At 45.2% G+C, this 72089-nt stretch overlaps 4 long non-coding RNA genes across 9 annotated transcripts; 2 read left to right on the top strand and 2 right to left on the bottom strand.

Moving 5' to 3' along the window:
* The first annotated feature begins 26212 nt into the window (after positions 1-26212).
* LOC127341741 (uncharacterized) lies at positions 26213-37059 on the top strand. The gene is made up of 2 exons (XR_007875815.1): positions 26213-26546; positions 36652-37059. It is a non-coding gene; the product is annotated as an uncharacterized lncRNA (long non-coding RNA).
* LOC127341740 (uncharacterized) lies at positions 27064-27825 on the bottom strand. Its single transcript, XR_007875814.2, has 2 exons — positions 27397-27825; positions 27064-27304 (listed from the first exon to the last, which is right to left on the bottom strand). It is a non-coding gene; the product is annotated as an uncharacterized lncRNA (long non-coding RNA).
* Positions 36147-40195, bottom strand: LOC127341739 (uncharacterized). 4 transcript variants are annotated; one of them, XR_007875813.2, is made up of 4 exons: positions 39211-40195; positions 38554-39076; positions 37420-38167; positions 36147-37159 (listed from the first exon to the last, which is right to left on the bottom strand). It is a non-coding gene; the product is annotated as an uncharacterized lncRNA (long non-coding RNA). The 4 variants fall into 4 exon arrangements; XR_007875812.2 differs by having other exon boundaries at positions 38554-38780; positions 38858-40194; XR_007875811.2 differs by having other exon boundaries at positions 37420-37546; positions 38047-38167; positions 38554-40187.
* Positions 40196-40486: 291 nt separating this feature from the next.
* LOC127341742 (uncharacterized) lies at positions 40487-41643 on the top strand. Of its 3 annotated transcripts, none has more exons than XR_011755043.1 (3): positions 40487-40548; positions 40621-40680; positions 40751-41643. It is a non-coding gene; the product is annotated as an uncharacterized lncRNA (long non-coding RNA). The 3 variants fall into 3 exon arrangements; XR_007875816.2 differs by having other exon boundaries at positions 40493-40680; positions 40751-41079; positions 41152-41643; XR_011755042.1 differs by having other exon boundaries at positions 40493-40680; positions 40751-41325; positions 41481-41643.
* Positions 41644-72089: the final 30446 nt, after the last annotated feature.

Below are 72089 nucleotides of genomic sequence, written 5' to 3'. Positions count from 1 at the left end.
CTTTTTAATCAAGTATATAATTACATCATTTATAACCCACTATATGTCATCTACATAAAGTATTATAAATATGTCTCAGTGCTCCCACTTAATTTCTTGCAGATGCAAGCCTCTTCATCGTTTCTGATGAAATCAAAAAACTCTTTGACTATTTCATCTGGTGAAGATTCCAACTCCATGATACTCACTTCATCCAATTGAAGTTTGTATACCTATCTAGTATTCCACGGACCAGCAAAACTCTTGGTTGTATCTTGTTATACACCTTTAATACACACTTCTGTTAAGTAGTGTATTTTGCCATCTTACTAGCATATCTCATAAAAGAAATATGTAGTGATTACTAGAATAATCCACATAGACTATAAGCATTGCTACGGAAGATCTAATCTTATTGTAGTCAACTCCTTGAACTTTGTCGTAAACAATTTTTCGACAAGTCGAGCTTATTCAAGGATATTCCATCCAAGTCCATCAATTTTATAGATCCATTTACTTTCAAAAAGTGTTCATCTATCTTGGATATCATGGCGTATAGCCATTTTAACGGAGTCAGGGCCCATCATAACTTCTTTGTTCGTAGTTGGTTTATCATTGTTCAAAATCAATCCTTTGTCCACAAATCATTTATTTGATCACAAAGTAAACCACACCTACAAGGTTCAATAAGTACTTCGATCTCCATGGCTAAAACACTTTGTAGTCATGGAAGCCATGATCGTTGTGGCCGCTTCCGGAACCATTTATGATGCTGCGCTACTCTGATCATTATGCTCAGGTTCATAAACCATATCAAGTTCTATTGTCCTCCCACTCAAATACTTTGCTAGAAAACAATTTCTTGGAAATAAGAAACATTGACAAACACTTTTGTCTTTTATTTCATAGTGGAAAGAATTCCCAATCAATTCTTTGGGATAACCAACAAAGACATTTATCCGTTTTTGGTTGTAAACTCTTAGACCAAAATTTAAAGAAAGGACTATTAGGGTTTATACCCATGCCATAACTTGTATGGTGTCATTTCAACGGATCATGATGATGCTCTATTTAGTGTAAAAGCGGTAGTCTCTAAAGCATAATCCACAAAAATTATAATGGCATTAATATTTTATCTCATCATTGACCCAACAAGGTTTGGATACATCTCTTGGATACTTCATCATCACTATGATACTTCAAGAAATGTGAGTTGTAGAACAATTTCATAACTCTCTTAGATGTTCGCTAAAACTCGTAATTCAAATATTTCCACTATGATCCAATCATAGATATTTGACTTTTCTATTACGATGATTTCCACTTCATGCTGAAATTTATTTGAATCCATTTAAATGTTTCAAACTTCTTCCTTATCGAATATATCCACATATATATACTCAATTCATTGTTTGAAGTTTTCATGAAGTAGAAGAATCTCCCGCACACAACTATGCCCAGTGAACCATATACATCATTATGTATGTTTCCACTAAGTTAGTTGCCCGTTCAAAACTTGGCCTATGAACGGTATTTCAGTCATTCCTTTTAGAAGAGATTTGCAAGCGCCAAATGATTCATAAATCAAATGACTCCAATAATCCATTTGCATGGAGTTTCTTCATGCGTTCCTTTCCAATATGACCTAAATGGCGGTTCCACAAATAAGTGGAATTCAAATCATTTGCCTTATGGCATTTTAGCGTCAGTGTTATGTATGTGTGTTTCACCATTAAGATTTATAATAACTTATCCATCGTACATGGAGTAATGTCATAATTTGAACAACTCATTGTTTTCATTTGACCAGAGCAAAATAACAATTATTAAGTTCTTTATTATAAATTCTAAGGGCTAGATAGAATGCCAACGACGAACATAATAACACTTTATTTTTGTTCCAGACGTGCATTTCTATCATATTTCTAGTCAGTCACTTAGGCCATTTTATTCTTGTATTGCGTTGTTTTGTATGACACTTCATACCAACCAATACGGTACTAATACCATAGAATTTCATTGTGTGACCTAACTAGGAATACAACCATAACATGTATATCATTTATATACACCTGAGCTAGACTTTCTAGTCTTTTCTTTTCTTTCTGCCAATAAACTTTTGTAGTTTCTCTTTTAGCTTTCCTCATTATTCAGAAAAACACTTCAACATCAATAACTTCTAGGTTTGTTGGTCAAATACCAATAACCTTGAGGTTCTTACTTTGAAGTTAATCATCATATGACAAGTGTTCCGGATTTCACTATTAGTAACCTTTTAATATAATGAACAATTTCACTCATAATTTTATCCATCATATCATGACGACTTTTCGAGACCATGTCTGTACATGCTAGGCTCGTAAAGTATAACCTTAGTATTCGCATGTGCAAATCTGGCTTGCACCCATTGTATGCACACGTAGAATCTATAACACCCGATCATCACGTGATGCTTCGAAACGACGAGTCTTAGCAACGGTGCATACTAAGGACGATCACTTCATGGATATGCGAATATCGTTAGTGCCCCAATAGTTGGAGGATTGGGACGCCTGGCGTCTTCAACCTTCATACATTCCCATAAAACTAATGAGTTTATGTAGTCTCACCAAATTATATTCTATCATCTTGCAATAAGGTCTTAGATATCACATATATCTCATACCTTGATTATTTCTGAAAACTAAATTTTCAGCTCCTTACTTTTCAAACAGATTTGAACTTCAAGTTTCACGGAGACAAGATAACTTTAGGTACTAATTGAAACCATAGCTCTTTGAATCAACAATGTGAGGTTTACTAAAAATTTGCAATAGGACTTAATCAATTCTTGATTCTTTAACAATACGGTACCAATCCGTAAAGTTTCTTATCAGATTTTAACAGTATTTCTATCTCAATAACCAGACTAGCGCATGGTAGAAAAAACGGATGCCAACACTACAAAATTAATTCAAAATACTACTCAGACTATGTTTATGATAATTAGTTCATGTTTTAATCTAATTACTAATGAACTCCCACTTAATACAACATCCCTCATAGTTGTTAAGTGGTACATGATCCAAATCCACTACACCAAAACCGATCATCACGTGAGATGATGTAGCTTCAATGGTGAACATCAACATGTTGATCATATCATCCATATGACTCGTGTTCAACCTTTCGGTTTCCGTTGTCCCGAGGCCATGTCTGTACATGCTAGGCTCGTCAAGCAAACCCAAGTATTCCGCGTGTGCAACATGGCTTACACCCGTTGTATGTGAACGTTGAGTCTATCACATCCGATCATCACGAGATGCTTCGAAACGACGAACTGTACAACGGTGCATACGAGGGGAGAACACTTTATTATCTTGATATTAATGTGAGGGATCATCTTATAATGCTACCGTCACGATCTAAGCAAAATAAGATGCACAAAAGGATTAACATCACATGCAGTTCATATGTGATATGATATGGCCCTTTTGTCTTTGCGCCTTCGATCTTCATCTCTAAAGCACGAACATGATCTTCATCATCAACGGGCATGATCTCCATCATCGTCGGCGTAGCGTCAAGGTTCATGGCGCCGTCTTCATGGTTGTTCACCTCATGTAGCAACTATTACAACTACTTTGAAATACTACTCAACATGAAAATTAAAGACAACCATAAGGCTCCTGCCGGTTGCCACAATACAATAATGATCATCTCATACATATTCATCATCACATTATGGCCATATCACATCACCAAACCCTGCAAAAACAAGTTAGACGTCTCTAATTTGGTTTGCATATTTTACGTGGTTTAGGGTTTTCGAGAGAGATCTAATCTACCTACGAACATGAACCACAACGTTGATACTAATGTTTTCAATAGAAGAGCAAGTTGAATCTTCACTATAGTAGGAGAGACAGACACCCGCAAAGCCTCTTATGCAATACAAGTTGCATGTCGAACGAGGAACAAGTTTCATGAACGCGGTCATGTAAAGTTAGTCCGGGCCGCTTCATCCCACTATGCCACAAAGATGCAAAGTACTCAAACTAAAGATAACAAGAGCATCAACGCCCACAAAACCATTGTGTTCTACTCGTGCAACCATCTATGCATAGACACGGCTCTGATACCACTGTAGGGATTCGTTGCATAGAAAACAAAAATTTTCCTACCGCGAACACGCAATCCAAGCCAAGATGCAATCTAGAAGACGGTAGCAACGAGGGGGTATCGAGTCTCACCCTTGAAGAGATTCCAAAGCCTACAAGATGAGGCTCTTGTTGCTGCGGTAGACGTTCACTTGCCGCTTGCAAAAGCGCGTAGAAGATCTTGATCACGATCGCTTCCGGCGCCACGAAAGGGCAGCACCTCCGTACTCGGTCACACGTTCGGTTGTTGATGAAGACGACGCCCACCTCCCCATTCCAGCGGGCAGCGGAAGTAGTAGCTCCTCTTGAATCCGACAGCACGACGGCGTGGTGTCGGTGGTGGTGGAGAAATCCGGCGGAGCTTCGCTTAAGCGTGCGGGATGTGGTGGAGGAGAGAGACCGCTAGGGTTTGGGGAGAGAGGGGGAGGCTAGGGCGCCGGCCAAGGGCAGCCCTAGGTGGTGCGGCCAAGTGTAGGCAGCCCCCTCCCTCTCCTCCTCATTATATAGGTGGAAATCCCCAAGTGTTGGTATCCAAGTCTTCGAATAAGACCCCAACAATGAAACCTCCCATATGTAGGAAAACCTACCCAAGGTGGGAATCCCACTTGGGGTGGGATTCCCCCTTTCCATGAGGGGGGTTGGCCGGCCACCCTAGGGGAGTCCACCTTGGACTCCTCCCCTTTAGGGTTGGCTGGTCATGCATGGTGGAGTCCCTTCGGGACTCTACTTTCCATGGTGATTTCTTCCGGACTTTTCTAGAACCTTCTAGAACCTACCATAAATGCACCGGATCATTTCCAAACTTGGAATATGACTTCCTATACATGAATCTTATTCTCCGGACCATTCCGGAACTCCTCGTGATGTCCGGGATCCCATCCGAGACTTCGAACAATACTTCGAACTCCATTCCATATTCAAGTTCTACCATTACAACATCAAACCTTAAGTGTGTCACCCTACGGTTCGTGAACTATGTGGACATGGGTGAGAACTTTCTCCGACCAATAACCAATAGCGGGATCAGGAGATCCATAATGGCTCCCACATATTCAACGATGACTTTAGTGATCGAATGAACCATTCACATACGATACCAATTCCCTTTGTCACGCGATATTTTACTTGTCCGAGGTTTGATCATCGGTATCACTCTATACCTTGTTCAACCTCGTCTCCTGACAAGTACTCTTTACTCGTACCGTGGTATGTGGTCTCTTATGAACTTATTCATATGCTTGCAAGACATTAGACGCCATTCCACCGAGAGGGCCCAGAGTATATCTATCCGTCATCGGGATGGACAAATCCCACTGTTGATCCATATGCCTCAACTCATACTTTCCGGATACATAATCCCACCTTTATAACCACCCATTTACGCAGTGGCGTTTGATGTAATCAAAGTACCTTTCCGGTATAAGTGATTTACATGATCTCATGGTCATAAGGACTAGGTAACTATGTATCGAAAGCTTATAGCAAATAACTTAATGACGTGATCTTATGCTATGCTTAATTGGGTGTGTCCATTACATCATTCATATAATGACATAACCTTGTTATTAATAACATCCAATGTTCATGATCACGAAATCATGATCATCTATTAATCAACAAGCTAGTTATACAAGAGGCTTACTAGGGACTCCTTGTTGTTCACATAACACACATGTATCAATGTTTCGGTTAATACAATTATAGCATGGTATGTAAACATTATCATAAACACAAAGATATATTATAATAACCATTTTATTATGGGATTTCTATTTTCGTGCCCCTGCTTCGTTAGTTGTACTCAGTTTTCCCCAGCTCGTTAGTTTTTCCTCAGTTTTTCCCTCCCTCTAGTTTGAAACCCCTCGAAGACGCGGGTTGCCGTCAGGTCAGAGGCCTTACCGTTACCGTGAGGTCAGTTCCTCGCTGACCGTCTCGTGCTGACGGGTGGATCCATCTACCGCTGACGCGTGGGCCGTTTTATTTCCTGATTGTATACGCGGTGCTGCCAATGACAAATGGGGCCGCTCTATGGGGCTGCCGCAGCCAATGACCAGTGGGTCGTCTATTTATTTATAGAAAATTATATATTGCCGCTCTGTGGGGCCTCCGCAGCCAATGACCGCTGTGGTCGTCTATTTTATTTAGAGAATATAATATAGAGCCGCTCTGTAGGGGTCGCCTCAGCCCATTTTCGCAGCTTAATCTAAAGTGACTCTTATGCTAAACATTGTGTATCCCGACGTTGACCTAGCAGTGGCGGCGAGCATAGCCGTTCTGACCATGCCGATATCGGCATCGGCATCGGCATCGTTTGGAGGATGTGGTGCTCGAATAATAGTGGAAATGCGATATTATTTTTTACATGCATAATATATAGAAAATAGCTAGATCTCTAAATCGATGCATATGAAGCTACATATATATTCTTGGTCATAATCCCCTTAATTATCTAAAGGGGATGGATGCATGGCTTCACGTCGTCGTCGCTTTCATCGTCAGTATCTTCGTCGTCTGAGTAGTAGTACCTCCTGCACATTGTTCCGTCGAACACCTTCACTGTGAGCACATCATCGCCTTCATATTTGAAGTGTACGAACCAGCCGAAATCCACACCGTGCGCGATGGCGAATTTCTCCCAGCCCTTGTCGAGGTACATCCGGCCTTGTCCGTCAAATAGGACCTCCACGGTCCAGAGACGAGGACCGCAGTCAGCTGCTCGCAGATACACCTTAGCTGGCTCCTTGCCGTCAAGATAGTCCGCAAATTTTTTTGGGAGTTCCTGCAAAGAGATCGAGCGCCGATCGTTTGAAATTAGGGAACCCTTGAAATTAAAGGTTTTTTAGAACATGCCCATAATTAATCACATGCATCATATATGTGGGAACGCGTACGTACCTTCTTGACCAAAGGGTCTTCATAGACGACGATGAAGAACTCCTCTATGATCAATGGCAGTGTTGACGGTGGTGGTGGCAATGATGATGATCCACTTCCCCTTCCCCTTCCCCTTCCCCTTCCGGTCCGCGTCCGAGACGTGGAAGCCATGGCAATGGATAAAGTGTATGTGAACGAAAAGAAGAGAGAGGCAGAACCTATTGACACAAGGGATGGCCGTGTGGGTGTTTATAAGGGAGAGATGACCGTTGTAGGGTTTACACAATAAAATAAGGAGGAGATGACCGTTGTGGGGGTTTATACACAATAAATTAAGGAGGAGTCGACCGTTGTGGGGGTATAGTTTATCATTTTACCGTGAAAAGTAATGCCTAAAAGGAAAGTAATGGCTACAAGAAATCGGTGATGGTTTATCGTTTTTTGCGTGAAAAGTAATGGGTACAAGAAATGGGTGATGGTGTATCATTTTTTGCGTGAAAAGTAATGGCTACACGAAATGGGTGATGGTGTATCATTTTTGTGCGTGAAAAGTAATGGCTACAACAAATCGGTGATGGTTTATCATTTTTGTGCGTGAAAAGTAATGGCTACAACAAAATCGGTGATGGTTTATCATTTTTTTGCGTGAAAAGTAATGGGTACACGAAATGGGTGATGGTGTATCATTTTTGTGCGTGAAAAGTAATGGCTACAAGAAATCGGTGATGGTTTATCTTTTTTGCGTGAAAAGTAATGGGTACAAGAAATGGGTGATGGTGTATCATTTTTTGCGTGAAAAGTAATGGCTACACGAAATGGGTGATGGTGTATCATTTTTGTGCGTGAAAAGTAATGGCTACAACAAATCGGTGATGGTTTATCATTTTTGTGCGTGAAAAGTAATGGCTACAACAAAATCGGTGATGGTTTATCATTTTTTGCGTGAAAAGTAATGGGTACACGAAATGGGTGATGGTGTATCATTTTTGTGCGTGAAAAGTAATGGCTACAACAAATCGGTGATGGTTTATCATTTTTTGCGTGAAAAGTAATGCCTAAAAAGAGTTTATAATTTAGCTCGTGAAAAATAATGCAGAAAACCAAACTTTGCGTGAAGCTAACCGACGACAGAGAGAGAGAGAGAGGGTGGTGGCCCCGACAAGAGAGAGATAGGGGTTATCCTGCCCGTTAGATCATACGATCAACGGTCGTCGGGCACGATCCGCGTGACATGGGCTAGACCAATCAGGGCAATGTTGGGCGTACGCGAGAGTTTGTGAAGGGAGAGGGCAAAACTGAGTAGTATCAAGAAACCAAGGGCAAGTGAGTAGTAAACAGACTAAGGGATTCAAATATGAGATTTAAAAAATGGAAAATGCGTGTTTTGTACAATGAAACCCATCTTGGCCTACCTCAAACTATTTGCAATACAAATCTACATGAGTGTGAAAATTATGGTCTCATTCAGACAAAGTATGTTTTGGGGAAAGCTGTTTTGGGTAGGGCTTATTATGGAAAACCATGCACCTTCATAGCTACTAGGTGATTTGAGAAGTGGCAATTTGTGGTGAAACTTGATTTATCTACGATTTATCTATGATTTGAGAAGTGGAAATTTGTGGTAAAGACTCCATGAGTAAGTGCCACTCCTTTTCGGAATTTTTGCACATTAAATAACTCATTTAACTAGTTAATCCCATTTGTTGACTCTCTGTTGACCAGCCACTTGAGGGTAAAAGCGAGTATATTGCACTAGCCAAGTATTAGCACTCAAGGTGAAAACTGAGCATACAAAAAATGCTAGTATATGACTCGAGGGTATACATGAGTATATCTAAATTTCCAGGGTTAGACTCGAGGACGCGTGTTGCGGTGCAGAAGTGGAAGACGTGCCATTGTTGACGCGTGTCGCGGTGCGAGACGTGGAAGACGTGCCATTGTTGACGCGGGTCGCATTTAGGACGCGTAAGCCCCTCTCTCCCTCCCTCTCTGCACACAGATGCGTCTCATTATCGCTCACGCACGAAACCACCCCTTCACGTCCCATCAACTTCTCCAAAAACCCCAACCGCCGTACGAGCCCTCCCCTGCCGGCGATGGAGAAGAAGAATGCGCCGGCGGCCATCGCCCCGAGCCCGTCGCCTCCGAGCCCGTCGCCTCCGAGCCCGTCGCCTCCGAGCCCGTCGCCTCCGAGCCCGTCGCCTCCGAGCCCGTCGCCTCCGAGCCCGTCGCCTCCGAGGGCGGCGCATCCGAGGGCGGCGCATCCAAGCGCGGCGCCTCCGTGAACTGGGCCGGTCTCACGGCTGACGGACCACTTCACAAGATCGGCGAATGCTTATTGGCGAAAGAGGAGTACGTGGACAGCTACTCTGCTATGAGGCAAGTCTGTAGAAATTGGCGCTCAGGTTTACACGATCCCGACGATGCACCTGCACGAATGGATCATGCTACACCACGCCCTTCCACGCGCCGCTGAGTTCACCTTCCTCCATCTCGGCACATCCCGCTACGTCACCATAGATCTATCTGCAGTTCGTGCAAGGTTCAAATTCCTCGGCTTTTCCCGTGGCGTCACCATAGATCTTATTTTCAATCTTAGTGCTGAATGTTATCTTTTCAATATATTTTAGATTCTACTTCGTCGGCTTTTCCCGTGGCGTCATCGTGCTTGCCCAGAAGAACCCGCCGCACAAGATACGGCTGCTGAACCCACTCACAAAGAAATCGAACACGATGTTTGAGGCGCAGATGCCATCTGTTTTTCTGAAATCAGTCGCTGTTATCAAATCCCCGACTATGGTCTTCGTTGCCACACATTACCCGCCGGAAATTGGTTGGGTCGATGAGAGCACTCCAACTAAGGATATAAATGAAGATGGGGATTGGGGAGAAGGAAGATTTTCGATCAAGAACCATGTTTTCCGTTGCATTACCCCGTTCAATGGTGAACTGTATGCAGTAGCTTCGGACAATTTTGAGATCGGAAGAATAGTGTGCACCAATATACAGTTGCAGCAGCGCGCGAGCACTGTCAAGATGGAGACACTAATTTCATTTCCAGAACTTGGACGTCAGAAGTTCTACCTTGTGAAGTCGGATGGTGATCTGCTGCTTGTGTTGTTGGTCAGCGCGGCTTTGGCGGGCAAACCATTGGTGTACCGTGTGGACACTCAGAGCCGCTCTCTCCATCCGGTCACTAACATTGGCAGTAATGCCTTCTTCGTGAATTTTATCCGGTGTATCTCCGTCGACACCAGAGTGTACCCGACACTTCAACCTGGCAGCATCTACTACACGGATTTGGGTTATATCAGAGCGTACTCTCATGATACAAATGCAGGATGAGTGGCCACTACGTGTGGATAGAATAGGACTCTACGGTTTGAGAAATGAACACAGGCCATACCGTTTGGAGGATGTATTGGCCTCACACTGCAGACGGAAGGAGTTCAATGAATATTTCCTTGGGGAATTGCACGAATGGAGCGACGGAGAAATATATGAGGAGGAATGAAGAACAAATTCATTCATCCTAATCTTCTTGTTGTCCATACATTGCGTGCGTGATCTTGTATATTTTTGCAGCTTAGTTTGTCGTGAACATTAACAATGTTATTGGCTGCTTTTGGCTGCTGTATGCAGTTTACCTATGTATTATACTTAGTTTTCTGATTATGCTGCTGTGAATTTATCATATAATAGCTTCTAGATTTGCTACTAGATTTGCTGCCATATTGGGCAAAAAACGAGGGCCAAAAGGCATAAATAACCCCAGAGATTTGCTACTAGATTTGCTGCCATATTGAAGAAAGACAGAAATAGAAGCTTCTCTAGATTTGATACTAATTTGGTGAAAAAGACAGAGAGAGAAAGAGGGGAAAAGGTGCTTTTAAAAATGCCAATTTGGGCCGAGAGAGACAAAACCCAGCTCCTGCTCACGTGCAACCAAACGCTTCTCGTCCTGTCCCACGCGGTCCCTTTCTACCAGCCCCACGCGACGCGGCCCCACACGACGCGGCCCCACAGACGACGCGGCGCAACACGTCAGCACAGAACGTCCAAATAAACGGATTCCTTCCGTCTGAGCTCCTTCTGCGGGTCTTCAGACAAAGGCTAGGGTAAAACTGAGGAAAAACTAAGGGGCTGGGGAAAACTGAGCACAACTAAGGAACCGAGGGCACGAAAATAGAAATCCCTTTTATTATTGCCTCTTGGGCATATCTCCAACAGTTACAGAAAATACAAATGAAAAAGAGCAAAAAAAGCACTAGACTAGGATGTTACAAAGTGACTAACCATATTATCTTGGTGCTGTTCATTACCAGCCCCTGGAGATTCTTGTTTCACACATTGAATGGCTGGTCTAGCTTCAGGCACATTTTCCTCTTGCTTGATTAGGAATTGGACTGGTGACATGGAATGCTTCAGTGTAAGCTTATGGCGCATCTGGTTGTACTTTGAATATCTTCTGACAGACTTGTTTTTCTTGTTACTACTAGATCTTGTCATTGTACCTGTAACAAAAAATCTGCATAAAAGAAGAAGTTACAATTTATTTGAAAAATGTAACCTGCATAAGACATTTCCCCATGAAAAAGTGAACCCTTAAAATTTCAGAGTAATAGAAATTGAGATGGAATACATTACAGATAAGAGTTATAGACTCTCTCTAAAAAGAAACGAACAATCCACACATATATTAAAAAATTACAGACCATGAAATGTCGTTCATAGGAACTAATACAAAATGAGAATGAAGGTTCAACATAATAAAAAAGTACTTATTACATTTCCATGTTCAGAAGTACATTGCAGCATAGGTAAAATAAAACACAGGGGAAATGTGACAAACAAGATTTGGGAACATCCTCCCAAAAATCTAGTTATGAAATTCCAAAAAAAAAACAATCACTCGAAGCCTCTCCCCCCCAGTACAGCCTGATCGTATTTCCTCCCCTAGATGGACTAGACAACACGTTTCCATGCATCATCAATTGAAGCCCTGAAATATATTGGCATGAAAGACACGTCAAGGGCAGCAATCCTTTTGTTGACATATGCTACTCGATAGAACTTGATCATCATGTGTCCACCCACGTAGAAGTGATGGATAGATGTGTAATGAGCTTCAAATGTGGTCCTATACTTCATGTACATTGTTCCATCTTGGTCAACAACAAACTTGTGGTTTGGGAGGTTGGCAACTCGTATGGCATACAGGAAATCCCTAGGGCGTCTGAAATACTTGATTTCCACTCTGAGCAGAGAATCTGAAGGGCCTTCTTGTACACCAAGGATGTCCATTGTGGTGGCGGACAACGTGGGGTAGTAATGCAAGTCCATGTCTTCGATTGGAGTCCCAAACCCTCTAGGGTAGTGCATAATAGAATTGCCTTCATGGCATGCAAGGAAATGCTCAACAGTGCATGAGTAAACATCGTCTTCATCATAAGGTAACATGCTGATGGTTTCGAGGTTGATGCATTTGATCAACGTGTCATTAAACTTGAAGGTGCCCCTTGTGTAATCTAGGTTTAGTGCATCAACTGGGTTTGTGCACCTAACAATCAGTTGAGCATGCCGTGTGCTGTTTACGACATAATTGATAGGAGCAGTAGTCAAAGCTTTGACTGTGTGGAGTGCATGGAAAATTGCCTCAGGTGATGAAGAGAAACAGACACAAACCAAGAGGACACCAATTACTGGGCCAGGCTGTAGACTAAGGTAATCCATAACTAAACGAGAAACCATGGGGTTCCTAGATTCTTCGTTGTTGTCCATAGCTCTATTTTCTGTCTAAGAAAATTAGTTAGTTTTACTGTGAAAACAAAAAACAACTAATCTGAATATACAGAAGGAAAAAAAGCTAGCTCAAATCTATTATTGCATATAGCATATATGTAAGCTGCATGTTCCATTTTGTGTCCTACACTTTATGATGTTACATGCACCAAAAAACTCAAAACGTAGGAAAAAAAGATGGTAGAGAGTCGGAGCTACAAGGTCGACGTGATGCAATAAACACTGCATGTAAGATGATAAAAATCTATAGTTACCTTACATGCCACTAAAAGCAGCCAAAAAAGAAATTTAAGTAAAGATATCTCATGTAATATACTACATCGAGGTCTGGAAGTAATATACTGACCAGATTCAGTTACATGCACCTAGCAAAAAAAAATAGAAAAATCCCTTTCCCCCATATCTGTAGCTGCTGTACATGATTCAGTAATATACTGACCAGATTCAGTTACATGCATCTTAGCAAAAAATATGTTACAAGCACTTACACAGCTACAGCTGCTATCAATGAACACAAACATATCATTTTTCAGTTACATGCCCCCCCCCCAGGTATAGCTATCATGTGACATGCAGTAATGCATATACTTATATCATGGTTTGTGTGACCTAGTTACATGGTTTGTGTACCATGTGCTACATGCTTTGTGCCACCTGAAAACAACTGATAACCAATTTTTCAGGGACTAAACTAGACTTAGCATTTGATTTTGATAACCCATGTGCTACACTGTTACATTTTCATTCCCACATACATAGCACTGCATGCAAAACCCATGGGTGCATGTAACCACTACATAGGAAATAGCAATACCATTAGAATGTAACACTGTTTGCATAAAAAAAAAAGGATCCACACACATCAGCTATGAGCCTGACCATGGATATGTTGCTACAACTAAAATCAGTAGTTGCGGAGGGGAGATCCTCGAAAAATAACTTAGATCCGTGAATGCTTCAACAGATCCTAACATATGCTGAACGAAAATCGCCATCACTTACCAGGAACAGCTCGGGCGCCAAATTAGATGTAGCAGCAAACAGAGAAAAGCCGAAAAATCCCCCGAATCCCTGCCAGAACATACGAAGGATGTAACCACAGAGAGCAAAACCAGATGCGGGTGCTGCGCTCGAAGGAGGAGAGGGCGCAAACCATACCTCACCGTCGACGAGCGATGCAGACCTTCCCCCCGCCGAGCGGATGGAAATGCAGCTCCGACGACGAAATCAGCCGCCAGCCGACATGGTGTACACCCGCCGCGGCCAGGATCTCCTACTCTACGGCGAGAATCGCGGGGGAGCGGCGGCGATTTGGCCGGCGATTTGGCGAAGCTCCGGGAGAGATTTGGGCGAAGAGCGAAATGGATGACGCCGACCGCACGAGTCCCGAAATTTGAACCGCCTGGGAAATTACTACGCGCACCAAAAAAGCGGCGGACGTTACGACCAGGTGGTGGCCCCCCGCGCGGGACGACGCGCGATCGTCCGATCTCATCCAACGGCGCGGATGCATGACCTCGGCGTACGACCAGAACGAAGTCGACTAAGAGATAGAATTTGCGAACAGAAAATACAGAGGTAGCACACGAATAACAGCGAGGAGACAGAGTGAAGGCCGCAGCCTTGTGCTGTGCTGGGCGGCTGACGCGGACGGTGAAGACGAAGGAAGTTAGTTTGCGGCCGGAGCACGTGGCCTACTGCGATTTACACAAAAATAACCTTTTTCTGAAATTATAGCACAGACTGATTCTCCGGCCAAACTATTTCACCATCTAATCCTTTTGTGTGGTGCCCCTCACGCCGGCACCTCACAGTGTGGCACCCGTGCGTGCGGCGCCACTCTCCCAGCCGACGTGGCATCCTCGGCGCTGAGTTGTGCGCACCCGACGTGGCAGGATGTGTGGCGCCGCTCCCATCGGCGCCACACGGTGAAACTATGGCGCCGCTCGGAAGGGCGCCACACATCCACTTATGTGTGGCGCCCGCGCCCGCCCCCAGCCCGACCCAGCCTTCTTCTCTTTCTCTGCTTCGCATCAAGAACAGGAGGCAGCTGGAGGTTCCTCCTCCTCCCCCCTCTCCCCCCACCAAATCCACCACCAGTTCATCAGATCTGTCCGTCCAATCTCTTCCCAATCCCTTTCTAAAGGTATTCTCCCTCGACCCCCTTCGTTTCATCCATGTTTTTTCTCGGATTTAATTCAAATTAGACATGGAACCCTAGATATGAAAATCCATATTCTCATGTCGTAGATTTGTTGAAACCCTAGACATCAAATTTCAATGAATGTGTATGTGTAGGAACCCTAGATATGTATGTATCCATATTCTTATGCAAATGCATTCAAATGTGTTACATATGCCTATTATTTGTGATGGAATAACTCATATTTGTTAGGAATGGCTCATAATATGGTGTTTTATCCCTAGATATGAATGTATATGTATGTATATGATGTATGTGATGGCTTATTTGGATATATGCTCATGTATGTGTTGCTCATATTTGTTAGGAATGGCTCATAACATGGTGTTTTATGTAAACATGTAGGATGGTGTATCTCATAGATCAAGAGTATGACAGGGATCACCGGGCTTTTCATATGATGGAGAGGAGAACGGATCTTTACCCTTTAAAGATTCGTTACCATGGCACAGTAGATATGGCGTATGAAGAGAGGTACACGGAGTTCATCCAGCCTACCGGTCTTCTCCCGTTCATATCGCTTGTAAGCCGTGGGGGCCGAACATGAATGCCGCGACACTCACCGCCCTTGTCGACCGGTGGAGGCCGGAGACGCACACCTTCCACTTGAGGGCCGACGAGATGACCCCTACTCTTCAGGATGTTTCCATGATACTTGGACTTCCTATTCAGGGCGACCCACTGTGTATGAACACAACTTCTGATGGGTGGCGCCAACAGATGGAGAACCTTATTGGCATGGCTCCTCCGCCGCCAGAAGATCCAAAGGAGAGAACTCCCGCCGGCGCATCTTTCTCTTGGATCAGGACTAACTTTGGAGAATGCCCTGAAGGGGCCAACGAGGACACTATCAGGACGTACACCTGTGTGTACTTGTGGTACATGATGTCGAGAAATCTCTTTCTTCACAGTGGTGGGAAGCTGGCCCATTGGTGTTGGCTCAAGGCGCTTACGGTGTTGGAGCACCTGTGGAGTTGGGAAACAGCGGCACTTGCCTACCTCTACTGGCAGGTGATGATTTGATGTATTTACTATTCTTCTATAGTAGTGTGCTAGACAAAGTACTAACCTAATGTCTTATTTTGGCAGTTGGACGAAGCTTGTCGCAGGACTGGAAAGGGCGGTATTGGTGGATGCTTGCTCCTACTTTCCATATGGAGCTGGGACCGCCTATCAGTTGGGCGGCCCAGGATACTCGACGAGAGGCCATGGCCTCATCACCGGAACAACCTTGATCGGGAGCTGACTTGGGCATATCTTTGGGACAATGTCTCGGAGATGACGAGCGATCCAAAGATCATGTACATGCACTACACTGAGGAGTTGGACACTCTTATCGCTGAGCAGGTAACCGATTTTAATCGATCACTCCTTTGCAATCCGAGTTCATAAATTCTAATGGCATGCTGTAAATTCTGAAATATTTGTATGCTGCAGGTGGATTGGGAGCCATATGGTACCTACTACCATATTGGCGCGGGGATGCCTGACCTCAACCCCAAGTTCCTTGAGGAGGCGCAGTTCTGGCGTATGCGCTGCCCACTATATGCATGTGGCTTGTTGAATACCACCAGCCGCACATAGTGATGAGACAGTTCGAACTGTATCAGGAGTGCCCACCTGAGTGGCAAGACACGGACCGCACGCTCCATAGGTAAACTTCTTGAATCATGCGATGGAAGCTTCTTGATTGAAGAGGTAGAATCTAACTTCTTGATTCTTGCAGACTTGATAGGCAGCGGCAGAGGAAGATCACAAATTAGCCTGTCCATCATAGAGGCCACGTCACAACGTTCCAACACTGTTTGGAAGCGATACAGAATGCTTGTCATGTGGAGATTGTGCCTCACGACTTGGCCGCTTTCAACAACTATCTACAATGGTTTCATCAAAGCACGCGTATCGAGTTAGTGAACCCCGCTTATGTTGACGACATCTTGGACGACCCCATCGAGTTCGATGAGGTTGCGCAAAGCCAACATGACATCTATGCTCGCAAAGGGAGATCGACTTCTATTGCTTCCGAGCTGAACTTCATGGTAATGTATTCTCTCATTAGCTAGTACATCATCTATATTGGCATGTGCTCTTATAAATTGTGTATAATAAGTTTGTCACAGCGGTCCGAGATCCAAAAAACAGCTGAGGAGTGCGAGGTTGTTTGGGATCAGAGACATAGAGATGAAAAGTCTGTCGGACCGTTGCGGCATTTCATTAAGGGACGATCACCAACTTTGAATGTAAACTATTATGTTCGGGTGGCTTTGTAACCATGACTTTCATGACGCAGAACACTGCACGAAAGATGCGGCGGTTAGCCAACTTGCTAGGTTGCCGCGACCACGAAATTGCTACATCCTCTTCTGAAGAGGCGGAGGTATGGACTATTTTGTTGCTGTCAAACATGTGCTTACTAATTTCAACTTTTCTAATCTCATGTGTTTATGTTTGTGAAGATTCCTGACAACGACACCATTCTGAGTCAAAGCATTAGTCGCGGCAAGAAGCAAGCCACACGGTCAGCTTACCAGTTGAAGCCAAGGGGCAAGGCTCCAAACCGATACACTCCGGACGATTATGTCAACCGAGGAAAGAAGATTGTGATTGAGAAGGATGAGGCACCGCCGTGGAGATCATCTTTGAGGAGGATGATGAACGATGAGCCGTTATCTTCAGAAGAGGAGGAGCAGCAGGAGCAGGAGGAGCAAGAGCCACGGCAGCGGACGAAAAGGATGGCCATCCGGAAGCAGCCCGTGAGGACGTCACGTCGAGGAGGATATTAGGATTTGCTACGTGTTGTTGTGAACTCTATCTTCATACGTTGTGTTGTGAACCATATGTCATTTCGAACCATGTATTTATTGCTACGTGTTGTTTGAATCTATGTGCTACGATATGAGCTATGGTGTGTGCTATGTGTATGTTCTATGTGTATGAAATTGCTATTGTTGTGTTGAAAACTGTTTACATAAGGCAAGAATTTTCATGTTTTTCAACGTGTGGCGCCCCTCACGCCGGCACCACATTGCACCGTGTGGCGCCCATTGCATCGGCGCCACATATGTTGATTATATGTCGAAAACATCCAGGGGCTTCGGACGCTTGTTCCTTAGCTGTTTTGGCGAGGCTTGGCGCCCGTGGCATCGGCGCCACACAAACAACCTCGCCAAAACGACTAAGTCCCAGGCAATTTGTCTTACAGTATGTAGTGCATGTGTGGCGCCGATGGGAGCAGCGCCACACATCCTGCCACGTCAGATCGGCGCACACCTCAGCGTCGAGGACGCCACGTCGGCTGGGAGAGTGGCACCGCACGCACGGGCGCCACACAGTGAGGTGTGGCGCCGATATGAGAGGCGCCACACAAAAGGTTAGATGAGTGAAATAGTTTGGCCGGAGGGCCAGTCTGTGTATAGTTGCAACAAAGGGTTATTTTTGTGTAAATCGCCGCGGCCTGTAGCTTGGAATCAATCAGAGCAGCACAAATATTGCACTGCTCTCATTATACAAGCTGCGAAACTGACAAAAAAAAATCAAAAGAAAAGCATACCACGCGCGGGATCACGAGACTCCGGTGTCCGTCCGTCGGCTCATGTACATCTCGCCCTGTCGAAGTGGAACGGAATGTCGAACGCCTCGGCCTCCCTGACCAGCATGTCATTGCGATCTACTGCGTCGCGTTGGCGGCCGGGCAGGAGAGCAGCGGCGGAGGCGCCTCCCGGCGAGGCAGAGCAGCTGCCGCTTAGCCGAAGTATCAAGCTTTGCCCCTTTGTTCTTTGCCCAGGCTTTGTGCCTTTGTTCTTTGCCCAGGCTGTAGTAGACTAGCAGCTAGCTAGCTCCCCCACTGCCGGAGAGGTTGATGGCGTGGTTGGTGGTCAGGTACGCGAGCTTAAGGAACGGGAGCACACCCAACATTCCACGGCGCGCGGCCGAGACGAGGTGCGTCCGTGCACGTCGGCGGAGCTTGACGCGGCCAGGAGTGCCCGCGCAGTCGCGACACGACTCACACGAGGTAGAGCACAACTTCAGCCAGCGCGTCGGCAAAGACGGCGACTCACGGCGGCGAGGCCCTGCAGCGTCTGCGGCGGATCTAGCGAAGCAAGATGCATCATGCATGATGTGCTCGAGGAAGAGGTTGGCGCGGTCGAAGCCCGCCACCACCACCTCCGAGAGACTCGTACAGCAGGCTGATAATGTACCACCACTGTTCTGAAAGTTGTTCCCGATGTCTACAGTCTCAAGCCTTAGATTAGAGCCAGCCCCGTGGCAGCCGGGAAGTCGCCGATCGCAGGATCCGTAGATCCTACTCGCTGGAACGCCGTCTTCGTCGCGATGGAGCCCAACACCATCTTCAGCGTCGTCTTCAACCTCCGGATCCGGCAGGGGCACGAACAGCGCGCCAAATCCTTTTTTGTTAAGTGCAATGTAAGAGCATGTCTAACAGGCCCCGTATAACCCGCCCACCCCGTAAAATTCCGGCGGGATACGGGGCCGGCGCAAGTTTGAGCGTCTAGCAGGCCCCGTATTCGGGCCGGCCCGTTTCGGCGGAATACGGGGCCCAGGAAATCGGCCCCGTCGCCCCGTACTTATAGTGGGCGCAGGTGCGAGTGAGGGGTTAACCCCTCACTCGCAACCCTAGCTCCGCCGTGCGCCGCTGCCTCCTCTTCCTGCTCCGGCGAGCAATTAGTCGCTCCCCCGCGCCGCATTCCACCCCAGATCCGGCATGGACGCCCGCCGCCGCAGTACCGCCTCGCCGGCGAGCGGATCGAAGCGATCCCGCTCGCCGGACAACGTGGAGGATGCGTGGCGGCGGCAATGCAAGAGATCCGCCGCCGGGAGCCGGCGTTTGGCCTGCAGGTACACCGGCGCCGCATACGTCCCGCCGAAGCTCGTTGACTTCGCGGTGGGCGGGCGCTGGTACAACGAGGATCCGCCGATGAAGCCGATGAGCGGGCCCAAGTTCGACGAGTGGCGCGCCGACTGGGAGCGCCGCCACTGGGCGAAGGAGGCTTGGAGCAGCGGGAGCACCAGCGCTAGAGGAGCTCCGCTCGCCGGCGATGACGAGGAGGCCCCCGACTTGTTGAAGGAGCTACGGCAGTTCCTCAAGGACGACGCCAAGAGGAAGAGGGCGGAGGAGGAAGAGGTGGCGGCGGCCATCGCCGCCGCGAAGGAGGCGGAGTTGCGGGAGGCGGAGGCGGAGGCGGACTCGTACCCAGTGGCGGACGTAGAAAAAAGTTGAAGGGTGGGCACACCTAAATTTTTTTTTTTTTGCGCCTCCCCTAAATATGATTAATTTTGCTAAATGAGTAACATACATAGCCAATATATTGGCAACATTGAAGTTCAGTACATATATATAATGAAATGTGCCTCTTCATAATCAATTCTACAATAACAATAGAAACGATACAATTTGTATAAGATATTGATTGCTATTTTCAATCATATATCATCTAGTCTAATTCTACAATCTACACAGCTGCTACACACAAATATCAAATGATTCTAATACTAGGAAAAAAAATTGCCAAATGCAAACAGAGAAGCCGGACATGGACTCCCTGTCTAACTCCAAGTCTCCAACCTGCAGCAGTCCGACCTTCCGGGGCTCCAGAGAGGGCGGAGGCGGCGTCCAACGGAAGTGGAGCAGCTCGGCCAGGAGAGAGGAGGAGATCGGCGAGGGCCCGCTCAGGAGGAGGTCGGCAAGGGTCCGGGGCTCCGGGCCGTCCGGCGACGGCGAGGAGCGACCTTGTCAGGATCCATCTTTATCTCGTGCCGGCGAGGAGAAGGGGCGGGGATCGACCACCATCGCCCATCGGCCGTCTGCTGGAGGGGATCGACCACGCGACTTCATCCTGGACCTGGTCACCTGTATACCTTTCTCCGTTTCAGGTTGGTCAGATATTTGGGGTAGTAAAAAAAAATCACAAAATTTGGGGTGGGCCACGGCCCACCCTGTAGGTCCGCCCATGCTCGTACCTAGTCGACCTCCCCGAGTAGGATCGCGCATTCTGGATGTAGAATCGTTGATCCGTATGTATGATCCGTAGTATGATCAATGAAATCGAACTTCCTGGGGTTTTTATTTTTGAAAATACGGGGCGAAATACGGGTTCTGCTAGACGGAATGGCTCTTCCGTTGGCAACTTTTCGATACGGGGCGAAAAAGCAGCGAGATACGGGGAAGAAATATAAGGGATCTGCTAGACATGCTCTAAACTCATACCATGAACTATTCATGTGAAGTAAATTTACATAGCAACTCACAGGTCAACAATTTTATATAGGTAGTTGTTCGAAAAAAGGCATAATCATATTCGGGCAAACACATATCAAAAATTCAATACTAACTAAGTATCTAAACTGAATCTGTTTTTGGAACGTAAGAATTCCACAGCAAACGCATACTTTCCACCGAGGTATTCTAGCGTCCCAAATGAGGGCTTTTAGATCCACTAATTATAATTTATCCCATCGATAACCACTTATTACTCACATAGCTGAGCTACCCCGGGAAAGAACACAACAGACCAACACCATAATGTCAGCGTCTTGCCTGCTAGCTCCTGCCTCCCTCTGTGTAATGGCTAAAATCACATAGTTTTCCTCAGGATTTATATCTTTCGGCTCAGCCAGCTAGTCCACAAAAAGCAATGGCAGAGAATTGTCAGGGCAGCTGATATCCCGTACGATGGCGCTGCTGTATAATTCAACCATAAGAGCCCAGGCGCCTCTTCTGGTGGTGGCCTGAAGCCATCGGTGGGGACAGGAGCTCCGGTATCGACCACTGCACTGCGCATCTCTCCAACACCTGTCTCAGGAGGACATGTTGTAAGGCGAGCTGCCTCTGTGCTTCCCGCTATCCTGGCATTTCGATGCATGTCATCAAAGGTCAGATCGCTTACGCAACCAATAAGCAGAAGATCAACTAAAACAAGAAATATCAATCGGGATGTAATTGGTGGCAAAAACCCTATTTGAAACAGAGTAACACAACCTAAACTATTGGATTCAAACTTGAGCTCACCTCAGGCCACACGGGGCCAACTCAAATAGGACTGCAATATGTCAGCTCCCACAGACACAATTAACCATTGACACTAACAGACAACAATATACAAATCTGTGGACAAGAACTTATTGATGAAAAATCTAATACCTAATCAGAACTTTCCCACATTATGATAGTGGGACTGCAGTACAAGGAAGTACGAAACATGGAAGACATAAAAGTTACTAGAACTGAGCAGAGTAGGTTGCAGCTTCCTTGCAAGAGACAACGAGAGATGCTAATGAATAGGTCTATATAAAGTATTGTTTGCTAAGAGCATGTCTAACAGGCCCCGTATAACCCGCCCACCCCGTAAAATTCCGGCGGGATACGGGGCCGGAGCGAGTTTGGGCGTCTAGCAGGCCCCGTATTCGGGCCGCCCCGTTTCGGCGGAATACGGGGCCCAGGAAATCGGCCCCGTCGCCCCGTACTTATAGTGGGCGCAGGTGCGAGTGAGGGGTTAACCCCTCACTCGCAACCCTAGCTCCGCCGTGCGCCGCTGCCTCCTCCTCCTGCTCCGGCGAGCAATTAGTCGCTCCCCCGCGCCGCATTCCACCCCAGATCCTGCATGGACTCCCGCCGCTGCAGTAGCGCCTCGCCGGCGAGCGGATCGAAGCGATCCCGCTCGCCGGACACCGTGGAGGAAGCGTGGCGGCGGCAATGCAAGAGATCCGCCGCCGGCAGCCGTCGCGCGGCCTGCAAGTACGACGGCGCCGCGTCCGTCCCGGAAAAGCTCATCGACTTCGCGCGGGGCGAGCGCTGGTACATCGAGGATCCGCCGATGAAGCCGATGAGCGGGCCCAAGTTCGACGAGTGGCGCGCCGACTGGGAGCGCCGCCGCTGGGCGAAGGAGGCTTGGAGCAGCGGGAGCACCAGCGCTAGAGGAGCTCCGCTCGCCGGCGATGACGAGGAGGCCCCCGACTTGTTGAAGGAGCTACGGCAGTTCCTCAAGGACGACGCCAAGAGGAAGAGGGCGGAGGAGGAAGAGGTGGCGGCGGCCATCGCCACCGCGAAGGAGGCGGAGTTGCGGGAGGCGGAGGCGGAGGCGGACTCGTACCTAGTCGACCTCCCCGAGTAGGATCGCGCGTAGAATCGTTGATCCGTATGTATGATCCGTAGTATGATCAATGAAATCGAACTTCCCGGGGTTTTTATTTTTGAAAATACGGGGCGAAATACGGGTTCTGCTAGAGGAATGGCTCTTCCGTTGCCAACTTTTGATACGGGGCGAAAAAGCAGCGAGATACGGGGCAGAAATATAAGGGGCCTGCTAGACATGCTCTAAGCCAGTAACTAGTATATGCATCTCAAAAAAACTTCAGTATAGGCATATATACTTCCCATCAATACTAAAGCAAGCACTTGCACATGTACACTTAAAGAATGCACAAAGGAAATTAGTGATCGACTTTTTATACTGCTACGACTCTAGCATATGTTCTGTATCGAATCTCTACCTAGCACCATTAGCACTTCGTAGTTCTCAAAGAACTCCCCATCACCAAAATAAATCTTAACTGGAAAATGGTCACTTATATATCAGAATCTGAAGACCATATACCAAATAGCATTTTGAATCAGTATGGTGAGCAAATCAGAGGACTGCAAATACACTACTCTATCTAATCCAAAAGAACTGGTGTAATTTTTTTTGTCATCTGACGTAATATATAAGCTTGTGTATCTAGGCACTAGTTTTATAGCGTAAACATGAAAACTACATTTCCTAGGTGCCAAACTCATGATGTACAAAGATAACCATATGATGTAATACACTTACGTGAGTAGACACAAGTTACACGTCACAAACAAAAAAGCTACAAGCTAGTACATCATGCATACCCGTCAGCCTAACTCCACATTCCTTGCAGTCTGCAAGGGAAAAGCACGACATAAGCAATTTAGACATGGAAACCTGCAAGTGACGACTTCAGGTCACATGATCATATATAGGGCAATGTGAGTGCTACATACAATCTTGAAATCTTAAGAAGTTTTCTGTCCATATGGATGAGCAATCAAAGATCAATTAACAAGGTATGTTTGTTACTAGACTGTGCAAAAAAAGAGGTTAAATCTGCAAGCCCTGCAGAAATTGAGAGCTTGACAAAATAAGATTTTGTTTCAGTGATAAATTGTCGATGTATGTATTATATTTCAGTAGTAGCTAATGCATCGCGTGATAAGAAGTATTGCCAGCTAGTAAACCACAAACAAAAGGGCCACATAACTACTCCATGTGTTGTGCTTCAAGGAGCATGTTGCTGAGGAGAATAATTATTTTTGCAACAACGTAATTAGCAGAATGATATGCTGACAAACATACTTCTTTATTAATAAAAGGCTGTGTGCATCAACCGATGCAGAGGCTAGGGATACCCCCATTTCGGAAAAAAAAATGCCGACAAACATACTTCTTTATTTTCACATATACTCATTTCCAAAGACTAACTACAACTAAATTTATATTAGCGGCATCTTTGGTGCTTGTCAGTATATAAATGATTATCTCATCCTGTATGCAAGAAACATTTCTGTGACCTAGCTTCTGGGCTTCTGAAGCTAGACTAGATACTTACAAACCATAGTGGAACTATTCTTAGAAAAAAAATTAAAGCTCAGGGATCCACATATACGCGTAGACGTATATGACAAAAGATGTACAGTAAATATGACTGAATGCTTCAAGCTGGTAGAAGAGCATGCGAGATTGAATCAAGATCACCAATAATCAAAGAACATGTTAATCAGTAACTATACATCTGAACTGGAGATTAATAAATCTGAACGCGTACGCTAATTAAAAATTGGTTTCTACAAAACAGTATTGGATTGGAGAAACATACCAGGGATACGGCTCACGATAATCTTTTAGCATGTGTTGTGCTTCAAACAGTACTAGGAAGCATAGGCGCGTCGGCACGACGCGCCCGTGGAGCTGATTTTTATATAAATATTTAGTGTTATTTAGTTTCGAATCGTGGTTTTGATAGCGTCTGCTGAGTGGTGTATCCGCCAAGTATTGACGTGTGGCACACACCATCAGTGATGAAAGACACGGGTAGCAGAGGATGGCGAAACGCAATTAGAATGCAGTAAGACATCGATTAGTGGGTTGGCGTAGCAAATGTAGCGCACCTAGTACTATTAATGAGCCCGTTAGCTGGGCGGCATGAGCAACAGGTAGCCTAGGTAAGAATAGTAGGAGCAGGCAGTATAAATGGGCCCTGGTAGCGAATGCGGCCACATGTACGCGGGTTAGGGCCTTTTTGTTCGGGCTTCTGGGTGCTTTCCACAGAAAAAAGCAGGACAAACAAAACAAAAGGTTGGCTTTTGCTGTGGGCTTTTCCAATAGCAGGTTCCATTCCCACACATACGAAAAAGCAGGGGTGAGGGGTGCTTCCCGGGCTTCTTCTCCTCAGACCGAACAGGTAAGCTGCTTTGCCCATTTCGTTTGGTCTATTTACTGAAAAAATGCCACCCGATGGCCGGCCGCGCACGTCCATTTGCATTGTCGCTTGTCCCGCAGTTTGAGCTAGCTTCTGATCGTCCCTTGTTCCCGTCGCGCGCATGTAGTGATTGATGGATGGATTGTATACTAGCTGCCAGCGCTAATTCATTTTTATGTACTCCGTATTTACTAACGCTCACGTTGCAGTGATGCTTCTATTGCTCAACACGTGAACCACACAACCTCCAATGAAAGTGGTCACGTCTACGTGTGTGTGGGTCCGGTCTACTCTCCGGTCAATGGACCGCCTACATGATCAGCGACAAGCTAGACTGGTATACGTATAAAATCGATCAGCTACAAAGTACGACTACGTAACCAATGGATACCTTGTCTGTTCCGTCAACCTCTCCGGCCGGCCGGTCGACGTGTGCACTGTATACGTGATGATCTAGTGTATTACACGTAAAATCAGCAAAATACATGCTCTACGAGGTTATTTAGGACAATTCACCAATTCACAGCCAGACAGCCAGCCGGACAGCCAAAGAGTGAAACACAAAAAAGTAGCTTTTTCTACACAGCAGCTTTTCCTGCACAGCCGCACAGCCAGCCACAGCCAGCCCAAACAAAAGGGCCCATAGTCCGGTACTCTGGTGGCACTTTCTGTTGTACCTGATGCGGAGATGAGGACAAACAGAAACGGGAAAAAAACCAGTAAACAGTCCAGGGAAGAAAAAATGGTGAGAGTGAACAGAAGGCGTGGAAGGGGGATGGAGATGGCCACCATGAGTCCATGAGAGTGGCTGGCCACCCGTTTCTTCTCCAACCATGTCGCTGTTGTTGGCAGGACAGCGGATCTGGACTCTGCGTAGCTGCTGGGCGGGCTACCGGGCGACGCCGAGGCCAACAACGTGAGCTCCTTGTCGAGGTGGGCGGAGCCACGGAGGGCGGTGCTGGAGCGGCTGCGCGCGTCCTTGTCCGCTGCAGAGCGGCCAGAGAGCTAGTAGGAGCATGATCGAGCGTGGATTGGGACATCGGTGGTAGGTATGTTATCTTTTCCCCTAGTGCCATATTACTGCTTATTTTTCTTGTACCTAATGGGTAGAATCAAATCAAAGTTACTGTCTCAAAGAATTTGAAGTGAAGGGTAGAGGGAGAGATTAACTTCAATGACTTGCTCGCTAGTACCGTGGGTGGTTATTAAGAACTGAAGCAAGAACAATTCGTCATTTTGGTCAATCTGATAAAATTTGTTGGCATCACCTTTTTTGGTAACTAAAAACTGAAGCAAACGTAGTCTACTTCATTGGTGCTCTCCTTATCACGATCTTTCTAATCAGAACATGTAAGTTAGATTGATTTGACGGTTTAAATCTGAGAGGTCACAACCGTGAGGTGTAGATTTATTGAGTTGAACCTTAGCGTCAGCGTGTTGTGCTATACTGCTATGTGCTCTGAACAACATTGATAATCAACATAAAAACAGGGAATTGGAAAGCAAACTTTTTATATATTTGTGTACCGTAGATATTGAGGATAACACAGAATGCGGACCAGACACTCGGAAGAATTAGTTGTCAGTCATTGCCTGGATATGAACAGAAAACTAAGTAGTGTTTGTATGCCTTTTGTACTGACTGAAAATGGACAGGAAACTAACAATTGGCCGTATGTGCCTTCTATTTGAACTGGGTGCATTAAACGACTCCAGGTCTTGACCTTCCACACATAGCTCTTGAACCGAGCAACCATCAACAGGAATTGCGTGTGCTGTAGATAGACCACTGAATATTAAGTTGAACCTGCAATTTGCTTTATATAGTCAGCTTTGAAGATGTGCATTTTAATAGAAATAACGAAGGATGTAGAATGTAAGAGGATACCTTAGCAGCACCTTAAGAGGAAGAGATCTATCCATGATGGCATTAACATATAGGAATAGCTGGAGGATGGGACACTTGCACCTGCTATTTGGATGTATCTGGTTAAGTCAGGTATGTGTGATGGCAGAACCTTAAATTGCACCATCTTTGGTACTATAGCTCAGCAGCAGCACACCATGCGGTACACTTGTAAGCAGTAACCATATTGCCTAGGTTTGATGAACCATCATATGTGTTTTTACCAAGAAAAATGGAGCTAGGGGATTGTATTTAGGTTGCAGGGGAAAGCAAGATATCCTAAGGTTAACAATCCGAGAAACCACATACCCAAATGATTCATACTCCCTCCGTCGGTTTTAATTGACACTGCACCACGTACTCATGCATGCCACACACGTACTCAGCGTAGATTAAAATGGATAGGAAGTAGTACTCAGGTATCCACTTGTTGGCGTCAGAAACCCACTGGCGAGCAGCGACGGGCAACACAGTAGAGCCGGGAATAACTTAGGGCTGCGGCTGGCCCTGGTCCCTCCGAGCGACGGCCCGCAAAGCTTCTGGTACGCACGTCCGATGCTGGTGCAAGGGCGTGCCACCTGACCTATACCTGGTCAGGAAGGTGATGGAGATGCCTCGCTTAGTTTCCTGCATGGCATACACGTAAACATTAAATACGAGCCTCGATCGGCTTTCAGGTTGTCCTGTGAATCGGCTCAAAGAGCCGATCCACCCATAATTCGTACGAGGTGCACGAATATATGGTGGTCCTGCTTGATCAAGATAAAGCTAACTCGATCTACGACGATTTGGGGTTTTCACCGCATAATCGGATCATCCTACTCACGATTGGGCCTCGCGGCCACGCACGGTGATCGTAAGCCGATCCTACACAAGGCCTAAAAACCAACACGAGGTTGATCCCCGGAACATCCTGTTTAGGACTAGCAAACGACACCCTACGTGCCGCTGGATCCTCCAACCCTTTGTAAGGCCTAACTATTGCAGATATTAAACTAATCTTTGTAGAACAAGGAGCAACCGTAACGGATCGGATCTACTAAATAATGATCAAGCGGGGTGCCGCCCCTACACCTAAGATAGGTGTAAGGGCGGCTAGATGCGTAAGGGTTGCACTACGACAGCATATGATACGAAGAACTATGCTAACCCTAACACATCTATGATAACTATGTTGCTCGCCATCAAAAAGGCTTCAGTACGAGCAACGCATGAACAACATGAAGCTTGTGCTGCCTAGATCGCAAGATGCGATCTAGGCAGCATGATGCTTACCGGTAGAAACCCTCGAGACGAAGGAGTTGGCGATGCGCCGAGATTGATTTGTGGTTGAACGTTGGTTGTTGTTTATTGCATAAACCCTAGATACATATTTATAGTCCAGGGGACTTTCTAATGTGGGAATAATCCCCACCGTGCACGAGACAAACTCTTCCTAAACGACACGTATCCTACTATATTACAGATACACGGGCCAACTAGCCCAAACTTTGCATAACAGGCCGATTCACGTATTTCTTCCATGTATATTCTTCAAATCCATCTTGATCGCGGCCCACCTCTGACTCGGTCAAATTCTGGTGATAACACATGCCCCCCTGGTTTTGGAATTGATAATTCCAAAATCACTCTGCTTTTTCTTCGTCGGGTCATGTCGTGGCAGAACCGTCGCAGTATCCTTCATCATGATGCCTTGCCTTCTCAACTTCTCCGCGTGACCTGGCAATTTTTTTTTTCTTTTAGGCACCACTTCCTCAGAAACTGCTGTGGCATTGAATTTCCACTATATCCCCTTTTATTTAACCGCTCCGAACAGTTTACTTCCGCATCCCCTTCGCATTAGCACTCCCAAAAGCCCTCCTGTGCCACCATGTCTTCTTCCTCCTCTGCTTCATCGGACCTTTCCAGCCAGACCTCGTCTTCCCGCGAGCCGACGCCGGATCCGAACCCGGCGGAGGTCCACGCGGCCAATACCCGCCGTGCCATTGAGGCCGGGGAGGAGTCTAGCCATGACTTCTCCATCTGGTCAGAGGACGACAAGTCCCTGACCGACGGGGAAAGCGACCTCCGCTTCCTCGCCGGCGGGGAAACGGAGGAGGAGAGCGACGATGATCGCTTCTCCTGCGACGACTTCACCTCCCCTGAGGAGGAGGAGGAGGAGAAGGAGGAGGAGGAGGAGGAGGACGACACCCCCTCCGACGAGCCGCCGGCCAAGCGGTTCTGCCCCTGGCCGGGGAACCTCAGCGACTTCGACAGCGACGACGATGACGCTGACGAGGAGGACGAGGACAACGAAGGCCCGGTCGGCGGCCACTGGAGCAGCGACGATGAGCCCGCCGGGAGTAGCGCCGACAGCGGCGACGATGGCGATGACGAGGGCAGTGACGGAAACTGCTGTGGCATTGAATTTCCACTATATCCCCTTTTATTTAACCGTTCCGAACAGTTTACTTCCGCATCCCCTTCGCATTAGCACTCCCAAAAGCCCTCCTGTGCCACCATGTCTTCTTCCTCCTCTGCTTCATCGGACCTTTCCAGCCAGACCTCGTCTTCCCGCGAGCCGACGCCGGATCCGAACCCGGCGGAGGTCCACGCGGCCAATACCCGCCGTGCCATTGAGGCCGGGGAGGAGTCTAGCCATGACTTCTCCATCTGGTCAGAGGACGACAAGTCCCTGACCGACGGGGAAAGCGACCTCCGCTTCCTCGCCGGCGGGAAACGGAGGAGGAGAGCGACGATGATCGCTTCTCCTGCGACGACTTCACCTCCCCTGAGGAGGAGGAGGAGGAGAAGGAGGAGGAGGAGGAGGACGACACCCCCTCCGACGAGCCGCCGGCCAAGCGGTTCTGCCCCTGGCCGGGGAACCTCAGCGACTTCGACAGCGAGGACGACGACGCTGACGAGGAGGACGAGGACAACGAAGGCCCGGTCGGCGGCCACTGGAGCAGCGACGACGAGCCCGCCGAGAGTAGCGCCGACAGCGGCGACGATGGCGATGACGAGGGCAGTGACGGCCCGTAGATAGGACTTCTAGCATAGGACCAGTAGTAGTAGATGGGGCAATGTACCCCCTAGTATTTCCTTTTGAGAGCAATCAGCTCTTTATGTAAGAAATCTTGCTTATCAATGAAGAACTTCTCCCAATTTGATTTTGCCAATTTCCTTTGAGCTTAAATTAGCCGATTTCCCTTTATACTGACCTTGCTGATTTGTCCCTTTAGCCAATGCGTACTGAGCCGATAGCAACGCATCGGCCCTTTAAAATCCATCCTTCAATTCTTCAACTGATGATTTCGAGATCTGGTGGACAATGTGAAGTCTTCAAGAGAGCCCTTTAAATTTCCCTCACCAGTTTCAGCGATCCTCTTCCGCGAGCACTCATCATTTTGTGAAGAAGATTGCAATGAAGGATCAGCCGATGTCGCCTCAATCGGCTTCTAAAAAACGGAGCAACTACCAGACCAGCTGCCCCCCGAGCCTCAGTCAAGGCGAGAATGTCGATGAGGATGCACCAAAGCCGATCACCTTTCTTCCCTCGAAAGCCGATATATCTCTTCTGACAGCACCGCTGAACTAGCACCAAGGGCTGAAAATACTTGACAAGAAGGTTCAGGCACCAGAATCGGCTCAAGGTAGCTGAGGAAGCTCTCAATGTTTACTCCCTCGAGGGAGCATAAGATCCTACAGCAGAACTTGACTTGGTGAAGATCCGCGCTTTGAACACACAGCAAATCCCGCGTAGTCATACTAGAGTCGATGGCTGTGCATCGGCTTTGTTTCTTAGTTCTAAAGTCGATGTCCTTGCATCGGCTGTATGTCATTGATGCTGATTTTTTTTTACTGGCCGATTTTTCCTACCGGCCCCCAATGTTTCACTGCACACATGCTCATCTGCACATGTTCATCTGATTAGATGCCCCCCAAGCCGGATCTGCCAGGTGACTGCAGATATCGGCTTTGTGGTTAGCCAAGGCACTGTATTTGCACGTCGGCTCTGTTAGGATTCGTGTTGACTCTCATCCGCCGACGTGACCGCTGCCCAATAGATCAATGTTGAACATAAGCAGAACCTGTGGTGAAGATAATTTTGGCCGATTGCTGGGATCGGCCTCCATATTGATTGGAGCGCTTAATGAAGGTTCTGTAATGTTCCTTCATAGATCTTTTGGGCCGATCACAAGGATCAGCCTCGCCACGTTTGCTCATTGGTTTGCACCAGCTAGATGGTCAGGCCGGTGGATAAAACCAGCCTAACCCTGCCCTTTGTCACGTCGATGCGCTCGCAGTCATCCAAATTGATACCTGAGAGTGGCTCTTGGCCTGCTGTTTCCCAAGCATTCGTGTCAGCCGTTGAAATCTCGGCTGAATCATCGGCCTGGACGACTTCTACCTCATCTCCATCCCACTGTATTACGCATTGGTGCATCGTGGAGGGAATGCAGCAGTTGGCGTGGATCCAATCTCTTCCTAGCAGAACAGCATAGGTGCTCTTGCTATCGACGATGAAGAACATCGTAGGGATAGTTTTCCTTCCTACGGTCAGATCCACGTTCAGAACACCTTGTGCGTCAGACGCTTGGCCGTTGAAATCGCTCAATGTTACGTTGGTCTTGATCAGATCCGAGCTAGAGCGTCCCAACCGACGTAGCATAGAGTATGGCATAATGTTGACTGCCGCTCCGGTGTCCACCAGCATCTTATTGACAGGCCTCCCATCGATATAACCTCGCAAGTACAAGGCCTTCAGATGTCTGTAGCTTCTTTCTCGTGGCTTCTCAAAGATAACCGGCCGTGGGCCGCAGTCAAGTTGTGCCACAGGTGCCTCATCTAATCCTGGAGCACTGAACTCCGAAGGAAGGATGAACACCATGTTCGTGCCAGCCGATGTTTCTTCATCGGCTTTCCTTTGCTTGGGGCGCCACTCCATTTTCTGTGGTCGACCCTCTTCGTCCAGGGTTCGCTGAATCTTTGCGGACAGATCAGGTCGCGCCTTCCTTAACGTGTGCAGGTATAACCTTTCGGCTTCCTCCAAGCCGCGCAATCGCTGAACCCTACGCTTTTGAGAGCGGCTGAGTCCATCAGGGCACCACCTTGGCCGGTGATACCTGTCTTCTTCTTCTTCTTCTCCCTCGTCTTCCAAATCCTCGAGATCTTCCATCCGAGGGGACTCAGCTTGTTTGCTTCGAGGCGGGAGAGGCCCTAAGCGTTGGAACACGGACACATTGGCTGCCTCCTTCTTCTTCTGGTTACATTCTGGGCAATTGCCGATTGTAGGCAATCGGCTCATTCCTGAATCCCAGCAGTGTCTGAAGAAGGGACAGTCCCAGTGCCTATCCTCGTCGTCTCGCTCCCTTGACTCTTCCTTGGCGCGGCGCTCGTACTCCTCTTCATCGTGATCATGCCGACGATGTCTTCTGGCTTCTCTAGCCAGACGATCTCTTTCATCATCATCGCTGGATCGTCGGCGTTGGTCATACTGACTCACATACTTGTTGAGGAGGTGATCCGAGAGGGGTCGCTGATATCTTATGTTCTTCACTTCTCCCTCTATGACGTAGCGCTTGCCATCGTGACGGAGCCGATCGCGTGGAGCGGCCTCCTCTGTATCCTTGCTACGAGAGCTGCTGCCCTCGTCTCTGTCCTTGCCAGCGTGGTGTCCAGGTCCTACCAAGTTGATACTGAACGAGGATCCTGGCTGGCAACCTTCAGGGTAAGTGCACTCCACCATGTTTACGGCGGGGAAGGGGTGGGTGTCGACCTTCATGGCGTACTGGTTGAAAATCAGACGTCCTTGCTCTATCGCCATTTGGATCTGTTGACGCCACACCCTGCAGTCGTTGGTGGCATGGGAGACCGAGTTATGCCATTTGCAGTATGGCTTTCCGTTCAGCTCCTGTACTGTGGGGATTTTGAGGCCTTCGGGTATCTTCAATTGCTTCTCCTTGAGTAGGAGGTCGAAGATTTGCTCAGTCTTGGTCACGTCAAAATCAAACCCTCTGGGTGGACCTGGTGGCTTCACCCATTTGCAGGACACGGGGGTTGCCCCCCGAGTCCATTCAGCCACTGCTACCTCTTGATCTCCCGCAGAGCCTTCATCTTCATCTGCCTCGACCAGGACTACTGCACGCTTGAATTTGTCCTGGTACAAGTCCGGGTGGCGCTGTTCATATGCCGACAGTTTCTGAACCATGTGCGCCAGTGAAGGGTAGTCTGCTTGGGAGGCCATGTCCTTGAGTGGCGATGCAAGGCCCGCCACTGCCAACTCGACTGCTTCCTTTTCAATCACACGAACCGAATAACATCGGTTCCTAAGATTCCTGAAGCGCTGGATGTATTACGCCCACGGTTTCTCCACGCTTCTGACGTATTTGTGCTAGATCGGCAAGGCCAGACTCGGAAGCTTCAGAGTGAAACTGCATGTGGAACTGTTCTTCCAACTGCTTCCAAGTCCGGATCGAGTATGGTGGCAACGAAGTGTACCACCCGAAAGCCGATCCCGTGAGGGACTGTGCGAAGAACCTCACGCGTAGTGGATCCGACACTGAGGCCGTTCCTAGCTGCGCCAAATATCGGCTCACATGCTCGATGGAGCTGGAACCATCTGATCCACTGAATTTGGAGAAATTAGGGAGCCGATATTTGGGTGGTAACGGGATCAACTCGTACTCATCGGGGTACGGCTTGGAATAGCCGATGGCCCTCCTTTTCGGCACCATGCCGAACTGGTCTCTTAGTATGGTACTGATTTGATCCGCGGTGCTGGCTGCAGGAGTCGAACTCTGAAGATTCGCCGGGGTGGCGTACTTAGCCAGCCATGCTTGCTTTTCCAGCTCTGAGCCAACTGCAGGAGCTGAGCTCTGGAGGTTCGTCGGGGTGGCATATTTAGCTAGCCACGTCTGCTTCTCAAGATCGGTCGCTGACGTTCTTCCTGCTTTCCCAGAAGTCCCTGATGTTGCGGCCTGGTTTGTGAGGGCCCAGTTACCGCAATCTGGCACGTATGTGCACATGTACCCGTGAGGGATCTCCTTAGGCGCCTCATGCAAGAACTGGCAGTCACTAGGGTCACCACCAATCTTGTAGACGACGAATGCCGGTGAGTTCGGCACTTCTGGTGCTGCCCACGCTAATGGCAGCGGTGGACGGGACTGGAGTGGCATCTCTCCTTGATGCGTCCCGAGAGCTGGTCCTGACGGAGAGTACTGGTGCCTCATGATCTCCTGGATCACCCGGAGAGCGACGCGCTCCAAAGTGTTCACCAGGTTCTCAGAGTGGCGGTGCAGCGAGTGAGCCACCATGTAGTTGATCTCCTGACGCAGGGACCTGGTGCGTTCTTCCGATGGGGCGGATAAGTCTATTCCATCGAGCGCACCGTCAGGCGAGAACCCCTTCCACCTGATGCCATGTGAACGGGTTCTGTGAAAAGAGCCGATGAGATCGGCCTCGAGGATAGCTTTGACCTCGTCATACTTCTTCTTGAGCTCGTCGGTCAGATCCTCGTACGTGACTGGCGTGCCGTCCGCCATCTCAGATGTAGATGGCGATGTGGTTGATGTAGAAGATGGTCCCACCGGGCGTGCCAGAATGTGTTGGCGTCAGAAACCCACTGGCGAGCAGCGACGGGCAACACAGTAGAGCCGGGAACAACTTAGGGCTGCGGCTGGCCCTGGTCCCTCCGAGCGACGGCCCGCAAAGCTTCTGGTACGCACGTCCGATGCTGGTGCAAGGGCGTGCCACCTAACCTATACAGTCGGGGAAGGTGATGGAGATGCCTCGCTTAGTTTCCTGCATGGCATACACGTAAACATTAAATACGAGCCTCGATCGGCTCTCAGGTTGTCCTGTGAATCGGCTCAAAGAGCCGATCCACCCATGATTCGTACGAGGTGCACGAATATATGGTGGTCCTGCTTGATCAAGATAAAGCTAACTCGATCTACGACGATTTGGGGTTTTCACCGCATAATCGGATCATCCTACTCACGATTGGGCCTCGCGGCCACGCACGGTGATCGTAAGCCGATCCTACACAAGGCCTAAAAACCAACACGAGGTTGATCCCCGGAACATCCTGTTTAGGACTAGCAAACGACACCCTACGTGCCGCTGGATCCTCCAACCCTTTGTAAGGCCTAACTATTGCAGATATTAAACTAATCCTTGTAGAACAAGGAGCAACCGTAACGGATCGGATCTACTAAATAATGATCAAGCGGGGTGCCGCCCCTACACCTAAGATAGGTGTAAGGGCGGCTAGATGCGTAAGGGTTGCACTACGACAGCATATGATACGAAGAACTATGCTAACCCTAACACATCTATGATAACTACGTTGCTCGCCATCAAAAAGGCTTCAGTACGAGCAACGCATGAACAACATGAAGCTTGTGCTGCCTAGATCGCAAGATGCGATCTAGGCAGCATGATGCTTACCGGTAGAAACCCTCGAGACGAAGGAGTTGGCGATGCGCCGAGATTGATTTGTGGTTGAACGTTGGTTGTTGTTTATTGCATAAACCCTAGATACATATTTATAGTCCAGGGACTTTCTAATGTGGGAATAATCCCCACCGTGCACGAGACAAACTCTTCCTAAACGACACGTATCCTACTATATTACAGATACACGGACCAACTAGCCCAAACTTTGCATAACAGGCCGATTCACGTATTTCTTCCATGTATATTCTTCAAATCCATCTTGATCGCGACCCACCTCTGACTCGGTCAAATTCTGGTGATAACACCACTGAATGAGCTCAAGCTCTCTGCTGTGAATAAAGAAACATACATGATTTCACTTAATTAAGGACATTAAGGTGTTATCTTGATCGAAATACAGTAAAAATGCTTCGTCATTTAGCAGCTTCACCCGAGCCCGAGCATGCAATTTATTCTTTAGAAACCCACATACATGTTGTAAATCTGTAAAGCACGTCTCTAGCCTAGGATGCAGAAATACAGTGGAAGAATATTTATCGATAGCCTTGACATCAAACATTGTTGGTCAAATGAAACACTCAGAGGGAGACACCACACACATGCCGATGCATCGCTAAGTGCACTCTAATATCTGTACCTTCTTTTGACCCCATGGAGGTACTGGATTTTGTCCAACGAAATTGTGTGTCTATTAAGAAATAAACACATGTGTGTTCTGCAAGGTGGCACCCTCTGTTGAACTATTCTCTGGAATCTTAATGTCAATACAATCTCATATTGGCATGATTTTCTGTCAACGCACGATGCAGGCGAAAGCTGATGGATCATCCACTGCCTTTGTCTCTTGATCAATATGCTCCAATGCGCAGTTTGGAGACAAACACCTATTCCACTATCTGTCATGTCCACATTTGCGGAAGCAATTTCCTTTGAGTGAAATGTACCCTCTGAACAATAAATATGCTTCTTAGGTGAACCCGTTCATCTCCCATGGTAAAGCGATAAGCGCAACCATTAATCTGCAGGACCGTCTCTGGTCCACCTAGCTTCATGGCTCGCAGTGCTTCTTTGTGATAGGGGAAGGATACTACAATCTTTTCGTCAGAGAACTTGTGAACACTAATACCTCTAGATGTAGCTACTTTGTCTGTAGCTGAGTTAATCACGGAGTCAGCCAGAACTGTGTGTATTCTAGAGACAACTCTATTATGTAAGCACATTGGAGCCGTGCACACTCCGTGAATTTTGCTGAACATCAGCCATGAAGATCGATGTCACTTGTGGCCGGCGTTCTTCTGTATTCTGTATCCCTGACGCCTGTAGTTAATCGGCAAAACTATAAGGTTATGAAGACGTGCAAACCATCTAAGGCAGTAGCACAGTGCAAAATGTTATAGCCTATCAACTGGTAGGAATGTCTAAAAGAAACGATGCTATTGCGCCAGAGCCAATAGGAAAATTGTTCTACCAACAAAGAAAAGGACATCAAAAGTAATATAGAAAAACATAAAGAAGTGAGCAACAAATGTAGAAAGTAGAAAAACGACTAAAGTTTGGTTGTACCATGCGATGCTTACCCAGAAAGACATGAGAAATAGATATTAGCTGAGCGCAGACTGAACCCCGAAAGCTCAAGGGAGGTCGATCCGAGAAGCAAAACGGAAGAGGAACTTGAGATAGGAAAATCAGCCTTGGAAGAGATACCTAGTAAAAACATGAGTAATGTCCGTGGTTGCTTATATGCACAAACAGTCCTAGCTTTTGCAATGCAAATGACCCCAATAAATTTCGTAACACATGGCATATGCGTCTTAGCAGCTCAAATTTTCCTACCAAGGAGAGATAATTTAGCAAGTATTTCCAACGCATTATAAGAGAAGACCAATCTTTCTGTACAATTTGAAGATTACTTACCAATTCGTGTTTTCACCAAAACAGTAGATAAAGCTACAATTAAACTGCATGTTAGTAATGGGGAACGTTGCTACTTTATTCTGCTAGATAAGTGGACGCACGAACGCATCAAGATTGAAGAATCAAAATCATAGAGCATGGTTTAGCAATTATGACCAAATAAAAAAAACCAGCAGTTTGTTTAAAGGAATGGTCTCATCAGGAAATGTACAGACTAAAATAAGAAGAAAAGTAGTAACTCCACCTGAAAATGTGGAAATAAAACCAAATCAAATACCATATTCTGTTACCTAAATGGAGAATAGAAATTCATATCATCCCTAACTTGGTCTAATTTCCTATTGGCTCCATGCATGGTCCATGAATTTTTCACAGCTGTTTGAGAATCCCTTATAAATTTATAAACTTGGCCTGCATATAAAGAAAAACAGCATGATGCCTTGTAAAAGATAAGTTGTTTTGGGGAATCAAGAGAGCTCTAAAATGCATGTACTTGGTTGCCCATGACATAGGAGAACCTATTTGTAAACTTTATCTGCATATGGCTTTGTCTAAACATTCTGGTTTCAGTAATTCTCCATTACCAATCACAGCCAAACATAAAGGTCTATAATCGTAATTGTACTTGCATAGAAAGTGCTATTTAGTTCAAGAGTATTTATACGGAAGTGTGATACCAAGCATAAAGCCAAATTTGGAAGTTTCTAACTCAGTTATGTATATGCATAAAAAAAATCAAGAAAGTAAGCAACTGTCTCACGAAACTAAAAGGAGACTGAGGAGAACAGCCATGATACCTTCTTTCTTATTGGTTGAAAAGAATATATAGAAGTTAAATCATCCATCGAGTTCTTATATGGTAATAAGATACCCAAAAAAACTTGACGAAAAGAACATGATTTGCTTTCAATACACTGGATCCATCTCCTTCCTTAAGAATAGCTAGCTTTTCTTGTATTAAACAGAAGGTATGATGCCACAAGAAAAATCTATGGACCAATGACAATCCATGCTCACTGAAGACCTGTAAATAGAAAAGGAGTTTCATGTATAAATGAAAATAAGAGGTTGTAAAGGTAAAACCAAATCTGAAAAAATTACCTGCACTCTGTAAACAGTACAGAAACTGCAACATGGAATAAGAAAGTAGAGAATAACGTGAGAATGGGATCGATTCACACAAGCGGTTTAAAGAGATATCAGGATCCCAAAGCCTCTCTTTGCAACATACTCCGTATAATCGATCAGTTCCCAGCCTAGCTAGACGAAAACCTCCGACCATCTATATAATCTGAAAGTTTGCTAGTTAAACTGGTATGGCTAGCAGAAGAAGGATCTTTTCAGCAAGAAACGACGTCATGAACTTTCCATCAGAGGTAGCAAGAGGAGCTATGGTAGCCAGACAAATGTACTGGAAGAAGAAAGAGGGAAAGTTGATATGGCCTTTAACCTACCGAAACGAAGTAGCCGGTGGCTTGGAATCGAACCCCGCTCCAGAGAACCTAAAGGGATCTCCCTCCTCCGAGCATCCACATCAGCAAGAACAGAGGCGCCGGCATCGTTGTACTGCAGGATACATAGTTGGAAAGCACAGACCCTAGGAAAACTAAAGATGGGCGAAAATTAAGCAGCATACCTGATAGATGTTTCTCGTCAAGAACGCACTCTCCTTAAATCTTGTGGATCGGTTTGTCCCGTAGAGAATAAGAAGAGGAGATTGGAGGTGAATTACGGAAGGTCCTGGCTGCACATCTTGATGGTACCGCCATGGTGACAACCACCGTACCACAGGAGGAACTTAGGTAGGCAGAAGGCACGACAATCAGGGAGAGAGGAGGCCCTCGGTCGGCCGGCTGACTCCTGCGACGGGGAATAGGCGCCGCGCGGCCAGCTGACTCCCGTGGCGGCCTCCGCCCTATGGAGACGTCCGCAAGCATGCCGGCAATCAGGGAGAGAGGAGGCCCTCGGTCGGCCGGCTGACTCCTGCGGCGGGGAATAGGCGCCGGCTGACTCCCGCGGCGGCCTCCGCCCTATGGGGACGTCGGCGAGCATGCCGGCTGCACCTCGGCAGCCCCAGCAGCTTGGCCCGGCTAAGCTCCAGCCGTCTCTTCCTTATTCCCCAGGTAGGCAGGGTGCAAGCCAGAGCAGAGAGAAGGCCATCAATCTTGAAAAGGGGAATAATCTGCAAGGACGTCACGCCGCCGGCTGATTCCCGAGGCGGACGCCGCTCGAGGATGTCTGGGGCCACGCCGGCTGCACCGACGCAAGCTGCAGCCCACGCTCGCTGGCGCCATGGTCCTGCTCGCCGGCGTGATGCCAATAATTTGGGAGGGAGAAGGATAGGAGGTGGCGGCCACGATGGGAAGAAGAGAAGAAAAAGAATCGTGGGGGTTCGGGCTCATTGTATACCAGAGGTCCAAGCGGTGAAGGTGGGGACAGCGTCACCGCTTTGACCAAGGCAACCGGAGCAATGCAGAGAAAGCAGACTACAAACCGGTAACCGGTTACCCAAGAAGCTAAAAAAAGAAAACACAAAATACCCAATCTAGTGAATCACGTAAGGAAAAAAAAATAACAGACGTGTCACGCTAAGGATGGAGGAAAGAGAGGATAAATAGATAATCTACAGTTACCACCACTTCAACCAGGAGACGTGAAACAATCTGGCTTTTATATAGTTAATAATAATTGGATTGGAGAAACATACCAGGGTGGTAGCACTCGGTAATACTGCTCAAACTAGGTTGCCTAGGGTGGAGGACGAACTTCTTCAGGTCAAAAGGGAATTCCAGGTATCTATACTGGAACATCAATTTTACAAGCATCTTCCTATATATAGATATATTATGTATTTTGTGGTACAGAGATTCAGATGCATGGTTGATGCCAGCACGCAATCAACGTTTACGGCTGCATATGTCCGGGTGATAATTGTAGTCCTAGACCTTGCTAATATGAATGGATTTCTGATCAATGAACAATTTTTTTTGGTAGAAAGAAGGCAATGTTAAGAGGCGACAGGTTATCACCAAATCCTCCGTTCAATGCATCTACAAGATCAACAGGTCAGGCTGCTGCAACAACACCCGCTGGTGATCATGTGGTGCAAAACAAGCCATTGGAGAAAGATGTCACCGACCAAACCACACCATCTCCAAAGCCTGTATTCGACAATGATTACAAGTTGACGGACGAAGACATAGAGGTGGCAGCTTTCCTCCGCCAAAGTTACGAAGATGCTGATGTAGTTGATGTCGGAGAGACGGTGCTTAAAGTTCATCACCTAAAGCAAAATGTCATAAAAAAAATTCATTTTCGATGAGGTATGCCCCTTGCATTGCTTCTCGTTGAACTATTCCAACCGGTGGCATGTTGCCTGATCGCGGATTTTTCAGGTTATTCATGCATATGCCCACATTAGTAATATAGAGACTGATACTACATCAGTTCTATACCCCAAAGATACCAGGAAGCTGTTACAATCATACGGGGGTACTGCTCGGGCACATGGTCCCAACGAAAGCAATTGGCTTGCTCGTATAGCAAAAAAATGTGTGGGACGCCGAACGGTATGTGTGTTTCCTGACTTTCCTACTTCACAGACTTTCTTATTTCATAATCACAAACTACATGCAACATTTCATCTAGTCGGTCCCATCAAACTTTATTTTATTTGCATATCGAAATGCTTGCCTATACTGAGACTGCACTAATTTTGCGGCAGGTTCGAATCCCGTTCAATGTAAACAATATGCACTGGCATCTACTTGTGTTGAATTTCGACAAAGAAGAGATTCAAGTCCTCAACTCTCTGCTGCTTATTCGTGACGAGGCCAAAGAAACTACACTGGTGGAATGCATTCAGACATGCATCATAGAAGAACTCCAGGGCGGCTTGGTACAAGCACCAGGTCCCATCACCATTACAGAGTGGAAGAAAGTATGCTATACAAACATCCCACAACAGGAGGATGGGTAAGTATTGAATTCTACATTATTTTCCACCTACAGAATAGTCTGAACTTTAACTATACATTTCAGCTATTCTTGCGGGTCGTACACTCTGAAATACATGTTGTATTGGGACGGGGAAAAGATGACCGATGATTTCACACAGGTGAGCGGAACACTAATTTTATTTTCTACCCTTTACTTACTATGCCTACGTCGCCATGCTAACATATGCGTTGCTACCACATTCAGGCACAAATTCATATTTTAACTGAAAAATATGTACAAGCCTTCTACGCTCAGATTGTAACACGCTTCGACTAGAATACTATGAGAAACCTATACTGGTTAGTCTGACACAACTGTCTTTTCAATTCAGCAAAATCTTCCATGTTTGCACAGTACAACTAACATACCGGTTTCTGCTCTATAGAAGAAGGCCTACAAAGCTAGAATGGCAAAGCTTGACAAAGACAATGCTGCAGATGACGACATCCAGGTAATCAGCAATCCAAATGATGCCAGCAAAAAGGAAGAAAGCCCTCCAAATGATGCCAGCATAAAGGAAATCAGCCCTCCAAGGCCAATTGGCAGCCAAAAGCGGAAACGCGGGCGTCCAAGGAAGATTGAAACTCTTAAACCTACTAATCCTGTAAAGGATCAATATAAATTAGCCACAGATGCTGTCACTGGGCTTGTGGAGGGAAGAGCACGCAGGAAATCAAATCCTGGGCCCCAACAGGTGAGCCCATACAAGGAACTATGAAACTCACAGGGAGTGGTTGTTGTAAGGGTACATTGCCCCTATGTGTGGTTTTGGTAATTAATGACAACCCCTATGGACTAATGTTTTCATTGAGTTTATATGAAGGAATATTCCATAGGTACTACTTGTACTCCATGTGTTGGATTCAAGTATGGATGACATGAAGATAAAGGTATACCTTGTGTATTGGCATCAAGACCATCGATACAAGGTTGAGTTGGGCAAGTTCAAGATGAGCATCTCAACTGAATCACATGCTTGAAGTTTGCCATCCATTTGGTGATAATGGACTAGTGAAGATGTGCATCAATAGAGCTTTCCCATCATAGTGTATGGGGGAGCATTTGTGAGTCTTCACGAAGCAACATTGGTCAAGTGAGGCATTCCGGCTTGAGTGAAGCTTGAAGAGTTATCATCAAGATCAAGCGGGATGCGCAAGGCAAAGGTATGGCCTTGCTAGGTTTTCCTTTTACCGGTCTCAAGGTGGATGTTGGGAGACCGGATTATAGGATAGATAGCCGCACTATTAAGAGGGGCTTTCGGTTGAGTAACTTGATCACATCGTCTTAGGGAGCTCAATCCTTTGCATACTTTGCATATCCTTATTGCCTCTTGGTGTTTCTCTATGTGAGGTTCTTGAGCTTGTTCCTAGCTTTACAACAAGCCCAAGTTCATCGAAAACGGAGTTCGCATGCATCTTCTATGACGTTTTCGAGGTTGGGTAATTTTACCGGTTATTCATGATATAAGGTTCTACCTTTTATATTCATGATAAAATTCCCTTCTACAGATTCTTGAGTTTGCACTTTTTATAGGATAGCATTTGTCGTTATCTTCCAAACGAAATTAGTTTCATGTCAATCGGAGTTCGGGAGCAATAGTTATTAAAGAAAAAGGAAAAAGAGAAAATATAAAAGAAAAAGGAAAAAAGAGGAGGAGGGGCCGCCGGTTGGGCGCCTGGCCTGCCAGGCCATGCGCCGGCCCAGCCGGCCAGGTTCGGGCGCCAACCGGACCGGGCGCCAACCGGACCGGGCGCCGGCCTAGCCCAGCTCCCTTCCCGGCCCGACCGGAATCCCCACCGGGCCGCCTCTCCGCCGAAGGCCCACGCGGCCTGCCGCCCACACGCGGCCTGGGCGAATCGCTGCCCAGTGCGGCGCGCTGCTGCCTCTGCCTCGCCCGGTCGGTGGGCCGGCCCGACCGGACGCCTGACCGGCCTCCCCAGCCCAGGCTCCGGTCGGCCGGCCTGCTGGCCGGCTGGGCTGTTTTTTTCAGCCCGTTTTTTTTGTGCCTTTTCCTTGTCTTTTTCCCCCCAACGGTTTTATTTGCTCCTAGCTATAAATAGACCTTCTTCCACCTTGAGACAACTAGTTCTTCCCATTCTCTCACCTCCATTGTTCCATTTTGAAGAACTTGCTCTCCCCTTTGATTCCTCCAACCATTCTTGCTCATTCTTGAGGATTTGAGAGAGGAGATCTAGATCTACACTTCCACCAAACCATTTCTTCTCTAAGTGAGGGAATCTCTTGGGATCTAGATCTTGGAGTCTTTGGTTGACTTACCCCTTTGTTCTTCCTCTCCAATCTCATCCTAGCATTCGTTGCTTTGGTGGGATTTGAGTGTGAAGGACTTGAACACCTCCGGTGTTCTTGCTTTGCATCATTGCATAGTGTTGAGCTCTCCACCACGATTTGTTCGAGTGAGAGACCGTGAGCTTGTTACTCTTGGAGGGTGACCTCCTAGTTGGCTTGGTTGGTGTCCCGGTGATCTCTTCGTGGAAGATTGTGAAGGGGCCCGGGCTTCTCCTTCGTGGAGCTTGTGAAGTGGTTGTGGAGCTTGCCATCTCCGGAGCGGAGGAAAAGCTAACCCTAAGGAAAGGGCCATTATCCTTCGTGGGTGTGGTTCGGAGAATAGGGTGAGCCTTCTGTAGGATAACGTTGCATAGAAAACAAAAATTTTCCTACCGCGAACACGAAATCCAAGCCAAGATGCAATCTAGAAGACGGTAGCAATGAGGGGATTATCGAGTCTCACCCTTGAAGAGATTCCAAAGCCTACAAGAGGAGGCTCTTGTTGCTGCGGTAGATGTTCACTTGCCGCTTGCAAAAGCGCGTAGAAGATCTTGATCACGATCGGTTCCGGCGCCACGAACGGGCAGCACCTCCGTACTCGGTCACACGTTCGGTTGTTGATGAAGACGACGTCCACCTCCCCGTTCCAGCGGGCAGCGGAAGTAGTAGCTCCTCTTGAATCCGACAGCACGACGGCGTGGTGTCGGTGGCGGTGGAGAAGTCCGGCGGAGCTTCGCTAAGCTACGCGGGAGATATGGAGGAGAGGGGGGCGGCTAGGGTTTGGGAGGGGGTGGCCGGCCACTTCAAGGGGGGCGGCCAGCTTGTGGTCTTGGTGTGGCCGGCCCCCTCCCCTTGGCCCCTCATTATATAGGTGGATCCCCAAGAGTTGGTCTCCAAGTCTTCGAATAAGACCCGAACCAAAAACCTTCCATATAGTGGGGAAACCTAGCCAAGCTAGGACTCCCACCAAAGGTGGGATTTCCACCTCCCATATGGGGGGGTGGCCGGCCCCCTAAGGGGGAGTCCACTTGGGACTCCTCCCCCACTAGGGTTGGCCGGCCATGGAGGTGGAGTCCCATGTGGACTCCACCTTCCTTGGTGGTTTCTTCCGGACTTTTCTAGAACCTTCTAGAACCTTCCATAGAACCTTCCGCGACATTTTAATTCACATAAAATGACATCCTATATATGAATCTTATTCTCCGGACCATTCCGGAACTCCTCGTGATGTCCGGGATCTCATCCGGGACTCCGAACAAATATTCGAACTCCATTCCATATTCAATTTCTACCATTTCAACATCCAACTTTAAGTGTGTCACCCTACGGTTCGTGAACTATGCGGACATGGTTGAGTACTCACTCTGACCAATAACCAATAGCGGGATCTGGAGATCCATAATGGCTCCCACATATTCAACGATGACTTTTAGTGATCGAATGAACCATTCACATATAATACCAATTCCCTTTGTCACGCGATATTTTACTTGTCCGAGGTTTGATCTTCGGTATCACTTTATACCTTGTTCAACCTCGTCTCCTGACAAGTACTCTTTACTCGTACCGTGGTATGTGGTCTCTTATGAACTTATTCATATGCTTGCAAGACATTAGACGACATTCCACCGAGAGGGCCCAGAGTATATCTATCCGTCATCGGGATGGACAAATCCCACTGTTGATCCATATGCTTCAACTCATACTTTCCGGATACTTAATCCCACCTTTATAGCCACCCATTTACGCAGTGGTGTTTGGTGTAATCAAAGTACCTTTCCGGTATAAGTGATTTATATGATCTCATGGTCATAAGGACTAGGTAACTATGTATCGAAAGCTTATAGCAAATAACTTAATGACGAGATCTTATGCTACGCTTAATTGGGTGTGTCCATTACATCATTCATATAATGATATAACCTTGTTATTAATAACATCCAATGTTCATGATTATGAAACTAATCATCCATTAATCAACAAGCTAGTTTAAGAGGCATACTAGGGACTTCTTGTTTGTCTACATATCACACATGTACTAATGTTTCGGTTAATACAATTATAGCATGATATATAAACATTTATCATAAACATAAAGATATAAATAATAACCACTTTATTATTGCCTCTAGGGCATATCTCCTTCACCTTCGTGGCGCGGGGAATCCTTCGTGGGACCTCCACTCCTCCAAACGTGACGTACCTTCTTGCAAAGGAAGGGAACACGGGAATACATCCTCGTCTCCGCGTGCCTCGGTTATTTCTATACCCGAGCTCTCTTTCCTTGTGATAGCCATCGTGCTTGAAGTACATATATCTTGCTATCACTTGTGCTACATATATCTTGTGCCTATCTTGCTTAGCTCTAGTTGCTATTGTTACACTTAGTTGAGCTTAGCATATTTAGGGTTTGTGCTTGTAAACTAAACGATAGTTTAATTCCGCATTATTACAAGACAAATCCGTAAGAGTTTTTAATTGCCTATTCACCCCCCCTCTAGGCGACATCTCGATCTTTCAATTGGTATCAGAGCAAGGTCTCTCCTTGTTTAAGGCTTCACCGCCTTGAGAGTAAAGATGTCGGCTAGTATAGTGCACAATGACACAATTGTCTTTAATGGCACAAATTATCTTTTGTGGCGAAATTTCTTGCTTTGTAATCTTCGGACCTTGTGTCCACACATAGAGCAATTTCTAGATGTCGGTTTTTCTCCTCCGATGGATTCTCAAAATCTATCTTTAGAGGATGAGAAAAACTTACATCTTGAAGCTCAAGTATCTAATGAGCTTTTACTCTCCTTGAGACCAGATTTTCGTAGGTTCTTGATATATATAAAGCGAAAATCGTCTCATGAGATGTGGATCAAGCTTAAGGAAATATTTGGTGGATCCACTTCTCAATTGGTCGGTGGTGACTCCAAGGAGCTCTCTTCCCCTTCACATCATGAAGAGCTCCAAGTTGCTTCCACCTCCGGTCGTGATGAGTTATCATCTTCTTCCACTTCACCAACGTGTAGCAAGACACGAGGTAATGATATGGTGAGTGGTGAGGAAAATTTCAATGTTGATATTGTGCTCAATAGTGATGATTCTTCATCTCTATCCCATTGTAATGCTTCCTCTTTGGACTTAAACACATCTAGCATTGAAAATAACCTACATGCTTGTGTTGATAATCCTTGCATATCATGTGTAAATTGCTTACATAGATCTCATGATGATATGCTTACCTTGTCTTGCTCCCATAATCAAAATGCTTATATTTCCTCTAGTTGTTTATTGACTAACAATGTAGAGGAAACCGAACACTCTATGGATCAAGACATGTTTTCAAATGAGGATTCAAGAATATCTTCATCTTCATCCTCCGGTATGCACATGCGCCTTATGGCAAATGGATCAATGGTATCTCCTACTTTGACTCCTAACACTTCCTCTAATGATGAGAGTGATGATGATGATAATGATGAAGAATATAATACCTTGGTGCATAATATGGCAATAGTATATGCTTCTCTTCATGGTAATAATGAAGCTCGTGCTAATCTCGAACACTCTATGGATACCTTGAATAAATATAGGGAAACCATAGTGGAGTTGGAGTCCCATGTTGAAAATGAGGAAATGAGATTCACTCTCCTCAAGCATGAGCTAAAAGATGAGAAGCATACTAATTTTATGCTTACACAAAAAATTGAATCCTATATGCATGAAAATGAGAAAACTATTGTTGATGCTTGTGCTACTAACTCTAATTCTTGTGAAGCATCTACCTTAGAGGAGAATGTTGAGCTAAGGGCTCAAATTGAGTTGCTAACTAGCAATTATAGGGAATTGGAAGAAAGTCATAAAAAGCTCTCAAGCTCTCATGATGATCTTCTAATTTCCTATGATGGGCTAAAGTTAGCTCATGAGGCAAGTATCACTAAGGTAACATCTTGTGAGCCTCATATGGATGTTAGCACAATCTCTACTACAAATGCTATTTTGCCATGTGCTAGTCCTAGTAATCCATCTAGTCAAACTAGTGATACACCTTGTGTTGGATTACTTGCTTTGCCTTGTTGCTCCAACAATGAAGCTTCTACTTCCTCTAGTACTTGTATTTCTACTAACCATGTAGAGGAAATAAAAGAGCTCGAGGCCCAAGTCCTTTCTTTGAAGAAAGACGTAGAAAAGCGTCATGAAGGGAAATCCGCACTTGACAAGATGCTAAGTGTGCAACAATCTCCCAATGACAAGAGTGGACTTGGATTCAACTCCAATAACAAGAACAAGTCCAAGAGTAAGAGCAACAAGAAGTGTTGGAGATATGCCCAAGAGGCAATAATAAAATGGTTATTATAATATATCTTTGTGTTTATGATAATGTTTACATACCATGCTATAATTGTATTAACCGAAACATTGATACATGTGTGTTATGTGAACAACAAAGAGTCCCTAGTAAGCCTCTTGTATAACTAGCTTGTTGATTAATAGATGATCATGGTTTCGTGATCATGAACATTGGATGTTATTAATAACAAGGTTATGTCATTGTATGAATGATGTAATGGACACACCCAATTAAGCGTAGCATAAGATCACGTCATTAAGTTATTTGCTATAAGCTTTCGATACATAGTTACCTAGTCCTTATGACCATGAGATCATGTAAATCACTTATACCGGAAAGCTACTTTGATTACATCAAACGTCACTGCGTAAATGGGTGGTTATAAAGGTGGGATTAAGTATCCGGAAAGTATGAGTTGAGGCATATGGATCAACAGTGGGATTTGTCCATCCCGATGACGGATAGATATACTCTGGGCCCTCTCGGTGGAATGTCGTCTAATAGCTTGCAAGCATATGAAAGGTTCATAAGAGACCACATACCACGGTACGAGTAAAGAGTACTTGTCATGAGACGAGGTTGAACGAGGTATAGAGATACTGATGATCAAACCTCGGACAAGTAAAATATCGCGTGACAAAGGGAATTGGTATCGTATGTGAATGGTTCATTCGATCACTAAAGTCATCATTGAATATGTGGGAGCCATTATGGATCTCCAGATCCCGCTATTGGTTATTGGTCGGAGAGAAGTCTCAACCATGTCTACATAGTTCGCGAACCGTAGGGTGAAACACTTAAGGTTTGATGTCGTTTAAGTAGATATGGAATATGGAATGGAGTTCGAAGTTTTGTTCGGAGTCTCGTATGGGATCCAGGACATCACGAGGAGTTCCGGAATGGTCCGGAGAATAAGATTCATATATAGGAAGTCACTTTCCAAGTTTGGAAATGATCCGGTGAATTTATGGAAGGTGGTTTCTAGAATTATCCGGAAATAAATCACTATGGAAGGAGGAGTCCCGGAGGGACTCCACAAACCCTAACCAGCCAACCAAGTGGGAGGGTGGAGTCCATGGTGGACTCCACCTCCTTGGCCGGCCAAGAAAAGGGGGAAGGGGAGAGTCCCTGTCCCTCTAGGTTTCGTCCATAAGGCAGTTTTTCTGTTGGGGTCTTATTCGAAGACTTTGGGCAAACCCTTGGGGTTCCACCTATATAATAAGGAGGAGAGGGAGGGGGCAACCCATGGCTTGGCCGCACCACCCCTGCCCCCTTGAGGCCGGCGCCCATAGCCCCCTCTCCCCAAACCCTAGCCTCCCCTCCTCCACATACAAACACCCGCAGCGCATAGGCGAAGCCCTGCCGGAGTTCTCCACCACCACCGCCACCACGCCGTCGTGCTGCCGAGATTCCGAGGAGGATCTACTACTTACGCTGCCCGCTGGAACAAGGAGAAGGACATCGTCATCAACACCGAACGTGTGACCGAGTACGGAGGTGCTGCCCGATCGTGGCACCGTGATCAAGATCTTCTACGCGCTTTTGCAAGCGGCAAGTGATCGTCTACCGCAGCAATAAGAGCCTACTCTTATAGGCTTTGGAAATCTTCAAGGGTTAGTCTCGTTCATCCCCTCGTTGCTCCCATCTTCTAGATTGCATCTTGGCTTGGATTGCGTTCTCGCGGTAGGAATTTTTTTGTTTTCTATGCAACGAATCCCTACAGTGGTATCAGAGCCATGTCTATGCATAGATGGTTGCACGAGTAGAACACAATGGTTTTGTGGGCATTGATGCTCTTGTTATCTTTAGTTTGAGTACTTTGCATCTTTGTGGCATAGTGGGATGAAGCGGCTCGGACTAACTTTACATGACCGCGTTCATGAGACTTGTTCCTTGTTCGACATGCAACTTGTATTGCATAAGAGGCTTTGCGAGTGTCTGTCTCTCCTACTATAGTGAAGATTCAATTTACTCTTCTATTGACAACACTAGTATCACCGTTGTGGTTCATGTTCGTAGGTAGATTAGATCTTACTCGAAAACCCTAAACCACGTAAAATATGCAAACCAAATTAGAGACGTCTAACTTGTTTTTGCAGGGTTTGGTGATGTGATATGGTCATAATTTGATGATGAATATGTATGAGATGATCATTATTGTATTGTGGCAACCGGCAGGAGCCTTATGGTTGTCTTTAAATTTCATGTTGAGTAGTATTTCAAAGTAGTTGTAATAGTTGCTACATAAGGTGAACAACCATGAAGACGACGCCATGAACCTTGACGCTACGCCGACGATGATGGAGATCATGCCCGTTGATGATGGAGATCATGTCCGTGCTTTGGAGATGAAGATCAAAGGTGCAATGATAAAAGGGCCATATCATATCACATATGAATTGCATGTGATGTTAATCCTTTATGCATCTTATTTTGCTTAGAACGCGACGGTAGCATTATAACATGATCCCTCACATTAATATCAAGATAATAAAGTGTTCTCCCCTCGTATGCACCGTTGTACAGTTCGTCGTTTCGAAGCATCTCGTGATGATCGGATGTGATAGACTCAACGTTCACATACAACGGGTGTAAGCCATGTTGCACACGCGGAATACTTGGGTTTGCTTGACGAGCCTAGCATTTACAGACATGGCCTTGGGACAACGGAAACCGAAAGGTTGAACACGAGTCATATGGATGATATGATCAACATGTTGATGTTCACCATTAAAGCTACATCATCTCACGTGATGATCGGTTTTGGTGTAGTGGATTTGGATCGTGTACCACTTAACAACTATGAGGGATGTTGTATTAAGTGGGAGTTCATTAGTAATTAGATTAAAACATGAACTAATTATCAAGGTTAAAACTTTACGAGCCTAGCATGTACAGACATGGTCTCGGAAAGTCGTCATGATATGATGGATAAAATTATGAGTGAAATTGTTCATCATATTACAAAGTTACTAATAGTGAAATCTGAAACACTTGTCATATGATGATCAACTTAAAGTAAGAACCTCAAGGTTATTGGTATTTGACCAACAAACCTAGAAGTTAATAATGTTAAAGTGTTTTTCTGAATAATGAGGAAAGCTAAAAGAGAAACTGCAAAAGATATTTTGGCAAAAAGAAAAGAAAAGACTAGAAAGTCTAGCTCAGGTGTATATAAATGATATACATGTTATGGTTGTATTCCTAGTTAAGTCACACTATGAAATTCTTGGGTATTAGTACTATATTGGTTGGTATGAAGTATCATACAAAACAACGCAATACAAGAATACAATGGCCTAAGTAACTGACAAGGAATATGATAGGAATGCACGTCTGGAACAAAATAAAGTGTTATTATGTTCGTCGTTAGCATTCTATCTAGCCCTTAGAATTTATAATAAAGAACTTAATAATTGTTATTTTGCTCTGGTCAAATGAAAACAATGAGTTGTTTAAATTATGACATTACTCCATGTAAGATGGATAAGTTATTATAAATCTTAATGGTGAAACACACATACATAACACTGACGCTAAAATGCCATAAGGCAAATGATTTGAATTCCACTTATTTGTGGAACCGCCATTTAGGTCATGTTAGAAAGGAACGCATGAAGGAACTCCATGCAAATGGATTTTTGGAGTCATTTGATTTTTGAATCATTTGGCGCTTGCAAATCTTTTCTAAAGAGAATGATTAAAATACCGTTCATAGTCCAAGAGTTGAACGGGCAACAAACTTAGTGGAAAAATACATGATGATGTATGTGGTTCACTGGGCATAGTTGTGTGCGGGAGATTCTTCTACTTCATGAAAACTTCCAACAATGAATTGAGTATATATATATATATATGTGGATATATTCGATAAGGAAGAAGTTTGAAATTTTTGAATGGATTCAAATAAATTTCAGCATGAAGTGGAAATCATCGTAATAGAAAAGTCAAATATCTATGATTGGATCATGGTGGAAATATATGAATTACGAGTTTTAGCGAACATCTAAGAGAGTCATGAAATTGTTCTACAACTCACATTTCTTTGAGTATCATAATGATGATATAGTATCCGAGAGATGTATCCAAAACTTGTTGGATTAATGATGAGATAAAATATTATGACGCCATTATATTTTTGTGGATTATGCTTTAGTGACTACCGCTTTTACACTAAATAGAGCATCATCATAATCCGTAGAAATGACACCATACGAGTTATGGCATGGGTATAAACCCTAATAGTCCTTTCTTTAAATTTTGGTCTAAAAGTTTACAACCAAAATCGGATGAATGTCTTTGTTGGTTATCCCAAAGAATTGATTGGGAATTCTTTCCACTTTGAAATAAACGACAAAAGTGTTTGTTAATGTTACTTGCTTATTTCCAAGAAATTGTTTTCTAGCGAAGTATTTGAGTGGGAGGACAATAGAACTTGATAAGGTTTATGAACCTGAGCATAATGATCAGAGTAGCGCAGCATCGGAAATTGGTTCCGGAAGTGACCACGACGATCATGGCTCCCATGACTACAAAGTATTTTAGCCATGGAGATCGAAGTACATATTGAACCTTGTAGGTATGGTTTACTTTGTGATCAAATAAATGATTTGTGGACAAAGGATTGATTGTGAACAATGATAAACCAACTACAAATAAAGAAGTTATGATGGGCCCTGACTCCGTTAAAATGGCTATACGCCATGAAATCCAAGATAGATGAATATTTTTTGAAAGTAAATGGATCTATAAAATTGATGGACTTGGATGAAATATCCTTGAAGAAGCTTGACTTGTCGAAAAGTTGTTTACGACAAAGTTCAAAGAGTTGACTACGACAAGATTAGATCTTCCGTAGCAATGCTTATAGTCTATATGGATTATTCTAGTAATCACTACATATTTCTTTTATGAGATATGTTAGTAGGATGGCAAAATACATTACTTATCAGAAGTGTGTATTAAAGGTGTATACAAGATACAACCAAGAGTTTTGCTGGTCCGTGGAATACTAGATAGGTATACGAACTTCAATTGGATGAAGTAAGTATCGCGGAGTTGGAATCTTCACCAGATGAAATAGTCAAAGAGTTTTTGATTTCATCAGCGATGATGAAGAGGCTTGCATTTGCAAGAAATTAAGTGGGAGCGCTAAGACATATTTATAATACTTTATGTAGGTGACATATAGTTGGTTATAAATGATGTAATTATATACTTGATTAAAAGGTTTCATTGAGAAATTAATTTCAATGAAAGGATATGGACTGAAACATATCTAGTGTCAAGATCTATGAAGATAGATTGAAACACAAAATAAGTTTAAGTCAAAGTACATAGAATGGATATTGAAATAGTTCAATATAGAAATATTAAGAAAATATTCTTGTCATGTGAAGTTTTAACAAGACTTGAGTGTATCTGATACTCAATGAGTAAAAACACATGAGTGATTATGGATCACGAATAATATGTACACAATCAGATGTCCTGTGCTCTAAAATGTTATGAGCATATACCAGAATGATTCATGAGATAATCATTGGACGACAGTAAGAGTATCCTTGAGTACTTTAGAAGAACCAAGGATATATATATAGTTTTGTATGGAGAAATGACAAACAAATCGCTATAAGATGATTACACCGATATTTGTTTTGTCACATATAAAAATAGAATTTCAATCTCAAATTAGACTAAGTGTTGTTTTAAAGGTAGCACAATGAGCTAGAAGTTGTCTATGTTAGATTTAGAAGAGTTCTAAATATTGTGACGGATTCTTGATACGTCTCCGACGTATCGATAATTTCTTATGTTCCATGCCACATTATTGATGATATCTACATGTTATATGCACATTTTATGTCATATTTATGCGTTTTCTGGAACTAACCTATTAACAAGATGCCGAAGTGCCGATTCTTTGTTTGCTGTTTTTGGTTTCAGAAATCCTAGTAAAGAAATATTCTCGGAATCGGACGAAATCAACGCCTAGGTTCCTATTTTGCCCGGAAGCATCCAGAACACACGAGAACCGCCAGAGAGGGGGCACAGGGCCACCAAACCCTAGGCCGGCGCGGCCAAGGGGGGGCCCGTGCCCCCCTATAGTGTCGCCGCCTCGTCGCCCCTCCGACTCCGTCTCTTCGCCTATATAAAGGTCCCTGACCTAAAACCTCGATACGGAAAAGCCACGGTACGAGAAACCTTCCAGAGCCGCCGCCATCGCGAAGCCAAGATCTGGGGGACAGGACTCTCTGTTCCGGCACGCCGCCGGGACGGGGAAGTGCCCCCGGAAGGCTTCTCCATCGACACCACCGCCATCTTCATCACCGCTGCTGTCTCCCATGAGGAGGGAGTAGTTCTCCATCGAGGCTAAGGGCTGTACCGGTAGCTATGTGGTTAATCTCTCTCCTATGTACTTCAATACAATGATCTCATGAGCTGCTTTACATGATTGAGATTCATATGAGTTTTGTATCACAATTCATCTATGTGCTACTCTAGTGATGTTATTAAAGTATTCTATTCCTCCTGCATGGTGTAAAGTGGACAGGGTGTGCATCATGTAGTTCTTGGCTTAGTTTATGATCGTGATCTCTTATGGATTGTGAAGTTAACTATTACTATGATGGTATTGATGTGATCTATTTGGTTATGTTGATCTATCTTACACTCTAAGGTTATTTAAATATGAACATTGAATTGTGGAGCTTGTTAACTCCGGCATTGAGGGTTCGTGTAATCCTACGCAATGTGTTCATCATCCAACAAGAGAGTGTAGAGTATGCATTTATCTATTCTGTTATGTGATCAAAGTTGAGAGTGTCCACTAGTGAAAGTATGATCCCTAGGCCTTGTTCCTAAATACTGCTATCGCTACTTGTTTACTGTTTCTTTGCGTTACTCTTTGCTGCGTTACTACTGCTTGTTTACTGTCCTGGGCAAAGCACTTTTCTGGTGCCGTTGCCATTGCTCATATACATTCATACCACCTGTATTTCACTATCTCTTCACCGAACTAGTGCACCTATTAGGTGTGTTGGGGACACAAGAGACTTCTTGCTTTGTGGTTGCAGGGTTGCATGAGAGGGATATCTTTGACCTCTTCCTCCCTGAGTTCGATAAACCTTGGGTGATCCACTTAAGGGAAAACTTGCTGCTGTTCTACAAACCTCTGCTCTTGGAGGCCCAACACTGTCTACAGGAAAAGGAGGGGGCGTAGACATCAAGCTATTTTCTGGCGTCGTTGCCGGGGAGGAAAGGTAAAAGGTACTCACACTCCGGATCTCGGCTACTAAGCTATTTTCGCCGTTGTAAGTACTCGAAGCTATTTCCTTTAGATCCTGCATTTGCATCTTTTTGTTTCTTGTTTACACTAGTTTGGCATAATGGACAAGAATGAGCTTCTTATTCTATTTCCTGATTTAAAACATGGATTGTTTGATGTGAAAATTTAAAAACCTATGGAATCTTATTTGCATGCTGGTAGTAATATTAGTATGAACGCTTTGAACACCATTGTTGATAATAATATAGAAAGTTCTAAGCTTGGGGAAGCTGGTTTTCATGATCTTTTTAGTCCCCCAAGCATTGAGGAGAAAATTTTCTTTGATGATACTTTGCCTCCTATTTATGATGATTATAATGATAGTGGTCTTTTGGTGCCACCTACTATGGAGAGTACATTTTCTTATGATTACAATATGCCTCCTATATTTGATGATGAGAATAATAATGATAGCTACTTTGTTGAATTTTCTCCCACTACAACTAATAAAATTGATTATGCTTATATGGAGAGTAATAATTTTATGCATGAGACTCATGATAAGAATGCTTTATGTGATAGTTATATTGTTGAGTTTGTTCATGATGTCTCTGAAAATTATTATGAGAGAGGAAAATATGGTTGTAAAAATTTTCATGTTACTAAAACAAACCTCTGCTCTTGGAGGCCCAACACTATCTACAGGAAAAGGAGGGGGCGTAGACATCAATTCTACAAACGAAGGCAGAGTATGTCATTGTTTTGACAAATGACTGAGGATGTTGAGTCAAGAAGTTCTTTGAGAACTTGGTGTAGTTCCGATAGTGTCAGAACTTTGAAGCTATATTGTATGTGACAATATTAGTGACTTATTTCAGACCGCGGAATTAAGGTTCCACCAGAAGACCAGACATATTTAATGCCGACTCATTTAGAAATGAGTGATGCGTTGAGACGCAAATGAATTGCAAAATACATACATTTCTGAGCGTGTCAGATCCGTTGACTAAAACCTCTCCCGTGAGCAAAACATGATAAAGCACCAGAAGGCCAAGGTGTTATATCTTTACAAATGTAAACTAGATTATTGACTCTAGTGCAAGTGGGAGACTGTTGGAGATATGCCCAAGAGGCAATAATAAAATGGTTATTATAATATATCTTTGTGTTTATGATAATGTTTACATACCATGCTATAATTGTATTAACCGAAACATTGATACATGTGTGTTATGTGAACAACAAAGAGTCCCTAGTAAGCCTCTTGTATAACTAGCTTGTTGATTAATAGATGATCATGGTTTCATGATCATGAACATTGGATGTTATTAATAAAAAGGTTATGTCATTGTATGAATGATGTAATGGACACACCCAATTAAGCGTAGCATAAGATCACGTCATTAAGTTATTTGCTATAAGCTTTCGATACATAGTTACCTAGTCCTTATGACCATGAGATCATGTAAATCACTTATACCGGAAAGGTACTTTGATTACATCAAACGCCACTGCGTAAATGGGTGGTTATAAAGGTGGGATTAAGTATCCTGAAAGTATGAGTTGAGGCATATGGATCAACAGTGGGATTTGTCCATCCCGATGACGGATAGATATACTCTGGGCCCTCTCGGTGGAATGTCGTCTAATAGCTTGCAAGCATATGAATGGTTCATAAGAGACCACATACCACGGTACGAGTAAAGAGTACTTGTCATGAGACGAGGTTGAACGAGGTATAGAGATACTGATGGTCAAACCTCGGAGAAGTAAAATATCGCGTGACAAAGGGAATTGGTATCGTATGTGAATGGTTCATTCGATCACTAAAGTCATCGTTGAATATGTGGGAGCCATTATGGATCTCCAGATCCCGCTATTGGTTATTGGTCGGAGAGAAGTCTCAACCATGTCTACATAGTTCGCGAACCGTAGGGTGACACACTTAAGGTTTGATGTCGTTTAAGTAGATATGGAATATGGAATGGAGTTCGAAGTTTTGTTCGGAGTCTCGGATGGGATCCAGGACATCACGAGGAGTTTCGGAATGGTCCGGAGAATAAGATCAATATATAGGAAGTCACTTTCCAAGTTTGGAAATGATCCGGTGAATTTATGGAAGGTGGTTTCTAGAATTATCCGGAAATAAATCACTATGGAAGGAGGAGTCCCGGAGGAACTCCACAAACCCTAACTAGCCAACCAAGTGGGAGGGTGGAGTCCATGGTGGACTCCACCTCCTTGGCCGGCCAAGAAAAGGGGGAAGGGGAGAGTCCCTGTCCCTCTAGGTTTCGTCCATAAGGCAGTTTTTCTGTTGGGGTCTTATTCGAAGACTTTGGGCAAACCCTTGGGGTTCCACCTATATAATGAGGAGGAGAGGGAGGGGGCAGCCCATGGCTTGGCCGCACCACCCCTGCCCCCTTGAGGCCATTTCCCATAGCCCCCTCTCCCCAAACCCTAGCCTCCCCTCCTCCACATACAAACTCCCGCAGCGCATAGGCGAAGCCCTGCCGGAGTTCTCCACCACCACCGCCACCACGCCATCGTGCTGCCGGGATTCCGAGGAGGATCTACTACTTCCGCTGCCCGCTGGAACAGGGAGAAGGACATCGTCATCAACACCGAACGTGTGACCGAGTATGGAGGTGCTGCCCGATCGTGGCACCGTGATCAAGATCTTCTACGCGCTTTTGCAAGCGGCAAGTGATCATCTACCGCAGCAATAAGAGCCTACTCTTATAGGCTTTGGAAATCTTCAAGGGTTAGTCTCGTTCATCCCCTCGTTGCTCCCATCTTCTAGATTGCATCTTGGCTTGGATTGCGTTCTCGCGGTAGGAATTTTTTTGTTTTCTATGCAACGAATCCCTACAAGAAGAAGGGCCAAGATAAAGTCGATGATCCGGCCAAGTTGGTTTGCTTCAAGTGCAAGGTTGAAGGGCATCATGTTAGATCATGCCCATTGAAGAAGAAGAAGCACTTGAGCGAGAAACAACAAGGGAAACGGCCACAAGGTCAAGGTCAAGCTCATGCTCGACCACAAGTTGAAGATAGGCCACTTCCCAAGAAGAATCAAGATATTGTTCCCCAAGAGAAGAAATCAATAAAGAAGAGAAAGGGGAACACTTGCTACTTATGTCGTGAGAAGGGGCACTTTGCTTCTTCTTGCTTAGGTGGTACCTTATCTAACCCTATAATTGTTGATAATGATTATTCTCTAGGGAAGGATAAGGATGGCAATGTGTTTGTCAAGTTTGTTGGAACTCAAAGTGGTTTCAAGAAAAGAACCATTTGGGTTGCCAAGCCTATTGTGACTAACCTCTTAGGACCCAACTTGGTTGGGGACCAACAATCTCAAACTTGATCAATAGGTACAAGTGGAGGGCATTGGAGACTTGGCTACTTCATGAAGAATTAAGGGATCTTCATACATTATATTTTTTTCCAAGCCAAGTCATATGGATTATCATCTATATATTATATCCAATGTTCCTCTTTGCGGTAACTTATACTTCAACTCTTCATGTTTATTGTAAGTTACTTGCCCCTTTGCATGTTTGCTTTTGTACCAAATATGTGTATGTATGTGTTGTGTCTTACTTGCTTATCTTGTGTATTCAAGTATGTTTGTTTGACTCACCATATACTTGTGTATTGTTTTGAGCCTAATGCATCTTGATGATATCTTATTTGGCTCTCTTTGAAGTGATTAATGGAACATCCCATTTTGGGGGAGTGATATGCTTTGTGCATCTCTCTTTCTTTAAAATGTGTGTACATGGGTACCACCACTTAGTATTGATATTGCAAGATTATCTAGTCACTATGTGGTGTGTCATACTCATGAGAAATTCAAATTCTAAATATCCATTAATCATCTCTAGTTGAATTTTAGTTGCCTCTTGATTAGAAGAAATGATTTATCACATTATGGGGGAGTAATATGTTTTTTACATATCACAAGCCTAGAAAATGTGAACATATGAGGTTATACCACTTAGAGTTGATTCTCTTAACTATCTTGTTCCTAGGTGGCATGTTTGCTCAAACAAGCTCCATTCCTAATAAAAATCTTTTATTACTCATCTTGTGGGTTCTTGTTTGAATAAGAAATTCTTGGTGCGGTTTTTCCTCAAATACATATCTCTATATCTTATTTGGGACACCGTCTGCTTCAAGTTATTCTAATCATTGCCATGCGTGATTGTGTGACTAGTTGAAGTTATCAAGAATCTTCATCCGTGCATAGTGCTTAATTCTATATACTTATCCTATGCCTTTTATTGTGAAGTTGATCCTTACTATCATTGTCAATACTCCACCGGAAATTATTTCCAATATACTCATTGTCTTTGACAATTGATAACCTTGTATGTGATTGAATTTTTGGATCATCTTCACCTTGGATTGTTTCTTACTTCCTTATTTTATTTCCAAGAAATCTTTATAGCTCCCATATGTCTTCCTTGTCCCTTTGAAAAATCTTTTGATAAATCCTCTTGATTCATATCAAGTTTTTGTTTTGGAATACATACCTTTTCTTTACGGTACATTGTGCCATTGTGAAAAGTGAGGGTTTGGTTTATTTGTTCGAACCTTGCTCTTTTGGGGAATTTGCTATCTCATTCCTTCTTACATATTTTATTAGCTTGAATGAGATAAATCTTTGAGCATGTTTGCTTTATTTCATCCTTCATGCTCAATGGTTTCTTCTTAGTTCATTTGTTGAACTTTGTTGAACAAATCTTTTGAGATTTGCTTCTTAGATATAATTTGGACAACAAATTTGTTTTGTAACACCTCTATGCCTTATTTAATTCTTTTGGTGTTTTGTCCAAAGTATATCTTTCTTGGATCTTTAAAAGTTTTGGTGCATGCTTATATGTAATTTGTTTATACTTGTAGCATGCTTGCTTTCTTTTGATCCATTATGTAGGATATACTCCATCCAATCCTAAATGGCTAAGATGTGCATGAAATTCAAATTTCATCTAAATATGCACATGTTTATATGGAGTGTGTCCTATATATTGTGGTTAGTCTAACCATATTGGACCCAATGAGTTTGGGGACCAAGATGTACTTGAATGATGTTTTAGGTACATTGGAGATGCAATGGAGGATTGTCTCATCTATAAGGAAGGTGTTGTCACCATATAAAGGAGTCAAGCTAGGATGATCGATGAACTCTTATCTACTACATCAAGCCATTGCTATCTCGGTAACAAGTATCTTATTCATGCACTCTCATATAGCATCCAACCTCTTGTAGGTTGTATCTTGGCATGATATTATTTATTTCGAAAATATTGCAGTTCTTGAAAACCCCTTTTAAAGTAAAACTTCTTATTGGGCATTTGAGTTATTTGAGAAGATGCATATGATAGGTTATATATATATCATATTTTATGATTCACCTATCACAAATATGCCCTCTAGAAATTTATTGCATATCAATTCCTCAAAGAGCTCTTGTGTGCAATATTGATGTATTTGTGAAATAAATCCGTATTTGTGATACTTGTTGCATTTCTCAAAACACTCCAACTAGCTCTACTTCCCTTATTGTTAGTTGTGAGGTTTTTGAGATCTAACTTGGTTGAAGCTCATTCATATACCATAAGTGAAAATTGGAGCCATAGGCTATATATGCTTCTTAAGCAAACATCCTTGGTATATTTTATGACTTCATTTCGGATATCTAGTCTTACTTATTTTGTTAACCTCTTGTGTGTGCATGTTTCTTTATGGATCATTTTTTCCACTTTAGAAACTTATATACATAAGAGCGTTAATCCATCACCTTGATATCCTTGTTCTTTGCCAACCATCTTCTTATCCTTTTGATTTTAGTGTTATTGGTAAAGAAGATTTATGAGTGCTTGGTTTATTTGTTTTTCTTCATGCACTCATATCTCGTAATTGTTGGACTCAAGTTGTTCTTGATAAGCATATTCTCTTTATCTTTGTTGTGTTCTAAATCATATATAGGGAGTAAGGATTCCATGTTTGTGCATATTGTATTCAAATGCAAACATTATAAATTGTGCACGAACCTTGGGGAGCTTTCTTATTTTTAGAGCACTATATCTCTCTTATCATCATATCTTTGTTTGTCCAAGTGGATCTTTGATTGCTTGCTTTACTTGTTGAAGCTCATTTCACCATGTTATCTTTATGCAATCTTTGATCCTCAATATAGTTTGACTTCCTTCAAGTATTCATCATTGGATATGTGCACTTGATTCCACTCAAATTATGAGAAGTGCACACTTTGGGGAGGAACTCACATTATATTGGCCTTCTAAATTTTTCACCCATTTTGACAATCGATGCCAATGGGGGAGAAGTTTAGAGGGTTTAAGGGAATGGTTTTATACTTAAGCTTGGTTTGTGCTTAAGTGTTTTGCCTCTCATGCATTCCATATTTATATGTCTTGCATGGTTGTATATATATAGTGGAAACTATCCCAAAGGTTAATCTTGACAATGTATGCAATGAATTCATGTTCATCACACGTGCATACATTGTGGGGGAGTTTTCTCTATATATATTGGTTTTACTCACATCCATTGCATTTGTTGTAGTTGTGTGAGTAGAGCCGGTTTTGATATGGGCTAGTAGCTTTGTGTTACTTGACCATATCAAATACAACCTCTTGTATACAACTTATTCTCGAATAAGTTGCGTACTTGTCACTAATATTCATTATATAAACCCTCTTATTGTGATTGTCATCAATTACCAAAATGGGGGAGATTGTAAGGGTACATTGCCCCTATGTGTGGTTTTGGTAATTAATGACAACCCCTATGGACTAATGTTTTCATTGAGTTTATATGAAGGAATATTCCATAGGTACTACTTGTACTCCATGTGTTGGATGCAAGTATGGATGCCATGAAGATAAAGGTATACCTTGTGTATTGGCATCAAGACCATCGATACAAGGTTGAGTTGGGCAAGTTCAAGATGAGCATCTCAAGTGAATCACATGCTTGAAGTTTGCCATCCATTTGGTGATAATGGACTAGTGAAGATGTGCATCAATGGAGCTTTCCCATCATAGTGTATGGGGGAGCATTTGTGAGTCTTTACGAAGCAACATTGGTCAAGTGAGGCATTCCGGCTTGAGTGAAGCTTGAAGAGTTATCATCAAGATCAAGCGGGATGCGCAAGGCAAAGGTATGGCCTTGCTAGGTTTTCCTTTTACCGGTCTCAAGGTGGATGTTGGGAGACCGGATTATAGGATAGATAGCCGCACTATTAAGAGGGGCTTTCGGTTGAGTAACTTGATCACATCGTCTTAGGGAGCTCAATCCTTTGCATACTTTGCATATCCTTATTGCCTCTTCGTGTTTCTCTATGTGAGGTTCTGGAGCTTGTTGCTAGCTTTACAACAAGCCCAAGTTCATCGAAAACGGAGTTCGCATGCATCTTCTATGGCGTTTTCGAGGTTGGGTAATTTTACCGGTTATTCATGATATAAGGTTCTACCTTTTATATTCATGATAAAATTCCCTTCTACAGATTCTTGAGTTTGCACTTTTTATAGGATAGCATTTGTCGTTATCTTCCAAACGAAATTAGTTTCATGTCAATCGGAGTTCGGGAGCAATAGTTATTAAAGAAAAAGGAAAAAGAGAAAATATAAAAGAAAAAGGAAAAAGAGGAGGAGGGGCCGCCAGTTGGGCGCCCGGCCTGCCAGGCCATGCGCCGGCCCAGCCGGCCAGGTCCGGGCGCCAACCGGACCGGGCGCCAACCGGCCCGTGCGCCGGCCTAGCCCAGCTCCCTTCCCGGCCCGACCGGAATCCCCACCGAGCCGCCTCTCCGCCGAAGGCCCACGCGCGGCGGGCGAATCGCTGCCCGGTGCGGCGCGCTGCTGCCTCCGCCTCGCCCGGTCGGTGGGCCGGCCCGACCGGACGCCTGACCGGCCTCCCCAGCCCAGGCTCCGGTCGGCCGGCCTGCTGGCCGGCTGGGCTGTTTTTTTCAGCCCGTTTTTTTTTGCCTTTTCCTTGTCTTTTTCCCCCCAACGGTTTTATTTGCTCCTAGCTATAAATAGACCTTCTTCCACCTTGAGACAACTAGTTCTTCCCATTCTCTCACCTCCATGTTCCATTTTGAAGAACTTGCTCTCCCCTTTGATTCCTCCAACCATTCTTGCTCATTCTTGAGGATTTGAGAGAGGAGATCTAGATCTACACTTCCACCAAACCATTTCTTCTCTAAGTGAGGGAATCTCTTGGGATCTAGATCTTGGAGTCTTTGGTTAACTTTTCCCTTTGTTCTTCCTCTCCAATCTCATCCTAGCATTCGTTGCTTTGGTGGGATTTGAGTGTGAAGGACTTGAACACCTCCGGTGTTCTTGCTTTGCATCATTGCATAGTGTTGAGCTCTCCACCACGATTTGTTCGAGTGAGAGACCGTGAGCTTGTTACTCTTGGAGGGGGACCTCCTAGTTGGCTTGGTTGGTGTCCCGGTGATCTCTTCGTGGAAGATTGTGAAGGGGCCCAGGCTTCTCCTTCGTGGAGCTTGTGAAGTGGTTGTGGAGCTTGCCATCTCCGGAGCGGAGGAAAAGCTAACCATAAGGAAAGGGCCATTATCCTTCGTGTGTGTGGTTCGGAGAATAGGGTGAGCCTTCGTGGCGCGGGGAATCCTTCGTGGGACCTCCACTCCTCCAAACGTGACGTACCTTCTTGCAAAGGAAGGGAACACGGGAATACATCCTCGTCTCCGCGTGCCTCGGTTATTTCTATACCCGAGCTCTCTTTCCTTGTGATAGCTATCGTGCTTGAAGTACATATATCTTGCTATCACTTGTGCTACATATATCTTGTGCCTATCTTGCTTAGCTCTAGTTGCTATTGTTACACTTAGTTGAGCTTAGCATACTTAGGGTTTGTGCTTGTAAACTAAACGATAGTTTAATTTCATATTATTACAAGACAAATCCGTAAGAGTTTTTAATTGCTTATTCACCCCCCTCTAGGCGACATCTCGATCTTTCAGTTGTCAAGGGTAGTTTCAGATGAGCTACTCTTATAGCATGTGACAATTTAGACACAGTCATGTTCTTCAATCTATGCCTATACTTAAGTTCTGCCATTTTATTGCTGGTAAACTTTGTAATTTTCAGTTCGAACCGATCCGGAGAGTTGTTAAATTTTAATGTAAGCCATTTGTTTGGCTTGACTATTCTACATGACTACTCAATGTTGCAGTGTTGTTGGTGTGTTATTCAAAATTATCCTTCTGTTCTCCCTTGTCATCAACCATTATGAGCTTTGGTGAAGACCCATAAGCATATCGCAATAAGCAATATACAAGTACAGTGCTATCAGCCTTAAAACCATCGTTTAACATCCTAAAGAACAAGTTCTATAATCTTGTGGAATGTCAAAAATTAAAGATAAACATATGCCATGCATGTCCAATAAATCAATAGATACCATGATACACTTAGCCTAATTATTTACTGCTAAAACTTATTCTTAAAGTAGTCGATGGCAATCAACAGGTAGTAGGATCAATTCGTGCTTAACCAACACTTCACAGTGGTTCTATTCTTAAAGCAAATGGCATTCACAGTAGTAGTGAATGTCAGCAAATGAGTTTGAAACTATACGCAGGAGGATAAATCAACGAACACTAGCTTCATCCAGGACGTTGATCCATTGGCCAAGCAACCATTCTTACTGCACATGGCCATCGGTACATTTGCAAGAGACGGAACCCAAAAAAAAGTGCTGCACTGGACCGGGCGCACCTGATTATCATGTTCAACGCCTCCAGTAATTCCGACGCATCGCGCCGGCATCACGCGGCGTCCCAGCCACCTGCAGCTTCGACACCGCCGGGTCCACCTCCTCGGCCCCCGGCGCTCTGCCTCCGACATGTAGTGCCGACGTCTAGTCGTCCGGCGGCCCCGAATGTGGCATTTCGTCATGTTCAACACCACCAATGCCCCATGTGGCATTTCGTCAAACAGCTTCCACGCAACGGGCCCATAATTTTCAGGGGCCCCAGAATTTGTAGCGAGCAGGCTTTAAACGGAATCGACTCGGTAGCGCGCGCGCGCTACAGAGCACCGTCTCGCTGAAACGCGCGCGGCTGCGGGCCGGCCCATTTGCGGAGCGTGTCACCGAAAAAGATGATTAATTCCCGCGGAGAAAGGATTCGAACTAGGGTCTCCGGGACGCAAAACAGGCACATGCCGCTGGGACATTCAGCTGATCAATGTTTCAAGTGCACACCTTACCAGCTATATTTATTTACTCAGACGCGAGATCTGGTTTCCGTACTGTGTGTTGCCACTCCTTGTAAGTTGTAACCCGACCGTTCTATTCTTGTTTATAGGTACTAGCAAATATGCCCGCGCGTTGCGGCGGGTTTATTTTCAATTAAAATTTGATACGGTTTCTGGTTGATTTAATAAATGATATTGTTGTCCACCCTCGGGTGGAATGGAACTCCTCTATTCCATTTGAAAATCGAAGGCGTTGCACCACTACAGGAAAACGACGGTGTGCCGACGGTGATTGCCGTCAGCGTAGCTCCGAAAACCGTCGGCATAGGACTATGCCAACGGTGACCCTCGGCATACAACGCCAACGGTGACCCTCGGCATACAACCGTCGGCAACGCTGCTCGCAGCTATAACACCATCTGCACAGCTCCGCTATGTTGTGCGTTAAAACTGGTCGTTGACATCGACGCGGCTGTTGGCGCGCCAGAGCTAACGGAGCCGGGCTATCGGCGGGGGAGCTATGCCGACGGTTATACCCTCGGCGTAGCTCGGGGACCAAACAGCCGGTAGCCTGGAGTTGGAGGGCCGCGTCGAAGCCCGACGGTGCAAGCTGCGCCGATGGTCACCGTCGGCATACCTTGTGCTATATTGACGCCGACGGTCCCGACCTTTGGCCGTCGCCATAGCTCCAGGCCATCGACACAGTGGCATTTTCCTGTAATGCACCATCGTCCTCCTCCTTTCGTCGAGGACTGTCTCCCCTTCTTTCCTTGCACACTGTCCGTGACTTCTTACTTATTTTTTTAAAAAAGCATCATGGTTATACTTATATATGTATCTGAATTTAGAAGAATTTGTGATATCCTGCTTTTGGAAGGAGGAAGTACAACCACTCTTTTCATCGTAATCATATCCCGGCTCGCTTTGTAACACCGGCCTATTAGCACATGATGATTCTATAGAAATCCCCGTAGCGCAGCGATGCCAAAGTTTGGATTATTTTTTGCTAATTCTAGAGAAGGGCCGGTAGCGCAACATAGTACGGATGCATACTTCTATAACGACATCATGCTGATGTCATGATGATGTGCTCCGTACAAATACATACAATATAAATGAACTTTGACATGCCACACCGGCTCATGTACAATCCCTCCATGGCCGCGTTTAATGTAGTGAGCACCGCAGGACGCCGCCCTTCGGTTGCCTCGCTCGGAGCACGCCCACGTTCACGTGCTGGTACGCCGGCCAATGCACGCCAAAGATCGTTCCATCGTGGCGAGCATCCGTGAAACGGGAGCACGATCACTCGATCGGGCGGCGGGCGGCGCACTTGTGCAGCGCGGACAAGATGATATCGTTGGGGATGATGGTCAGGTCGTAGATGTAACTCAAACGCTGCAAAGCCTCGCATTCCACCGCACCTCCTCCCCACCACCTCCCTTCCTCCCATGCCGGCGAGCGGCGCTGGCGACCGAGCTTGTGATACCTCTGTCATTTGTGTGATTGCCTCGGTATTCACTTTGTTTCGCAGCAACTACACCTCCAACTGGGCACCACTTCTACGCACGCTAAATCTGTCGCCGGAACGGCTGAAAGCTGCTTGTCCGCACAAAGCCGCATATGCCGCCCGATGTGCAACACTCACGATGATGGTCAACGAATCCGGCAGCCCTGGCGAAGATGTCGCAGACGCCGATCTGGAATTCGTATCCTCCATCACCCCAGTGATCCTATCACTGACGGGGCAAAAAGAACTTCATATGCCATCCAATATATTATATATGGAGTATGGAGCTGCAAACCTAGGAGGGAGCGTCGTTGTTTTCCTATAGCATTGGGTTATTTAACAGCAGCAGACTCTAGTGACAAATCTCACGGTGCTGCAAAGAAACTTTAGTTTCCATGGTGCTAAGAGCAATGGCGTTACTGACTGAATATGCAGCTAGTAAAGCAAAAACATTAATTCCCTAGAAACCAACATCAGACCAGTTTTGCCTGGGCGTCTTAAAATACTTACGCTTTCCTAATTGGATCAAGTGAAACAAAGGTAGTCAACAAAACAGAGGGGTGAATTAGCACGGACGCGCTCCTCAAGCTGGCATCGGCTAACGTAATCGGCATACAGCAAGTTCATGTCAGCGAGCGAGCATCGCTTTCCACCAAATCGAGCATGCGCGAGTCGTCCAGGACAATGGGGTTGGATAGGAGGCTCGCCATAGGAGGGATGAGGCGGCTGCAGGGAGACGGGTGTTGCAACCGGTCGAATTCGGAGGCAGCGGGGAAGGGGAATCGGCCGAGGGAGCACACCTGAGACGGGCGTGGGTTTCGGGGCAACCGGCGCTCCGTTCCACCGGCCGGAGAAGGCGGCGACTCCGGTGGCCAGAGATCCCAAGGGTGGCGGCTAGGACGGTTCTGTTTAGAAGTGTTCGTTCGGGGGAGGGGATAGGAAATTAAATGAACGGGTACAATGACGAAGCGTTAATTTTGACTTACCGGTGGCAAGGATATGTAATTTTAACAGAAAAACAGGGGCAGAAACAGACGGACGAACAAGAAGCCTTATTTTCTTTATTATTAGGTATAGATGTCTTGCTTCCAGTTTTACTTAGGATATCTTCTCATTTTTTCCTTTATATGTTTCTTTCATTTTTATTTTGTTTTTTCGTGTTTTTTCATGGTTTTCATTTTTATTTTGTTTTTTCATGGTTTCCTTTATTTTTCAGTTTTCTTTTCAGATTTTTTATATTTCTCCATTTTAGTACATGCAGCTTAGTACGCTCTCTTTTCCCTTGCTTTTCCGATTTTTTTTTCTTCTTCTCCTTCTTCTTTTATTCTTCTATTTATATTCTTCTATTTATTCTTCGTCCAGATTCTTGTTCCCTTTCGTGGAGGCTGTTGTTCCCCACCGTATATGTTGTTCCCCTCCGTTATGTGGCTCTTGTTCCCGACAGTTTACGCGGTTGTTCCTCTCTGTCTAGGTTGTTGTTCCCCACCATCTACATGGTTGTTCCCCTCTGTCTAGGATGTTGTTCCCCACCGTCTACGCTGTTGTGTTCCCTCTGTCTAGGCTGTTGTTCCCCACCATCTACGCGGTTGTTCCCCTCTGTCTAGGATGTTGTTCCCCACCGTCTATGCGGTTGTTCCCCTCTGTCTAGGTTGTTGTTCCCCACTGTCTACACAGTTGTTCCCCTCTGTCTAGGCTGTTGTTCCCCACCGTCTACGCGGCTGTTCCCCTCTGTCTAGGTTGTTGTTCCCCACCGTCTACCTGGTTGTTCCCCTCTGTCTAGGCTGTTGTTCCCCACTATCTACGCGGTTGTTCCCCTCTATCTGGGCTGTTGTTCCCCACCGTCTACGAAGTTGTTCCTCTCTGTCTGGGTTGTTATTCCCCACCGTCTACGCGGTTGTTCCCCTCTGTCTAGGCTGTTGTTCCCCACCGTCTACGCGGTTGTTCCCCTCTGTCTGGGTTGTTGTTCCCCACCGTCTACGCGGTTGTTCCTCTCTGTCTAGGATGTTGTTCCCTATGATGTTCTATGGTGGTCCCTAGTGTATCGTGAGTCGTTCCTTTGTTCTGGAAGCTTAGTTCCTTTTCGTTCCAAAAAAATCGTACCACAAATGCTTTTGTTCCTAGGAGTATTTTTCTTGTTATCTGTGATGTTCTCTGCTGTTCCGTAATGTATAGTTAGTTGTTCCTTTTTTCTAAAATATTTGTTCTTTTCGATCTAGAAAATTAGTTCCACAAAGGCCTTTGTTTCCGGGTGTATTCTTCTGTTCCCTATGATGTTCTCTTTTGTTCCCCTACGTGTAGTGACTTATTCCTTTATTCTGGAAGGTTTGTTCCTTTCTTTCCATAAAATTAGTTCCCAAAAAATAATCTGATTGTAATTTTCCAGAAAATTAGTGTGAAGGTGCATGTGGTGCATGCGCTTGTGTTTGAGCGAACTAGCATACCTACTAGTACTAGATTAAAAAACAATTGCACTCGCATGTAGCAACAAGTTGGACGGGTGTTGCATGTGTAGCGGAGGATCACATGTTTGTCCTTGAGCTAGCTAACCATTAGTGAGCGGTCTTGACCAGTGTTTGATCGAGTTGTGCTGAAAAATGCCAACCGACTATTACCGTCTGACACGGCTACGAACGTATACGGAAATAAGACAGCACGATCCGCATCCGTTAGAAAAACACAGCACGTATACGCGAATAAGACATAACGTATACGCGAATAAGACAACACGGTCCGCGATCTCCGCGAATAAGATAGAACGTATACGCAAATAAGACAGTCTGGTCCGGTTCGTCTGACCTTTCTAATTCCCGGCCCATTATATCCGGCTTATTTTTAGTCCCACCTCGGCCAGCTAGAGAGATTATGACCGGTTTAAATAGCAGTCTCCTCATCAATCGGACGTGCAAAGGTCTATGTGGGCCGATGTCTGCGAAGAGGAGAACCGAAAACTCTAGAAAAAGGCCGACCTCTGAGAAGGGAAGAGACTTTCTCCGCGCGCGACACGTGGTTGAACGTGGGGCGCGGAATTTGCCGGTGGACTTCCTCCGCGCTCGACACGTGTTGCTTTCTGGTGAGTTTGCGAACCGTCCACTTCTCGTAACGGGTCCGCTTCTCACTTAACGGGTTTACAGGGACCCGTTTCGCGTCTGCCTTTATCTCCGTTTTTTCCCTTATTCTTCTTACGTAAATGCCTGGGCTGGTCGTGGGTTCTGGTTCCTTCGGCTGGTCGTCTCGTCGGCGGCGCTGCTATTTTCCCGACTCCTCCGTTGCTGTCGAGAACCTCTCGCAACTCATCGTCGGCGGACGTTTTTCCTGCTCCAGTGGTAAGCGCTGTCGCGTTTTTCTGCCTGCTTAGCGTTTTTCCCTTTGATTCGATTAGATCGAATCAGTATTTTCCCTTTGTACTTCCGGGCTGTGAGTTTTCTGGGGAATTAATGGGAGGGAGGTAGCACTTTCAAATGGATAATATGCGGAAGGCGGATGCAGATGCGTTTTTTCTCAGTAAAGTCGTTCTTTTTTCATCGATTTCTTCCGCCTCTTCTTGGTTATACACTTTCTGAGTAACACTAGTTAGGGTTTGCCTTTGTCGGAGTAGCCGTATAATTCCACATTTCGTGGTTACATGCATCTGGATGAGCTGCTGAGTTTCACTATTTAGGGTTTCTTGGTCTTTTTTCTTGTCGATTTACCCGCTCTGGATGAGCCGCTGAGTTTCCCGTGTCGTGTTGACATGCAGATTCGACGACTCTGGTGGTTCTTGTGGTTTCTATCTGTGTGTTTTGTTGTACTGTTTGGTCTAGTTTTATCACACATCGTACCTGAACTATTTCTAGGGTTTGTCCAGTGGTTGTTCATAAGATGGTTTTGTACTTCTGTATGTCCACCCGTTTCTGTCTGGTACTTGCTGTCCTTTGTGTCTTGTACTTGTTCGTGTTTGACCTTGGTACTCGTGTGACAATTTGTTCTGTACTTGCGTAGCTTAGTCTATCGTACTTGTGCACGTATATCTCTTGTACTTGTGCACGTATATCTCATGTACTTGTGCACGTATATCTGTTGTACTTGTGCACGTATATCTATTGTACTTGTGCACGTATATCTCTTTTACATGTGCACGTATATCTCTTGTACTTGTGCACCTTTTTGTTGTAGAGTTTAGCGGCAGCAAAGGTGCTGCTCTGTTACACGTCTTCGCCAGTGCATGCGTGTAAATTATGTTGCTTTCTTTTGGTTTGTTTGGTTGTAGTGAAGATATGCAATTGCGACGACAAAGGTGGTTTCTGTTGTAATCTTTTTTTGTTGTCCTGTTTTTTCTAGTTTCGAAAGTGATAAGCTGCACACATTGTACCTGAACTAATTTTAGTGTTCTCCAGTGCTTGTTCAGGTTGGAAAGGATGGCAGATCCAGGTTTTCACTCTCGTGCTGATATTCCTGACCATCTTCGTGAAGCAGTCGATCATCACATCTCAGATATGTTTCCTGGTGAAATGCATAATGATGTAAGGTTTTTTATTATGTCTTTTGATTTTTAATTATTGTGTTATTGTAAATTGCATTTTTAATTGTGTTTTTTATTTACAGTTACGTTCTAAGCTGAAAGAAATGTGGAAGACTATCTTCATTTCGTCGATGATAAGAACGGGACGTGGTCTTGCTCATCAGATGCGTGATATGGTTTCTCTTTTGTC

Source organism: Lolium perenne, chromosome 3, assembly GCF_019359855.2.
Source record: "Lolium perenne isolate Kyuss_39 chromosome 3, Kyuss_2.0, whole genome shotgun sequence".
Classification (NCBI taxonomy): Eukaryota; Viridiplantae; Streptophyta; class Magnoliopsida; order Poales; family Poaceae; genus Lolium; species Lolium perenne.
The sequence above is the reverse complement of the archived record's forward strand: the minus strand, read 5'-3'. Positions and strand labels throughout refer to the sequence as shown.